The sequence below is a fragment of the Ochotona princeps genome, chromosome 15 (assembly GCF_030435755.1).
Source record: "Ochotona princeps isolate mOchPri1 chromosome 15, mOchPri1.hap1, whole genome shotgun sequence".
Lineage (NCBI taxonomy): Eukaryota > Metazoa > Chordata > Mammalia > Lagomorpha > Ochotonidae > Ochotona > Ochotona princeps.
Window position 1 is genome coordinate 51,318,568 of NC_080846.1, and position 68,433 is coordinate 51,387,000.

At 52.7% G+C, this 68,433-nt stretch overlaps 4 protein-coding genes across 6 annotated transcripts; all 4 read left to right on the plus strand.

Moving 5' to 3' along the window:
- Positions 1-4,362: 4,362 nt before the first annotated feature.
- Positions 4,363-10,920, plus strand: KRT2 (keratin 2). The gene is made up of 9 exons (XM_058673797.1): positions 4,363-4,977; positions 5,745-5,959; positions 6,303-6,363; positions 7,154-7,249; positions 7,789-7,953; positions 8,217-8,342; positions 9,053-9,273; positions 10,324-10,358; positions 10,463-10,920. Exons 1-9 carry the CDS (start codon positions 4,363-4,365, stop codon positions 10,918-10,920), a joined length of 1,992 nt encoding a protein of 663 aa, XP_058529780.1.
- Positions 10,921-20,720: 9,800 nt separating this feature from the next.
- On the plus strand, positions 20,721-30,445 carry LOC101516825 (keratin, type II cytoskeletal 73). Of its 3 annotated transcripts, none has more exons than XM_058673800.1 (10): positions 20,721-21,183; positions 22,590-22,804; positions 23,411-23,471; positions 23,993-24,088; positions 24,616-24,780; positions 27,562-27,687; positions 28,048-28,268; positions 29,003-29,037; positions 29,784-29,865; positions 29,932-30,445. In XM_058673800.1, exons 1-10 carry the CDS (start codon positions 20,737-20,739, stop codon positions 30,035-30,037), a joined length of 1,554 nt encoding a protein of 517 aa, XP_058529783.1. In that variant the 5' UTR covers positions 20,721-20,736; the 3' UTR covers positions 30,038-30,445. The 3 variants fall into 3 exon arrangements, with proteins under 3 accessions (XP_058529783.1, XP_004583252.2, XP_004583251.2); XM_004583195.2 differs by having other exon boundaries at positions 29,784-29,823; positions 29,860-30,445; XM_004583194.2 differs by having other exon boundaries at positions 29,784-30,445.
- Positions 30,446-37,557: 7,112 nt separating this feature from the next.
- Positions 37,558-46,539, plus strand: LOC101524626 (keratin, type II cytoskeletal 72). Its single transcript, XM_004583296.2, has 9 exons — positions 37,558-37,992; positions 38,997-39,211; positions 42,252-42,312; positions 42,626-42,721; positions 43,210-43,374; positions 43,887-44,012; positions 44,675-44,895; positions 45,141-45,175; positions 46,074-46,539. The coding sequence occupies exons 1-9, from the start codon at positions 37,558-37,560 to the stop codon at positions 46,262-46,264; spliced, it is 1,545 nt and encodes a 514-aa protein (XP_004583353.2). The 3' UTR covers positions 46,265-46,539.
- Positions 46,540-56,293: 9,754 nt separating this feature from the next.
- KRT74 (keratin 74) lies at positions 56,294-63,018 on the plus strand. The gene is made up of 9 exons (XM_004583196.2): positions 56,294-56,770; positions 57,364-57,578; positions 57,789-57,849; positions 58,180-58,275; positions 58,843-59,007; positions 59,871-59,996; positions 61,674-61,894; positions 62,327-62,361; positions 62,813-63,018. Exons 1-9 carry the CDS (start codon positions 56,294-56,296, stop codon positions 63,016-63,018), a joined length of 1,602 nt encoding a protein of 533 aa, XP_004583253.2.
- Positions 63,019-68,433: the final 5,415 nt, after the last annotated feature.

The following is a 68,433-nucleotide window of genomic DNA, read 5'->3' on the forward strand; positions in this document are numbered from 1 at the left end:
AGACCCCCCACCCCCCATGCATACCTGTTCCATTAATCTCATTAGCCAGAGAGCATCTTGGCAAGCAGGCACAATATCCCCATGACTGGCAGGTAGCTCATGGTGTGTCACTGAGTCTGTTTAGCTGTAGATGGATCCCCTAGGGAAGGAAACTAGAAACTGTCACTTCTGCTTTCCTGGGTCAGGTCTTCTGGGACCAACTTAGAAAGTTACAGTTCTATCTGGCCTTCAGGGCTGCGGTGATGAGAAACGAAGTGACATGGCTGAAGATCTATCATGAGCCAGGCCGTGCTGGAGACTGCTTTCGCCAGCTTGTTCCTCACAGCTGCTGACAGCTTCATGCATCAATGAATATGTGTGGAGCACCACTCTCCCGAAGTTCCAAAGTCCTGCCCTGGTCCCCCCATATCTGGGGTCCGCATTGTTTCAGAGTGGTAGCTATGCCCTGCTTTCTCGATAAGCCCGGAGTCACGTCTGGTGAGGACTCTGGGGACTTGGTGCTGACACGTGTAGCTCCTGGCTGCCTGCCGGCCAGCCTGACTTCTTGGCTATAACCAGTTTGGCTGGATGCCCTCAAATCAACAGTGGTAGTTTCACTTGTTTGGGAAGAGAGTGATTGAGAAAAAAGCACTAAAAAGAACACATTGGGTAAGACAGGAGGGGAGGTCTGGGAGTGAGCCAGGGGAACTGGGTCAGGGGCTGGGACTTCAGACTGAGTGAGCAGTTTTAAAATAATTATGTACCAAGACACGATTGAGCAAGTGGCTGCTACTGGGAACCTTTCGGTCTCCTGTCCCACTTCCCTTGGAGCTGGGGAGCCACAGAGCTCTGTGGGGCTGCACTTCAGTGCTCAGGCGGAACATGCCATGCATGCACGGGGAGCCGACAGGCAGCAAGGCACTGCACTTTCTGTCAGCAGCTGGGGTACCTGCTTCAGGAAGAACTGTTTCCAGCTTTCTCGTTTTCAAACTTTCTTGATGAGATCAGACTTTTTATGGCTCTGGGCTCCCTGAGGCAGTCTGAACGCTCTCCTGCCGGAGCTGGAAGTGAGGTGGGGAACTAAGATTTATTTATTTTTCCTTGAAAAGGCAGAGTTACAGAAAGAGAAGGAAAGGCAGAAAGAAAGATCTTCCATCTGTTGGTTCACTCTCCAAATGGCCTCAATGGCTGGAGCTGAGGCCATCTGAAGCCAGGAGCTTCTTCTGGGTCTCCCATGTGGGTGCAAGGGGATCAAGGATTTGGGCCATCCTCCACTGCTTCCCCAGGCCATGAGCAGGGAGCTAGATTGGAAGTAGAGCATCCAGGACATGAACTGGTGCCTGTATGAGATGCCAGCATCACAGGGTGGAAGACTAGTTTACTCTGCCACCAAACTGACCCCAGGAGAGAGATTTTTTTTTCAAAAATCCCAATAACCGAGGAGGGCTTGACAGTTGATATGTTGAGCCCTTGGGGCAGCGAGACTCTTGGCACAGCTCCAGGTGGGCTATGTAGGCAACAGGGGCGTGGAGGGCTGTGAAGCTCAGCACGTGGCTGGTCCTGCAGCCACACATCAGAGGAAACCAGCAGGAACCACGGCAAGGGAATGCTGATCATTGACTGTGTGCTGAGTGGGGAAAGCATGGGATGATGACACAGGGGGGCCCTGAGCTGCTCTGTCCTGGGATTAGACTCACTGCAGCACAAGCAAGGGGGCAACGAGGAGGCAGGGGGCAGGCGCACTGCTGGGGACACACAGACAGTGCGGAATCCAGAGAGCATCTGCATCATCTCAAGCTGCTGAGAGCTTCATTTATTCCTGGTGGCTGACCCCACTGTCAGCCCTGCTGGACGTGCCCTTGAAAAGCTGGGAGGAAATGTTTAGGACCTTGAAGGAGTTGACAGCTTACTGAGAGAAGACCTGAGCAGCTGGGAGAAGGCTTAGTTCTCCAGGATTCTTATTCTGTTCTCAGATGACAGAGTTTCAATTCCACAACACCAATAGGTTGATATTCCTATGGGATGGTAGGAATCCTGGGCAAATGCTTCCATTTTACAGAAGATAAAATTGAGGATCATGGTAAAAAAAAATCACTGCCAGATCAAAAACATTTTTAAAAATTTATTTTACTTTTATTTGAGAGGCAGAGTTAAAGAGAGAGACATTGGTTTACTCCACAAAAGATCGCAATGGCCAGAGCTGAGTTGATCCAAAGCCAGGAGCCAGAAGCTTCTTCCAGGTCTCCCACATGGGTGCAGGGACCATCTTCCACTGTCTTTCCATGTGCATTAGCAGGGAGCTGGACTGGAAGTGGAGCAGCCGGTACACAAACTGGTGCCCACATAGGATACTGTGCTACAGGCAGAGGATTAATCTGTGGAGACACCACACTGGTCCCAGATCAAGTTCTTGGCTCACATTTCATTCTCTTCAGGAACTTAACGTGTATTATGTAGAAAAGCACATGAAGAATAATCAAATGATGATCAGAGGAACATGTGAAAATAAAACGTCTTCCAGGGTGCCAAAGTAGCATTGAGTCTGCCCTGCGTGTTTCGAGAGAGGAATGGATTCACCTTCACCTTCACTTGGAAAAGTGGTGGGTGGGTACAGAAAGGGAAGGCAGAGATGGAGGTGGCGGGGAGAGAGAGGAGAGGAGGTGTAAGGGCCGACTCAAAATGCAGTACGCCTGGCTGTGTTCGCTCCCTTCCTGCTCCACAGAGGGATCTGGAATCTCTCACAGCCTGCCTGGTCTTGGCATAGTCACAGGGGAGTCACGGATAAGGAGGGCGTTGTTCAGAAATCCATGGATAATGACACATTTGGCTTGGGATTGAGCCTCTCCAGAGCTTCTACAATTATGTAAGCCAGGTTAGGAAAAAGGCCTGAACAGCGTGTGGATTGGCGACTTCAATTAGCATTTACTACAAATTTAAGACTGCGAACAGCGCCTTCTTAACTCTCTCCCCCGCCACGAGCACAGGGAAAGCTGGAGGGGGCGTGCTGGGAAGTCAACGCTGTTCGGTTTCTGCTACGTAGTGGGAACCATATTTAGCCTCTTCCAGCTTGTTGTTCTTCCTCTCCCTCTTCTGCTTTCTACTGATGTTGCAATACGGTTATGGATCACCCAAGATCCAACTTAATTGAAATTAAACTGTGTGTTTGACCTGATTTGACAGTGACTCTATGTGGTTTGGGTGTTGCAGGGGGCCTGAATGGACCACTTGGGCAGAGTCGGCAGGACAGAACACCGTAAGGGCAGAAGAAAGGAGGTCATTTTGCCATGTCCACAAACACCGACCCTCATGCTAATCATGGTCATTGTCGTCTCCAAACACAAAATGTGAAACTCTTGACTTCACAGGGCAGGCCACAGTTCAAGTTCAGTTTAAAGGCCATATGGCCAATCAATGGCCTAAAGGGAGCTCTTCAATCCAGCACTTCCCTCAGCTTAGTTCTTACTTTGAGGGCCTCTACCATGCACTGTGAGCCCCATGGACGAAGCAGAGACCAGCGTGGGGGTGAATGCTTCGTGCACCTGAGGGCTCCCACCTGCTTTGGTGGGTGTTGTGGCATTCAGCCCTCCCTGGATTCCACCAAGGAGGAGCCTGCCTTGCTGACTGTTTGGCTGCTGGGCTCAAACCACCCGTGCATCTCTGGATTTGGTCAAGATTTTGGTTGCAACCTTTTATCAGATGCCTGTGTCATCTGGGCCCCAGAAACAAGCTTCCCAGAAGCCCCTCATCCTTTGGGTTTTCAAGTGTGTTGGGGGGGGGGAGGAGAAATGGGAGGAATGCCAGGGCTGATGGTTACCAAGGGGAAAGTTCGCTGTGTTTGGTGCTCAATTATGGTGTGTTTCTGGTGTGGCCAGGATGGGGAAGAAAGGGACTAGATGCTATGAAAAGTGACAGCTCTTTGTCGGTGACTTTCAGGGAGGGTGCTCTCACGGTCCCTGTCCAGCTGTCAGCCCCTTCACCTTGGTGGGCAGCAGCCTCCTTTGGGTGGGTGCTGAACCGGCAGCAATGTTCTGTACCAGGTCCTCATTTTTCTGATTGAGAAACCCCAAGCTAATCTCCTCGTTTGATGATTTTACAAAAACCAAACTGCTGACAGATGGCCAGATAAAGAGCACACCTTCGCAATCGAAGCCAGTTCTGGGATGGAGCTGGGTGGTAGATTTCCAATGGCTATTAGCTTGATCGTCAGTCACAGGGAATAGCCTGCAGGCAGAACAAACCCGTGTCGAAGCGGGCCCACGCCCAGGTGCAGCAATACCTAGCCGGCCTGTATATAAGGGGACCCTGCAGGCTCCTGGCAGCACAGTTCTCAGTCTCCACTCTTCTCGCGCAAACCATCCACCTTCCTCGCTGAGCAAAACCATCATGAGTTGTCAGATGTCGTGCCGGTCTCGGAGAGGAGGAGGCGGCGGAAGGGGCTTCCGTGGCTTCAGCAGTGGCTCCGCGGTGGTCTCCGGTGGGAGCCGCAGGTCCACCTCCGGCTTTTCCTGCGTGAGCCGCCACGGCGGGGGCGGAGGAGGCTATGGCGGAGGAGGCTTCGGCAGCCGGAGTCTGGTCGGCCTTGGGGGATCCAGGAGCATCTCCATAAGTGTGGCCGGAGCAGGTGGAAGCTTCGGCTCTGCTGGTGGATTTGGTGGCCGAGGAGGCGGCTTTGGAGGTGGCCTTGGCGGCGGTGGCGGCGGCTTTGGAGGTGGCCTTGGAGGCGGCTTCGGCGGAGGCCGCTTTGGCGGTGGCGGCGGTTTTGGCGGTGGCAGCGGTTTTGGCGGTCCCGGCGGCTTTGGGGGTCCTGGTGGCTTTGGAGGTCCCGGTGGCTTCGGACCTGGAGGATTTCCTGGTGGAGGCATCCACGAAGTGTCCGTCAATCAGAGCCTCCTGCAACCTCTCAATGTCCAAGTTGATCCCGAGATCCAGAATGTGAAGTCTCAGGAGCGGGAGCAGATCAAGACTCTGAACAACAAGTTTGCCTCCTTCATCGACAAGGTGAGTGGTGGTGGGGAGACAGGCCTGGAAGAACCCCACCGGGGCCGGGTCTGCTAGGGGCCTGGGTGATTTGTAAACTGCGAGTGAGGAGGATGAGGCCAGTCTGTAGCCAGGAATGACTTGCCCCCTTTGTCGCTTTTGTCCCATCCTTATGGAAAGCTCTGGAAATGATACAGAAAGGCGAGTAATGGCCAGTTGCATCCTGGCCATGGAAAGCATGGGAGAGGTGCCTTCTGGGCCATTTTGTTTTTCTCTGCAAATGATTTCTGTGTTCCGTTCTTCTGTTCTGGGAAGCCGAATCTGAAACTGCCGCTTTGTTGGCGGGGGGGCGGGGGGGGGATGCTGAAGGAAAGCTTGACCTGGAGAGAAAGGTTCTCGGTGCTGTGGCCCATAAGTCCCTCTCTCTACTACCTGGGAGCTTTGTTGAACGCTCTCTGGGTTCAAGGCAGGCGAACCTGTCTTGATTCCTCTCAGGGAAAGGGGCAGGCATTGAAAAACCAAGCGGGCAGCCCTGCTCCTGAGGACTCCCATACAGACTGCCAGTGGAGGCCTGCTGCCATCTTCAGAACCTGCAAGCCCTTTGGTGGGGATTCAGCTAGGATAAGGGAAGGAAATGGACTGGGGTCTTGGGAGCAGCTTCCAACAAAATCTTGGGTGGGGACGTGGGATAGGGCGTCTTGGCTGAGCCAGATGAAGGCAAGGAGGCCAGGTGCCAGGATGTGCAGGAGGCCCTTGGATTGACATGCTCTCTTTCCCGCCCATGGCAGGTGCGCTTCCTGGAGCAGCAGAACCAGGTGTTGCAGACCAAATGGGAGCTGCTGCAGCAGATAGATGTGAGCACGCGGACCACCAACCTGGACCCACTGTTCCAGGCCTACATCAGCGATCTCAAGAAGACGGTGGATAGGCTCTCGGCAGAGAGGACATCCCAGGACTCAGAACTGGGCAACATGCATGATCTTGTTGAGGATTTCAAAAAGAAGTAGGTGGCGGATCAAGCACGAGAGGGTCTCTAGTGGCTGAATGGAGCCATCTGTTGATTCCCTGTCCCGAAGTCACTCCCCTCCTGTTGATGAGCGGGAGAGACCTCTGTGACTTCGTTGAATATTTATTGGCAAAGAAGATGTGAGGGCCCTAGAGGTCACATGCTTTGCGTAACAGGATCAATTTGAGAGCAGTCCGTTGTTATCTGGATGTGAGCATTCCCATGGAGGCATTCAGACTGTACAAAACTCCCAGACAATGGGGGGTGAGTCCAGTAGAAAAAGGAAAAGGAAAAAAAAGAAACCACCACTCTAATGGCCTTGTCATCTGGCTCCCCACAGGTATGAGGATGAAATCAACAAGCGCACAGCCGCTGAGAATGACTTTGTGACGCTTAAAAAGGTAAGCAGGGAACATCCACTCCAGCTGCTTCCCACTCCGCTGGCTCCAGACAGGCAGGCTGGAAGACAGCTCCGAGCACAAAGAGCAGTGGGCAGGGATGGGGAGGAGGTAGTGAGCTGCGTCTGTGGGTCAAGCTTGGGGGAGACAATTTCTCCATATGTATCTGGTAGATTGCTTCTCCCCAGTCGTGTACTCCGAGGCTCTCTTGGATCATGAAAAGTACACACACACACACACACACACATACACACGCAGCATGCCTCATCCCTGTTATAAAGAGCTGAGGAGGAATGGGACTGCTGTAGCACTCTGCCTTAAGTTGCCATTGGCTGTGCCAATGGTGGTGTACTTGGTTTGGTTCTTGCAGGGACCTGGTGTTATCTTCCAGGGACCTTCTGGAGAGGTGGGATAGATAGGAGGGATGGAAGAACTGAGGGCTGTGACAGCCCATGGAGGTCACCACACTCTGTTGTGGGCGTGTAGTCTGCCACAAATAGGAAAGGGAGGCTGGTGAACACGGCTTGGCCCCACTTGAACTTCATGGTCTAGCGTATGCATGTAGGGGTATGTGGTGTGCATGTATATGTGCAGTAGACATGTGCATTCAGCCCCTCATGGGAGTACTTGGTGGACTGCATCCCTAAGAAGGTTCTGTGGGGGATGTAGCTCTCCAGCAGGGTGATGCGGGATATTAGAGAACTGTTAACAAAGGAGCAGGTGAAGGTGGCGCCCAAGGGAGGCTAAGGGAGTCCTTGCAGGGAGCATGAGTTTTACCAGACTTTCCCTACAGGATGTGGACAATGCCTACATGAGCAAGGTGGAGCTGCAGGCCAAGGTGGATGTGCTGCGAGAAGAACTTGAATTCTTCCAGGTCCTCTTTGCTGCGGTAAGGAGGTCAATCTCAGATAGATCCCCTTTTCTTGCCCTTCCCGCTGGAGTCCCAGCCAGCTGGTGAGCAGGTAGCTGGAGTGGGGTCGACAGCCTGGGTGGCTTCAATGTGCTATCATTCCAGCCCCTTACCCCCTAGTGGGAGGGAGCTTCTACAACACAGGTTTTGGGGTGTCTTGGGAAGTCTGGGACAGGAAATTCCAGGATAACCTCCTCTTTCTGCACCCCACCCCCCACATCCAGTTGACTTACCCTTTGCCCAATCCTATACCCCAGACACTTCAAATGCATTATGGCTCTCCTCTTGCCTTGCCCAACTTGAGTGCCACTGAGGGTTTGTGAACCAGGAAGGACATTGCAGGCATTTGAGCTGGATGGGCTTGTGGTGGTGGTGGAGGGGGTAGGAGAGGGGAGTGCTAATTATAGCTGCTCAAAGCTTTTGCTCAGGATGGTCAGACATACAGAAGTCTGAGAACACAGGTGAATCCCACCCCAGCATGTCCTTAAAGCTGATTACTTGCCACGTGTGTACTGTAGGAGATCGCCCAGATGCAATCCCACATCACCGAAACCAATGTCATCCTGTCCATGGACAACAACCGCTCGCTGGACCTGGACAGCATCATCGCCGAGGTTCGCAGTCAGTATGAGGACATTGCCCAGAGGAGCAAGGAGGAGGCCGAGGCGCTGTACCACAGCAAGGCGAGTACAGGGAACACACAACCAGGAAGTGCGTGGTGACGTGACTTGTTGAACCTAACTTGGGCATTGCTGCTGAGAAGGAGGGGTGTTGAGAATAGCACTGAGTCCTTTGATATGGGATTGGGCGTGGTTGCTCTCCCACCTGTCATGAATGTGACCAGCACCTCCAGCTTGGTTGAACTTTGCTGCTCCACCCACCACCCCTTTATGGGCACAAGTCGAGCTTTACCTTCCCTGTGAGCTGTCCTCTTGTGCCCACATAGTACGAGGAGCTGCAGGTGACTGCTGGGAAACACGGGGAGAGCCTGAAGGATCTCAAGATGGAGATCAGTGAGCTGAACCGCATGATCCAGCGCCTGCAAGGGGACATCAGCCATGTGAAGAAGCAGGTGAGGCCCCACTCCACCCACTGGCTCAGCCCCACTGGCCCAGCCCCTGGCTGAATGTGGTAGAATGGGAGTCCTGATGGGTGCAAGCTTCTCTCTCAGTGTGTGTGTGTGTGTGTGTGAGAGAGAGAGAGAGAGAGGTAGTCAACAAGAAGCACCACTCTAGCAGGTACTGATCCAGCGTTAAGGGCTTTCAAACACCCTGACGAAGGTTTAGCCAAAGGCAAGAATCAGGGTCACTTTCTGATTATTCATGTGAGTGAGAGGGAGCAACAACAACCAGGGCACAAGTTTGTCTGACTTGCTGGATTGAACCTGAAGCTTCCCTGTGCTTGGCCCCAGAGACCTGTCTGCGGGGTATGACCAAGGAAGTCGATCCCCAGGGGCAGTCTCCGGTTTTGTAGTAGATGACACAGGAGCTGAGCTGACTCTGTTAACAGCAGAAGCATTACAAAGTAGAGCATGGTCATGGTGTCCACAAGCTAGGAGAAGGGCTCTGGGCTGGTGTTGAGGGCAGCAGAGGGCATTATGGGGGAAGCTGAAAGGGAGGTAGGAGGTGAGTGTTCCAAGGCAGCAGAGTCCCATTCTGGTTGTTTGTGACTTACACGGACTCCACGGAGGACCAGACCCTGAATGTCTCTGCCCCACACATCCCCTCTGCCAGGTCTGACGGCCCACTGCCCAAACAGAATCCTTCTCTGCTTTTCTCCTAGTGCAAGAGTGTCCAAGACTCCATTGCTGATGCTGAGCAGAGGGGCGAGAATGCCATTAAAGATGCCAAGAGTAAGCTCACAGACTTGGAGGATGCCCTGCAGCAGGCCCGGGAGGACCTGGCCCGGCTGCTGCGTGACTACCAGGAGCTCATGAACACCAAGCTTGCCCTGGATGTGGAGATTGCCACCTACCGCAAGCTGCTGGAGGGCGAGGAGTGCAGGTGCGGGGCACTGGGAGGGGAAGAAGGGTCCCCTGGAACTAGGGCTAGAGTGAAGGTAGGGACAGCAGAGGATGGGACAGGGCTTCTGATGGAGGAGGGCTGCCTTGGCCATGATACCCAGGCATAAAAAAGGAGGAAACATTAGTGTATGGTTGTGCATTCATCAAAATGAACGCACTGGCCAAGCATAGTATGTTAGTTTAAGCAACACATTAAACACCCCCTGGGATCTGCTGAAAGAGCAAACAAAATGATGTGAAACATGCTCATTCTGGGCCATCTGAAACATTGGGCTCTTAGTCTATAGGGTGAATGACAGCTCTTCCTACTACTGCACCTGAAAAAGTGGGGAGGTGCAGGCTGGCTGGGGCGTGCTGCCCTGGGCAGGGCAGGGGTAGAGGCAGGAACAGAGGCATTTGCCTGCAAAAAGGGACTCTTTGCTCTCTGTGTGGCCTGAGACCTGGGCCAGTATCACAGGCAGCCCTGGTGGCAGTCAGGAAGCTACCCCAGGACCATCAGCAAGTCATTCTGTAGCTTGAGCATTCGGTGGAAACAGAGGAGAGGGCAGGAGGAAGGGAGCTGTCCAGAGCTGCAGTTCTTCCTGGATGCAACACACACAGTGCAGCTGAAAAACAGACATCCCCACCCCTCATCCCCCGGCCAAATAGCTCTAGGTGCAAAACTGAGTTGCAAATACTGATTGTGCTGCTATGAACATAGGAGTGCATGTTGGTTTCTCATAAAACAAGTGTTCTGGATATATTCCTAGGAGTGCTATTGCCGGATCATACGGTATGTTGAATTTGAAAGCCAAGTTGCTGTTCGGGCATTTGGCTCAGTGCTGCCTGAGAGCAGAGCAGCAAGTTGGCCTGCGACGCAAGCCCATGCCAGCACCTATGATCAGCGTGAGGGGTAGAGGTGCAAGCCATGCATGAGTAACTCCTTGTGAGGCGGGACAGGGGCCGGGGGACAGGCTTAAACCATGCAGGTGCACACACACACACACACCCTGGCTCACCGCCATGGTCTCTGTCTCTCCTTCCCCTGTAGGATGTCGTCAGACTTCAGCAACAACGTGACTGTGTGTAAGTGGCTGGGCATGCTCCTGTCCTGGGGGTGGTGTTTACGGCATGGCAGGTGCAGGTAGTGGTGGCCTGGGCAATGACCATGTCTCTTTCTCTCTCTGCAGCGGTGACAAGCAGCACCTTCTCTTCCAACGTGGCCTCCCGGGCTGGCATTGGAGGAGGCTACGGTTCTGGAGGCCGAGGTTCCAGTTCTGGAGGAGGATTCAGCTCTGGAAGTAGCAGTTACGGTTCTGGAAGCCGAGGGTCCAGCTCCAGAGGTGGTGGAGGAGGAGGAGGCTATGGATCCGGTGGCTCCAGGGGAGGTTCTGGTTCCGGTTCTGGAGGAGGCTCCCGGGGAGGTTCTGGCTCCGGTTCTGGCGGTGGCTTTAGCTCTGGCGGAGGTTCCAGGGGAGGTTCTGGTTCCGGTTCTGGCGGTGGCTTTAGCTCTGGCGGAGGTTCCAGGGGAGGTTCTGGTTCCGGTTCTGGCGGTGGCTTTAGCTCTGGAGGAGGCTCCCGGGGAGGTTCCAGCTCTGAGAAGGGTGCAGGTCAAAGCAGTTCCGGTGTGACCTTTTCCTTCAGATAAGGATGTGATCCCTCTGTGCCTCCACCTGCCCTCAACTCTCCTGCTCCAGAATCTAGAAACCTGTCTCTCGTCAGCATTTTGGGGAAAGGGATGTGCATACTCCATCTTCTCTCCAAAGCAGTGAACCAGAGCCAGTGACACCTGCTGTGTCCTGGAAAAGAAGCTTCATTACCTAAGTTTGTCTTCCCACCATGCCCCACTCCGGGCCTCCATGCCTCCTTATATTGTCCATCTGTGCTGGTTCCTTTATGGGAGTGGGGATCCAGGACCCTGGGAAGTACACTGGTTCCTTCTCAAGACCGTATTTCCCCTAGCAGTGCTGGGAGATGCGTGCTGCTGTGTACATAACTTTTCTTGTTCCCCTCTGCTTTCTGATGCACTGTGCTCTGGGTACCTGCACAATAAATCTCATTTGCAACTGACATCATGTGACGTCTGATTAATGCCAAGCATGGCGAGAGTGGTAGCCGCACATGTTAGGAGATGCGTTGGGATGGGCATTTGTACTGGTGGTTACGACTCCAGTTTGCAATGCTCACGTCTCACACTGGAGCACCTGGGCTCCGAACTGGCTCTTGACTCTGGCTTCCTGCTACTGATGCAGTGATGGCTCGAGTGGTCGGTCTGTGCACCTGTGTGGGAGACCCAGATTGAATCCTTGGCTCCCAGCCTTGACCTGGGCCAATCTCTGCACTTCTGTATCTCTCAGAGAAATACATGGAATGCTCGGTACAAAAAATGGCGTTTGGAAATGACTAAAGAGGGATGTGGTGGCTTGGAGAAGCCCAGCTGTGTTCTCCCAGTAAGGTGTCTAGCTGTGGGATAGGGGCATGAATGTCATGCTCTCAGAAGGCACCTGCCATACTTGGGGCCATGGTGTAAGGGATTATGGGACATCCATTTTTATATAGAAGAAACCGTTCTTTTCACGAAGTGTCCTACTTAAGAATTATTGTCCGTCTCTCTCTGACCAGTGGTTGGGGCCCTCTCTCCTCGGGTAGGCCTGTTGAGCCCCTGGACTGGCCTTGGCTGTCTGCAGGACTCACCCAGCTCGACTGAAGCATGGTCCCTGCCCTCAGGTGACTCCCAAGGGTCTCTCACTGGGATGAAGGAGCGGGCCTAGGAAGCATGTGGAACACCCTGATAAGGGGTCTCCCTCATAACTGACTTCCGTTTTTCCAGCTCACCTCCGTCTCATAGGGAAGTTCTAATACCCTCTGCAAAGAATTCTTTGCCTGTTAATCTAACATTCCAGTGCTGTTCCTGCCCATGGGACCCCCATTTGGGCCACCTCCACCTGGGGCCTTGACCCTGGCTGGGGATTGATAGGCAGGAAGGGCCATGGGTAATTCAGGTGAAGTCTTGCATCTGTGGGTATGGCTTCCTTTTGTCTCTCACTCCACCCCACTTTTGTGACTTGGGAGAGGCCTTAAGTCTGGGACCATCATCTTATTGCTTGAGAAGGCAGGAAGGACCTTGGGGCTCCACCTGCTACAGAGCAGCCAGGCCCTGGGTCTGAGAGGGTGCTGGGCTAGTGCAGGAGACAAGACGACAGGATCTGAGGTTGAGCAATGTTGGGGGGAATCCACGGCTCAGAGCAGGGTCCTGAGGGTGAGCCATGCCTTGGGCAGGTCTGAGGGGCACTGTGGAGGTGAGGGTGCAGGTGGGGACAAGGAGGCTCAGACACCTGCCTGCTTCAATAGACGCTAGCATCCATGGTATTTGGGTCTGGAAGGGAGGTTTAGCAGTCAGCGAATTTAAAAAAAGTTCTGAAAACATTCATTAGTTTAATACTGTAATGGTCAATACTGCACCAGGGCCAAAGGTAGGAGCTGAACTCAACCCAAGTCATTTATCTGGGTTTCAGGCACCCGACTAATGGAGCCGTCACTGCTGCCTGCCAGGCAGGGTCTGCACCAGCAGGAAGCTGGTGTCTGGAGGCAGGGCTGGGGATTAGATCCAAGTAATTGGGTGTGGCCAAGGTCCTCTCAGCCATAGGGCCGCTGACAGTCAGTGCACATCCTAGTGCCGCTTGTTTTATTTTTCTAAGCACTATGCTACAGTGCTCGCTGTACAAGTCCTGTTCACGTTTTAAGCATATCCTTAAGCACTTCAGGGTTTTATGCGGTTGTAAAACTGGTATTAAAATTTTAATTTGCTTTTGTTAGTAGGCACAAATACAATTTAAACAGCGGAGCCTGTCAGCATGATGAGTGTATTTATTAAATCTAATGGTAATTATATAAAGTTGTTGGGGTTTTATGTGTGCATAAGCAGATCACCTGCTAATAAAAATGTCTGACTTTTCTTTTCCAGATTGGTTTCTTTCATTTATTCTTCTTGCCTCATTGCTCTGGCAATGGGGTTCATCCATTAGTACACCTGCTAGATACTGCCAGTACAGCTACTGAATGCCACTAGCACATCTGCTAGGTACCGCTAATACATCTGCTGGAGAAAGCTACCAGGTGGAATCCTCACTGTGTTCTCAGACCTGTAGGAAGCCTTATTCATTCTTTATTTCTATCTTTATTTTACTTGAAAGACAGAGCTACAGAGAGGGAGGTAGAGAGGGAGGGAAAGAGCACGTGAGAGAGAGTGTGAGAGAGAGAGAGAGAGAAAGGGATCTTCTGGCCAATGGTTCATTCTCCAAATGGCTGCAGTGGCTGGAGCTGAGCTGATCCAAAGCCAAGAGCCTTGCTTGGTGTTTAGAGGTGAGCTGAGCTTGCGTTCCTGGAATAAGCTCGCTCTATGTTCTGCTTTCCTTTTTATAGCTGGCTAGACCCAATTTGCTGCTGGTGAGGGTTTTGGGTCTGCCTGCAGAAGGGCCACAGCTACCTAGTTTTCACTAATGCTCCTTACAGCGTGATGATGGCCCTGGGGCCAGTGGTGAGGGGAGAGAGTGTGGAGAGGATTCATGTTACTTCATGTCCTTATATTATCTGAATTTTGCATGAAACTTTTGTTAATGTAAGAACAATACTTAAGGGCCCAATGTAGTAGCTTAGTGACTAAAGTCCTTGCCTTGCATGCACCAGGATCCCATATGAGTGGCTGCTCTACTTCCCATCCAGCTCCCTGCTGGTGTCCTAGGAAAGCAGTCGAGGATATGGCCCAAGGCCTTGGGACACTGCACCCATGTGGGAGACCCAGAAGAAGCTCCTGGCTTGGGATCAGTTCAACTCCAGCCATTGTAGCCACTTGGGGAGGGAACCTGTGAGTGAAAAATCTTTCTCTCTCTGTCTCTCCTTCTCTCTGTAAATCTGTTTTTCCAGTAAAAATAAATAAATATTTAATAAACAGAACAATACTTAAACAGATATATCTTTTCTGAAGGACCCCATGGCAGAGCATGGAGAGCTAGGACAGGTTTCCACACAGGGTCTAGAGGCAGGTGTGAGAGGGGCTGCTGGGGTGGCTGGAGCAGAGGGAAGCCCAGGGAAGTCTTCTAAGACGCCAGGGCCCTTCCCTCCTTCCATACCGCATCTTTGTTTCTGGTAACCACTCATCTACTGTCCCTTTCTGCATTTCAAGATGCAAACCACGCAATCGTTTCAAGAAAGTTCCAAATAGCATGTGGTTTGGCATCTTTGAGGGCCAGCTTTTTTCCCCACATGGCATAATTTTCTGCGGATTCAATCAGGCTGGCACATGAATTGATAGTTCCTGTTCACTGCTGGCTAGTATTTCACAGTATAGACATACCACAGTTAGTCCTGTGTTGATGGGTGTCTAAGTGCTATGTATGCTGTTTCTCGTGCAAGCAGACCTGATACAAGCACCTGAGTGTGAACGTAGGATTTCATTTCTCTGGGATCAGTGTTTGGGTATATAATTACTGGGATGTATGGCAGTTGAGTGGTTGATTTCTAAAAAAAAAACAGCCAAGCTTTTAAAAAAATATTTATTTATTCTTGTTTGAAAAGCATATTTTTTGGCCAGTATGGTGGCTCAGTAAGCTAATCCTCCACCCTCAAGCACCAGTATCCCATGTGGTCATCAGTTCAAGTCCTGGTTGATCCATTTCTGATCCAGCTCTCTAATGTGCTTGGAAAAGCTGTGGAGGATGGCCCAAGTCCTTTGGACCCTGCACTCACATGGGAGACCCAGAAGAAGTTCCTGGCTCCTGTTTTTGGATCTGCTCAGCTCTGGCCAATTTTGGCTATTTGGGGAGTGAACCAGTGGATGAAATATCTTTGTCTCTCCTTCTCTCTGTAAATCTGCCTTCTTAATAAAAATAAAAATTTTTAAGAGGAGCAGATTTTACAGAGAAAATAGAAGAGATAGAGGTTTTTTATTCACTGCTTCACTCCCAAATGACCCAAACAGTCAGAGCTGAGATGATCCGAAGCCAGGAACCAGGAGCCTTACGGGTCTCTCACCTGGGTGCAGGGTCCCAGGGCTTTGGGCCATCCTCTGCTGCTTTCCCAGGCTGTAAGCAGAGAGCTGGATAATAATTAGAGCAACAGGGACACCAACCAGTGCCCCTATGGTATGCTGGCACTGTAGGTAGAAGATTAGCTTGCTACACCTCTGCACTGGACCCAAATAGTCATATAATTGTCCACGATTTATCCATTTCTCCCCCCTCTGCCGTCCCCTCACCCGGTAACACATGAGGGCCAGTATATCCACTGCTGTCGCTAAGTTTGATTTAAGACATTCTGATGGCCATGTGGTGATGATTCATATGGCCCAAGACTGTATTTTCCTAGTGTTAAACCTAGCTTCATGTGCCTATTTGCAATCTGCATGTCTTATTCAGGCAAATGCCTCATTGTGTCTTTGAGTGTTGAGAATATTCTAAATACTAGTCCTTTGCTGCCTAGGTGCTTTGCAAATAATTTCTGTCTCTAGATGAACTTCTCATCTTTCTAAATGAGTTGTTTGGCCAAGTCCTATTTTTAATTTTAATGAAACTTAATGTATTGTGCTTTTTTTCCCTCTAAAAGAGCATGCCTTTTGGGGTCAAGTCTAAAAGTTCTTGATCTACGCCAGATCCTGAAGATGTTCTGCAGTTATTTCAATAAAAGTTTTATAGCTTTGCTTGTACCTCTGTGATCCACACAGAGTTACTTTTTCTGTAATAAACCAGTAAGCCAAGGCTGCCTGGTTTTGTTTTACCAATGGTTGTGCAATCTCTCCAGCAGTGTCTAGTGGCTGCCTTTGCTCCAGTGAATTAGGCTTGTTCGTGTCAAGCCTTGGCTGGTTTTTTTGCTGTGGGCTACTGTTGTTCCTGCCTCGTGTTCCCCCAATTCAGACACGCTCAAGTCCTGACCCCTCTGGATTAACCCTTATTTGGAAATGATATAGTTTTACAAATTTCCCATAAGATGCCTCTTGATTCACAGATCGTTTCGAGGTCTGCTGTTTGATCCTCTTCCGTTCCCTTCCCCCATTGGTTTACAACTGGATTCCCTGGGTTCAAAGGCCACACGGTCTATACTGGGATTTAATTTCCAATCAATTCAATTTTGTTTATGGCTCAGAATACAGCCTGTCTTGGTGGATGTTTTATAAATATGTATTCTGCTTTGGTTAAGTATTCTGTATGAGCCAACTTGATTCTCTTGGAGCAATGGTGATTTTCTGTTCATTGTTTTGTTGCTTGCTTCAAAGAAATAATGAAGTCTATAGATACCTTTCTGCAAGTGTCTATTCTTTAATTTCTATCTGCTTTTGTCTCACATGTTTTGCAGCTGTTTAGTTTTATACCTCAGGAATGCTATGTCTTCTTGCTGAATTGGAACTTTTGTCATCAGGTGAGGTCTCTTGCTCTGTCTCGTGACTTTCTCTGCTTTGAACTTTATCTGATTTTCATATAGCCACTCCTATTCAGTCTTGATTCATTCTCACAAGATGTATCTTGTCCTATCCTTTTACTTTCAATTCGCACACATGTTATTTTTTGGTAGGCAACACATAATCTGATAATCTCTGACTTCTAATTGATGTATCTAGATCATTTCTCCTTAACATAGTTATTGGCATGCTAGGGTTTAAGTCTTCCATTTAAATTTTTGTTTTATATTTACTCTCTTTGTTTATAATCTCTACTTTCCAGTGGGCTCCTTCAACAGTTGTAAGAATCAGTTTTGATTTATGTATATATTTTTGAGTGTATGCCTTTGTATAGAGTTTTCTGTGATCGTAAGTATTTCATTTTGTGTATGTCATAAATAGTTTACTGTTATCATCATTTACTTATGCAGGTGAAATGGACAAATCTTAACTTTACATTCTTTCACCCTTTCCCGTTTATAATTCCTTAAATATTTCCTTTAAATGTGCTCAGAATCATATCAGACAGCATTGCACTTTTTGCTTAAGTCACTGCCAAATATAACTGAGAAAATTCAACAGCAGAAAATCTGTTGTGGGAACCAGCATGTGGCTGTTGCCTGCGACTTTGGCATTGATGGTTCATGTCCTACCTCCCCCGATCCAGCAGCAAGGCCCATATGGGATGCTGATGTTTGGAAGTGTAGGATTAGCCAATTGAGCTGTTATACTGGCTGCTCTAATAAATCTTTCACATTTTTGTTGAGATCCTCTAAATTGCCATGGATGCTTGTAAACCTTTACAAGATAATTCCAACATCACTGTTGATTCGAGATGTTTCCATTTTCATTCAGTTTAAGATCTTCTGTTCTTGATATGACAGGTGATATTTGACCAAAACTTGGACCTCTGGGCTGCTATGATGAGGCACTGAATTGAACTGAAATTTTCCCTGTTAGCTGCTTTTTTTTTCTAAGACTGTGCTGGCACAGGAAAGGGCAGGGATACCACCTTATTGCTTCCAGGTAGAGGGGCGTTCAGGCTCCCCACCTCATCTTCTCCCATACAGGACGCTCAGGACATTGATACTATGTGATGGAGTTGAAAGCCCCAGTTCCCTCTTTGGACCCTCTTGACACCACATGACTCTGGGGAAGGTGGCAGTTAAGGCAGCTGGTAGCAATAAAAGTCTTGGCTTCCCATTCGGCTTTGGCTGGCATGAGTGTAAGGGAGATCGGTTTTCTATGCTGTTCTGGTGAAGAAGGGGCATTGTTGTCCATAAGTTTTCTGTTTCCAAGCTATGGCTATGGAAAGCAGGAATTTGCTAGGGCTTGAAGCAACATTTGTGCGCTTCCAGGCTGACAAACAGAAGACCCAGAGAAATCACCACCATGTCTTTCCTGGGGTTCCAAATGCCCTACCTGGTTTGCCTCCCTTGGCTCCCCTTTTGGAATCTCCTTACATTGGGAAAACCGTGCTTGCTCCATCTTCCTGCATGGGGAAGTCCTAATTATTGTGTACACCACAACTGCTTGTGAGGGTGAGAGGCTGAGCTCCTCCTGCCATTCTACTGGAACCTCCTGAAATACTTGCCCTGGAGGTCTTGGCCAACGCTGAAGACCAGGGTAAGACTGCCCTCTGTGGGAGGTGGGGCTGATGGGGTAAGTGAGTGAAGATTGGATTCAAGCTCATCTGGCATTGAGTTTCCCCTGGTGTGATAGAAAATGCCAGGGGCTCACTATATGTATAAATAAATACAATATAATAATTATATATAGAGAGAAATAAAAGGATATATCATCTATATATGTATATATACATGTATAGGCACACATATATGATGTGTAAATGTATATGTATATGCACATATATGTATGTATATGTGTGATGGCCTTCTTTTGTTTATCTGCTTATTATTTATTTGAAAGGCAGAGTTACAGAGACAGAAAGAGGTCTTTTGTTGGCTGGCTCACTCCCCAAAATGGCCATGACAACCAGGATGAAGCCAAGAGCCTGGAGCTTCTTGCTAGTCCCCCCTCCCCATGTGGGTGCAGGGACCCAAGAACTTGAGCTATCCTCTGCTGCTATTCCCAAGAGCATTATCAGTGAGTTGGATTAGAACAACCAGGACTCGAACCAGCGCCTATAAAGGATGCTGGCATGGCAGGCAGAGACTTAGCCCATACAATGCCAGTCCCAAGGGCTTGCTGTTTGAAAAGCCACTTCGAGGAATTGTCAAAACAGATGCCAGGGATCATGTGCTTCGGTGGTTATGATTTCAAGGAGCAACTATGAGTCTGTATGTTTGCTTCAAGATCACCTGAGGGTACCTCCCCATCCTCTGGGATCCTCACCCCCCTGGAGAGCAGGTAGGGAGAACCAGAAGGAGACTGGTCTTCTTCTTGGGAGACTTTCTGCTCTTTGGGAAAGTGGGCTCCCGTTGGAGTGCAGGTAGAGACATCTGGTTTGTGGACATGATTTACACAACAGAAGCTGTTGCTGGGCTGTTAGCTTGAGAGGGACAAGGGGCCAGGGACAAGCCTCAGTGGCAGGTGCACAAGGAGAAACTGCCAGGAACAGAGAAGGAAAGTGAAGGTTGCCTGTGCAGAGAGGGGTTCAGGCCTCCCTGGAGAATTGGCAGGTGCAGCGTCAACACTTGCTTTCGGCCCTTGTGGGGTGGGGGTGGGGTAACGGCTGGGCCTGTGACATATGGCAGTTCACAAGCTGGCTGAGACACAGGTTGCAGTCACCTCCAGGTGACCCTGGTATCCCGATAGGAGCACCCCCGGAACGATTCTGCATCCTTGTCACAGCGTAATAATGGGGCTGGGGAGAAGGGGTTTCATCATTGTGTAGCAAAATACACTTGTCTTTTAACCCTACTTTCCAGCGATCTTTCTGAAGTACTTTTTTTTTTTTTAAAGATTTATTTATTTTATTACAAAGTCAGATATACAGAGAGGAGGAGAGACAGAGAGGAAGATCTTCCATCTGATGATTCACTCCCCAAGTGAGCCGCAATGGGCCGATGCGCGCCGATCCGAAGCCGGGAACCTGGAACCTCTTCTGGGTCTCCCACGCGGGTGCAGGGTCCCAATGCATTGGGCCATCCTCGATTGCTTTCCCAGGCCACAAGCAGGGAGCTGGATGGGAAGTGGAGCTGCCGGGATTAGAACCGGCGCCCATATGGGATCCCGGGGCTTTCAAGGCGAGGACTTTAGCCGCTAGGCCACGCCGCCGGGCCCTCTGAAGTACTTTTGGCTCAGGGCCTCATTTCTTCTATCTCTCATCCCTCTTCTTCCCCCAGGAGCACTAGGTAGATAGAACACAGGCTCAGTATGCAAGGAGCTCTTTTGACACTGGTCAGCCCTGTCCCCAGGTCAGCCACTGCAATGAGTGGTCTTGGCTGCTATTTCAAGGTTAAGAGTAGGGGTACAGGGATGGTACAAGGAAGTCAGTGTGTGCTGGGGACCTTGGGAAGGCACAGCATGGGGACCCAGATGCCTTCTGAGCTCCTCCTATAAGATCCTGGCCAGCCGTGAGAACTCCCTCTAGGAGGCCTGGGAAGTCAGGCCAGGCCCATCTCTTCCTAACCACATAAAAGCTGTTCAGCAGGGTCCCAGAGCAGCCCATCTGATGCGTAAGATTTCCCACTGATGGTGCTGCCAATTAGAGGTCTTCTATTCTTCTCCATGGGGAATGGCCGTTGAGCCTGGGACACATCTCCCAACCAAGATCCTCCTAGGGATAATTTGACTAGGCTAATTATCTCATGTTCCAGAGATAAGACTCAATTACAAGAGTAAGGCTTGCAAGCCCAGCACTTTGGGGATTTGCAAGTTATTTTCCCAAGTGTCTCTGATTTTGTTAGGGGGAAAAAGTGATTTCTTGCTCCCAGGCAAACTAAACCCATCAATTAAGAGTGGTGGCTCCCTCTTGAGCCATATAAAATGGGAGCCTGAGGTCTGTGGCAGGTGGACGGCACTGCACACCGCCAAGAGTGAACACTTATCTCAGCTCTCCACTTTCCCAGCATGAGCCGCCAGTTCACCTGCAAGCCTGGAGCTGCTGCCAAGGGGGGCTTCAGCGGCTGCTCAGCCGTGCTCTCTGGGGGCAGCTCATCCTCCTACCGGGCAGGGAGCAAAGGGCTCAGTGGGGGCTTCAGCAGCCGGAGCCTTTACAATGTGAGAGGTACCCGGAGCCTCTCCTTCAATGTGGCCAGTGGCAGTGGCCGGGCTGGAGGCTATGGGTTTGGCCGGAGCCGGCCCACTGGCTTTGCGGGCAGCATGTTTGGCAGTGTGGCCCTGGGGTCTGCGGGTCCGTCTGTCTTCCTGCCGGGGGGCATCCACCAGGTCACTGTCAACAAGAGCCTCCTGGCCCCTCTGCATGTGGAGCTGGACCCTGAGATCCAGAAAGTGCGCAGCCAGGAACGGGAGCAGATCAAGGCTCTGAACAACAAGTTCGCCTCCTTCATCGACAAGGTGGGAGCTATAGAGAGAACTGGGCATGCAGTCCTGTCTCCCCCTCCCACTCCCATAGGAAGCATAAGAAGACAGACACCTGTCCAGGAGGCAGACAGCCTGGGCATGGCAGGTGACTATTGGATCAAGCCCTGGTTGTCAGAAAATAGTTACTGAGGGTCAAGGGAGTGAGAGGAGTAGGAAAGTTCAGTCCAGAAAGTGGCATAGGAGACAGAGAAAGTGGCCTGCAGGCTTCCAAGCCAGGCAGAAGAGAGGCCTGGCCCATGAGAGCCTGGGTTATGTTGAAAGTGGAGACACTTCCTCCTTCCCTCATGGTGCCTCCATCAGCTCAGCCTCTGGTCCAACTCGAGCCTCTGTCTGCCACTCTCAACATCCCAGGCCAGGCAGGTGGCGGGTGGGAAGACGGTGTGACAGAGCAATGGTTCTCAAATGTGGGTTCAATCCAGTGGATTCAGCCTTACCTGCACCCCCAGTGGCAGTGCATGCTCTTGGCAGTCTGAATTGAAGACTCTGGAGGGGAACCCTCCACTGCTAGATTTGGGAACCATGGAGGGACACAGTGGCAGAAAGTCTTGGAAAGGAGAGATTTCCTGAGCTCAGTGGAACTAGGGGAAGCTCCCCAGGAGGGACACTGAGCTAGGGCATTGGAGCATGAGTAGGAGTTTTCCAGATGCAGATGGGAGAGAGGCAATCCAGGGAGAGATAGGACGTGTCTGGGGAAGGGGGCTTTGGTTGGATGGATGCTGAGGGTTGGACACAATGTGAAGAGTCCAGTGAAGAATCTGGACTGGACGCTGCTGAGGCAGTTTGGAGGGGGAGCCACCCAAGGGTCTGCAGTCAGGGAGACAGGCTTGCTTTAGGTCACAGTTCAACAAGATCTGGTCTCCCCCTGGGGTGATGCTGTGAGATAATGGAGATTCTGACTTGGATGTACTATCAGCAGATGGGTTAGCTCAGGCCCCTGGGTTAGCTGAGCCCCTGCCCTCTGGACCGGATGGGAGAAGCCATGAACAAGGAGATAGGCAGCAGGTACAGCACAAGCCAGGGTGCCAGTCCCAAGCAGAGGAGCCCAGGAGCACCAGGCAGCACACACCATTGTGCATCTAAGGATTTTGTTGAATGAGGCAGCCCAGGCTATGCTAACCATAGACACACGCCCTGGCAGGTGGGGCCAGGCAAGAGGTCTTGAGCTGACAGATGGAGAGGGAAGTGACCTTCAGGGTTGCTTGTGGAATGAGCGGATCACACAAAAGACAGACTGGGGAGGGCCTGGGTGGCCTTGGTGTAGAACTGTGGTAACCGGTTGGAGCTAGCATAGCCCAAGAGAACTGTTCGTGTCCTGGGATGGGGATTCCCAGCCCTCTCCTATTTCCATTGATTGATGGTGGCGGGACTCGGGGTTGCAGGTACGCTTCCTGGAGCAGCAGAACCAGGTGCTGGAGACCAAGTGGGAGCTGCTGCAGCAGCTGGACCTCAACAACTGCAGGAACAACCTGGAGCCCATCTTCGAGGGCTACATCAGCAGCCTGCGGAGGCAACTGGAGACACTGTCTGGGGACCGTGTGAGGCTGGACTCGGAGCTGCGGAGCATGCGTGATGTGGTGGAGGACTACAAGAAGAGGTGAGTGGGGAGGCTGTGGGGAAACACTGTGCCCAAGCTGGCTGCCTCCTGGGGCTGGACTTTCTCCAATGGGTGCCAGGACCTTAACCTCTGCCTTGGAGGGCTGAACTTGCTGGAGAGACGTCTCTGAGCATAGTCGAGCCAGATGGGTGCCTAGTATGGGCAAGCCAAGAGGATTGCTGGCTGGGTAGGATCTGGGGTTGCTCTAGGGTCCCCCAATCTAGTTTCCCTTAGTCACTTGGGCCATGTTCCTTCTTCTTGTCATTGGGGACAACTCTGGCTTCTCTGGAGCCCCTGCCTTGGCCATGGTGTGGGTGGAGATGCTGGTGGGGATGCCTGGCTGCAGGGGGCCAGATGCACCCTCTGCTTGGCAGGCCTTCCAGGATATCCACAGCCAGACAACGCAGTCTCTCTACTCCCCGCCAGGCAGTGGGGTCTGGGAGCAGCCTATTTCCCACTCAGTCCACCCAGTCCTGGGCAGCTGGCACAGACTTGCAAAGACCCAGACACACACCTAAGCACATCTTTCAGATGGGCCTCTCTCTTGGGGTCTCACCGTGAGAACACACGCACACACATGACTAGACTCTGATGCTTTTCCTGCAGGTATGAAGAGGAGATCAACAAACGCACAACTGCTGAGAATGAATTTGTGGTGCTCAAGAAGGTGGGCGGGGTTTATGACTCTGTTCCCCAAGGGTCGTGGCGGGGGTGGGGTAACATAGCAGTAAGAGCAGACAAGCCTGCAGCTTGGAGGGTTGGGGACATCTTGGGACACGTGGATGCCCATCTGGCACACATCAGCTTGTCAGTGCCCTTTGTGTGGAATTAGCTCCCAGCTCATGGTCACTTCCCCAAGGGCACAGATGTACCTTGGGCGGAGGTTGGCCTCCCGGCTCTGTTTGTCTCTCTGGCAAACATTTGTGGCTGCAGATGGATCAGCCATGTGCATTCCGCTGGACAGAGGAGAGGCTCCCACAGCTCGCTCTCTGAGAGAATGGAGGCAAAACGAGTCCCAGACATGGCAGGGACTTAGCCAAGAACGGCTCTGCCATGAGTCCTGGGCCTATAGCCCACTCCCTTGGGGGCAGCAGTCACAGGGAAGGCACTGATCTAGCCACTGGGGGTAGGGCTTGTTCGGGCTCAAAGGCAGATGACATTAGGGAGGGAACTCTGATTTTTCCCTAGGATGTGGATGCAGCATACATGAGCAAGGTGGAGCTGCAGGCCAAGGTGGAAGCCCTGGACAAGGAAACCAAGTTCTTCAAGTGCTTGTATGAGGGGGTAAGGCTCTCCTGCTCCCCATCCCCCTCCTTCGGTCCAGCACCCAGACAGCCACACTTGCGATGAGCAGTGACTTATTTGTCATTCACATTGGAAGTCCAGGGGACCGCCATCACACGAGTGTTGGGAGTTTGGTGGGTCAAAGGGAGAGTGACCACTTGTCCTCAAGTCCCAATTGTCTCTGGAAGCCAGTTGGCATTAAACTTCAGCCCGAGTTCTCCTTTGTCCTGTTGGCTTTCTTCCTACCACTTGAGAGGCCGAGCAGGTATCTACTGGGGTGAATGTGGATGTGGGGGGCGATCCTCACACCTTCCTGCCAGGCACCTGTGGGTTCCAGTGTCCTCCTGCCCCATCACAGGGGTGTTTTCTTCCTTGGGCTGCTGCTGATGCCCCGAGGCAGTGTCAAGATGCAGGCAAGTGAGCTTTTGTCTCATCAGCTTGTGGAAACATTGTTTGGATCTGTGTTTTGGGGGGAGGTTGTTCAGCCATGGTGGGGTATCACAGTTCCTAGCTTCCCCTGTCTGCAGGAGATCGCCCAAATGCAATCCCACATCAGCGACACATCTGTCATCCTGTCCATGGACAACAACCGCTCACTGGACCTGGACAGCATCATTGCCGAGGTCCGCGCCCAGTACGAGGAGATTGCCCAAAGGAGCAAGACCGAGGCTGAAACACTGTACCAGACCAAGGTGGGGCTGCGTGCTACCTCCCTGGGGTCAGGGACACAGGGCCCTCTGGGTCCGTCATCTGTTCAGCCTACCCCATGCCCATCCACCACAGTTGAAGGGAGGAGGAAGGGCAGCTCCATCCTAGAAAAGGACTTGAATGTGGGGCAGGGTCTGGATGAGCTGAGGGCGGAGGCTCCGGAAGCTGAGAGTTCTGGACTAAGTCTCGGACGGGGCCAGGCAGAGGAGAAGCAGAAGCAGCTGACATCTCAATTCCTCCACTTACTGGACCACATGAGGGGTGTCTACAAGTAGCTTCCACCTTCTCTTTGAAATCTAATTGTCGACAAAGCGACAAGAAGTCCAGTGGGTGGGGAGGGCTTCTCTGGCTTTTCACATCAAGATGGCAACCCCCTAATTGCTCCTCTTTGCTGCTTATCTGGCTCTTTCTCAGGAGAAACCAACACTCTTGGGAGACCTTATCTCTCCCTCGCCCAGTCTCCCACTGGGTGGCTCAGGCAATGAGAGATTTGGCCTGCAGCAGGGGAGGAGGGAGACCTTCAAGTAGACAAGGCCAGCCAGGGCTTCTAGAGAAAGGCTCTGACTCCAGGCCCTGGTCCCCAGAGCCTCCCAGGCCGATGCTGCCAGCTAGGGCTGAGAGTGCCATGCATCTGTGGCCTTCTGCTCAGATAGTAGGGGAGTAGTGGAGGTGAGGGGAGGGATGTTTGGGGTCATCTGTTCATCCACTTCTCCCCTAGGGGGGCAAAGTTGGTCAAGCAGGATTGACTTCCTGGTACCCTGGCAACTGTATTGGGAAAGCTGGCTTTAACGCCGCTTCCCTCCTCCACCTCACTATCTTTAACAATGAAGAAGCAGTCTTACAGAGAGCGATTTGCTGGCCCAGGGTGTCTAGTTGGTAGGTGACAGAATTGAATGTGAACCTGAGGGGCTGACTGCCACCTGGTGAGAGGTGAGGGAAGGTGGCTTGTTCCAGGGTTAGCTAGCCCTTGAGGTCACACGGTGGGGGGCAGGGATCTGGAACACGGAGAACAGTCCCACCTGCCCCCCAACCTTCCAGAAGACTCAGCATCTTTCATGGAACACCTCCACCTGTGTGGCCCAGCCCTTGGGGACCTGTGCTGGGGGTGCACCTGCTCTGTGTGCCTCTGGAATGCTGGAGTAGAACTATCTGTGGGTAACAGAAACAGCAGGAGTAGCCGAAAGCAAGCGAATGACCCACAGTCCAGGGCCAGTGGTGTTGGTATGTACCTGAGTTTACACCACCACTACACACAAAACATTCTTGCCAGCCACATCCTTCTTAGCCCAGCAAGATTCCTATAGCCCATCATGCTATCAAGGCATAGGAGCCAGGAAACATGGATGGATGCCTAGTCAGTTCCCTCTTCCATTCATTCACTCATGAGAAACTTTTCAAAAAAATATTTTAAGGGGCCAGCATTGTGGCATGGTGAGTTAAGTTGCCTCCTATAGTGCCAACATCCCATATGGTTACCAGTTTGAATCCCAGCTGCTCCACTTCCAGTCTAGCTCCCTGCTAATGCACCTGGGAAAGAAGTGGATGATGGCCCAAGTGCTTAACTATTACACCCATGTGGGAGACCCAGAAGAAACTCCTGGTTCCTAGATTCGGTGTGGCCCAATCCATAGCTGTTGTGGCTGCTTGGGGGTGAACAAGTGGATAGATGATTCTCTCCTTCTCTCTATATAGCTCTACCTTTTAAATAAATGAAGTAATTTTTTTTAAAGAAAGAAAGCAGGATGAAGCATTTGCTTCTATTTTTTTTTTTTAAAGTGTTTGATTTATTTGAAAGGCAGAGTGACCAAAAAAAACAAAGAGCTAGATCTTTGGTCTGTTGGCTCACATGCCTACCATGGCTGGGGGCTGAGCCAGGCTGAAGCCGGGGACCTAGAACTCCCTCCAGGTCTCCCTTGTTGGCGGCAGGGAGCCAAGATCTACAACCTCTTAGCGTTTGGGCTAGCAGGAAGCTAGATCAGAGGTAGGCATTCCAAAGCAGCAACTTCATCTGTGGGTGAAATGTCTGTTGTCTCCATGACATTTTTTTTTTTGGCCCCAACCAGGCACCGTGTTAGGCTCTGCTGATTCAGAAATAAAAACCACTGCCATCCATGTATTCTGAGTCTGAGGGGAGACAGAAGCACCCATTCACAAAACAGTGTGATCAGACCTATGCACTGGAGGGCCACAGGCGATGGACACAAACTTGCATAGGATCAAGGCAGGCTTCCTGGAAGAAGCGACTTGAAGCTGAGTTGCAGCTGGCTGGGGGAAGGGCAGGCAGGTTGGGGGGAAGTTTCTAAGTGGGACGCTCATGCAAAGCCGTAGGGACACAAGGCACATGAAATAGCTGGGGGAGCCATGGGACTGATTGACACAACTGGGAAGACAAAGACAGGGGTTGGGCAGGGAGAGTGAGAAGTGAGCATCTTGTTCCCTGGTGATGAGTTTGGACCTGACCTTGACATTGAAGGGCTGTGGGTACAGGAGTATCATTCTTGGAGTTGTGTGTTACAATGTTGAGGAATGTAGAGACAGACTTTCAGCAGTCTCAAGGCCAGGGGAAACCACTATCTTCAGCTGCACTGGAGGCAAACAAACCCAGCAGACAGATGGTTGACCAGCAGGGTGTCAAAGGGCTTGGTAGAGCAGAGAACCCCTGCCCATCTCTGCCTGACTCCCCACGCCACAGCACAGCCTCTGTGCCAGTGGTGGCTCAGCCTAGCCCTGAACTGATGCCGCTGCTTGGAACTCTCCCTGCCCAGTTCCAGGAGCTGCAGCTGGCAGCGGGCCGGCACGGGGATGACCTTAAACACACCAAGAACGAGATCTCGGAGCTGACCCGGCTCACCCAGAGGCTACGTTCGGAGATTGAGAATGTGAAGAAGCAGGTGAGATGCTGGGGCTCCTAACTCAACTCCCGAGGGGTGGGGAGAATCATTCAGCACAGCCCCTGGCCCTCCTGCCTCTCCGGATCGCCCAGCCTCCAACCCTCCCTTGCCTCACCCCACCCTCCCTTGGCTCCCATCTGAAGTTGGAAGCAACCAGAAGGCCTTTGCACTAAGCCGTGGGGTGCTGAAGATCCTCTAGGACTGCATTACTGCCGTGGTTATGGCCGTGCTCATAGTTGGGTCCCTGCTCTAGGGACTGGGGCAGCACAGGCAGGTCCCAGGCCCTGTGAGTGTGCTGAGGTTAGGGTGAGCCCAGGGTGTCTTTAGGACTCAGAAGGAATGGTGCCTTCTGCTCCTCAGTGCAGCAACCTGGAGACGGCCGTGGCCGATGCTGAGCAGCGAGGCGACTGTGCCCTCAAGGATGCCCGGGCCAAGCTGGATGAGCTGGAGGCCGCCCTGCACCAGGCCAAGGAGGAGCTGGCACGGATGATGCGTGAGCACCAGGAACTCATGAGTGTGAAGCTGGCCCTGGACATTGAGATTGCCACCTACCGCAAGCTGCTGGAGGGCGAGGAGTGCAGGTGCGGGGTAGAATGAGGCCTTGGAAGCATCTTTATAAATCCCAAGCTGGGAGAGGATTGTGGGAGTGTCCTGGTGGGAAGTATCTGGCCAAAGACTAATTAAGTCATTTTATTATTTATTATATTCGCTTTTACTGCAGCTTCCTGTTTTCTTATTTGGAAAAGTTTTTTGTTTGCCCTGGTGATGCCAAACTTTAAGAGATGTGCACTTTGGTGGTGTAAGGCACATCTCATTTAACACGTGAGCTCTGTCACGTGGACACTGCATGTGGCCACTGTGACACTAGACAGTGCTACAGGTGGCCCTGGCCTAGCTGAGCACCATGCTGTAGCCGAGATCTAGAGAGAAAATGTCACAGGTCTGTTAGCTCCTTAGACGTACCGCCCACACCCGCTGCTGGTGGCCCCACTCATGTGTTTGCTCTGGCAGTACCTTCACAGATTGAGCCAGTGAGTTCAAGGGAGGGGGATTGGTAGGAGGGGACCCTGGACAGCGGTGTGAGTGTGGGTGCTCTTGGGCCCATAGCGGAAGTGGAAGGAAGGAGAGAGAGAGGGAGGGAAGGAGGGTAGGGCCGAGGCTCAGCAGGTGGAGTTAATGAGGTGTGGCCAGTAGCTGAGCTCATGGAGACCCAGGTGGCCTGGTGGGTGCTCTCTGGGACAGCGATCAGGCTATTTGAGGGCGAGGCTGCGATTCGGCAGGAGAGGAAATCACCTGTGCTTTTCTCTCCATGCAGAATGTCTGGAGAATATACCAACTCCGTGAGCATCTGTGAGTATTTCGTGCGTTGGCCAGGGTAGAGGGGGAAGATTTCCTGTAGGCAACCAATTGACACAACAGGGAATGAGTGGGTGTAGAGGACGGGACCCCTTGAGCCCTGGTGCCACAGTCTGGGGGCTCTGCTTGGTTCACCTTTATTGTCATATACCAGGAACTTTAGAAAGTGTGTGGAAAAACAGAATAACAAGATATGCTCATTTTGATGCCCCCCCCCGAAAAGTCCCATAAATTGAAACCCTGGCTGAGTGTGTTGCTACTTAGCGTTTTCTACAAGCTTTCTGAAGGTCTCCTCATCCCTGCTACATGGGCTACTTCCCAGAGATCCCAACTGCACAAAGTGGAGGCTCCCAGCCCCAGTAACACCCCTGCTTCCCTGCAGGGGGGGACACTGGGCCTTGAAACCAGGTACCTGTGCACACACAGGCTAAGCACGACGGTTTTAAAGTGTCAACCTGGTCCCTCCTAAAATTCAGGCATGGAAACCCCCTTCCCCTAACCCAAGCAATTGGGAAATTGTTTGAGACAGGGGGAATAAAGAAAAAAAAGTTGGCGGGGGGGGGGGGGGCTTGCTGTTTTTGTTGACTCTATGGCTGCTTTGAGGTACAGCAGGATAGAGGCTCAGGAAATGAACAAGATGACACCCAGTTGAGTTCATGGTTGGTGTATTTTCTTAAGAGTGTAACATTTGTGTCAGCTTGGGCTGGGAAGCTGATCACCTGTTACTCTATCCTCCACAGCCGTGGTCAGCAGCTCCACAGCCGGGACTTCAGGCACCGGGTCTGGCTATGGGTTCAGCGGGGCTGGCACCTACAGTTTCCGGCAGGGCGCCCTTGGAAGCTACAACATGCTGTCTGGCGGCTGTGTCACCGGCAGTGGGAACTGCAGCCCCAGTGGGGAGGCCAGGTCCAGGTTGGGCAGTGCAAGTGAGTTCAAGGACACCCCAGCCAAGACCTCAGCTTTGAATCCAGCCACCAAGAAAACCACAAGATAGAGGGACAAGCTCTTCCTTCTCCAGTAGGCTGCCTTGCCCTGGCTAGCTCTGGAATCCTGTGTGCCCCTGAACCCCAATGGGTCCTGACCTCACCTCCTCATTCTCCATGCAAAGGGAACTCTTGGCTCTGCCCTCTCCTAATGCAGACCCTCACAAAGAGACAAGTTCTCTCCCTAGGGCAGCTCCCTCCACACCCTGGCTTAGGGAGTTACTTGGTCATGTGTGCCCTTGGCCATAAGTTATTGCCCTCCTGGGAGAGAAATGCTAGCTTAGGTCAAACACCTGTTTGTAGGTTGCTCCTTGTCTGGCCGCTGCTCACTCCTGCTGCTGGGCCTGTCTATCCAGGGTGGGAGGGGGCGTCCCTGCTCTGGTTCCTGCCCTATTTCCCATGTCTTACCAATAAACACGTGAAATCAACACGGAGCCAGGCTGCTGCTTCTCTCTTGTGTCTGGGACCAATTATGGAGTGGCTAATGGATGGGAGGAGCCTGGGAGTATTCACGTCTTGGAATCTGAGCAAGAAACCTTCTCCAGATGGTGCCGACCGCCACCTGCACTGGATCACTGATGCCCAGGACTGCTCTCTCCACTCCCAGCAGAGGTGCCTTCCCCAGGCCAGTGTTCCAGTAGATGCACAATCTTATTTTTTTTAAAGATTTATTTATTTTTATTGGAAAGGTAAATCAGATTGAGGGAGAGACAGAGAGAAACATCCTCCATCTCCCCCAAATGGCTGCAATGGTCAGAGTTGAGCAAATTCAAACCCAGGGAGCTTCTTCCAGATCTCCCAAGTGGGTGCAGGGTCCCAAGGTTTTGGGCCATCCTCTACTGCTTTCCCAGGCCATAAGCAGGGAGTTGGATGGGAGTGGAGCAACCAGGACATGAACTGGTGCCCAAATGGAATCCGGCACTTACAAGTATTTAGCCACTGAGCCATCCTACTGGGCATGATACACCATCTTCAAGGACTCAGTGGTTATCAGTAGGGAGGAGAAGCCAACCCTTGTCTGGCAGCATGATCTAAAATGGATCAGGAGCCAGTTCTAAAAATTCTAGGGCTGGGGGTGTTGGGGTTACTTCCTGTTCCCCCTAGAAAGGGCCCTGGGGTTAGTTTCCTGTTCTCTTTGTTTTTGCAAGGACCCCACTGAATTGAGTGTGGATGGGTATGAATATGCTCTCTCTCTCTCTCTGTTAAGTGCTGGGTCATCTCTGTCACATACATGGCTTTGTTGTTAAGACACTCAATGCTCAGATATCTCTTCAGGTCCCCCAGCTTCAGGGTACAGCTCCCATGCTACATCTGAGTGGGGCCAATAGGTTAAGTCCAAGCTTAGACTCCACAAGTTCCAACCCATTTTAACCTCTTCTCTTGCACCATAAACCAGGAAGGATAATAACCCCAAGGTGGCTGGTAGGCTAAATGAGACAGCCAGATGACGTCCTAGGAGCTCCTGGCACAGAATGGCCCAGCATTAATAACTGGGAGTGGAAACAGACACTGGTCTTCTATGTATCTGGTTCAGTTTCTCACCAGAAGAGCCTTTTAGCTTCTGTCAAGAGAACTTCTTGAAGTATCATTTGTAGGGCAGGTTTGGAAGAGGCAAATTCTTTTAGCTTTTCTTTACTGTGGAAGAATTTTATTTCATTTTCAAAGACAAAAGAAAGTTTTGCTGGGTATGTTATCCTGGGCCAACAATTTTTTTCTTTCAGAATCTGGAATATGTCACTCCATTCTCTTCTTGCCTGTAGAGTTTCCTGTGAGAGCTCTCCTGTGAGCTTAGTTGGCATTCCTTTATATGTCAATTGATTTTTTTCACGTGCACATTTAAGGATTTTTTCCTTATGTTCAATTGAAGAGAGCTTGAAGATCATATGTCGTGGTGAAGATCGCTTTTGATCAAGCCTGTTGGGAGTTCTGTGCCCCTCCTGGAACTTGTTTCCCAATTCTTTCTCGAGATTAGGGAAATTTTCCTTTATTATTTCATTGAATACATTTGCAAACTCAGCTTCTCTTTCTGCACCTTCTGGGACTCCCATAACTCTTATATTTGGCCTCTCAATAGTGCCTTTCAATTCTTGAATACTTTTTTTTTGGCCTGATCCAGCTCTGCTTCCAGCTTTTTGTTTGCTTCCCCCTGATGACAGGAAATATCTTCCAATTCTGAGATTCTTTTTTCTGCTTGCTTCATTCTATTTTGGAGACTCTCCACTGTACTCTTAATTTGCTCTACTGTGTTCTTAATTTCTGATATACCAGCCTTGATTCGCTTTATTGCTTCCTTAAATTCTTTGAACTCTTGCATGAGCTTCTCATTGTTGATCAGAATCTTTAAAATGAGTCTTATGGATTCTGTGTGCCCCATTTTCTCAATATCTTCCTCAGTTAACTCTGAGGTTGGCAATGGGTTTTGCTCCTTTGCAGAGGAGTCTTCAGTAATATTCATTGTGCTTTTGTCTCTTCTTTTGCTCTTGGTCATTGCACTTCTGGTTAGCAGAGTCTTCTCCTTTGGGCAGGTTTCTAAGTTGTGTCACCCACAGGGCTACAATGTGATTTTACTTATTGCGGTTGGTACACAACTTTTTCTTTGCAGCCACTTGTGCCACAACCTCCAGCGAGTTCCAAGTCTGGGTTCTTATATCAGATTTCCACCATGGTCTCCACAGCCCCAGCTCTTGGCTCACCACTCTCCACCTCCTGTGATACCGTGCTGAGGCCGCACTGTTGTCTCTGCAACCTTTCTCCCACTTCCGGTTGGAGCAGGTCTCAGGATTAGAGAGACACCAGGTGTCCTATATAATTAGGTTGTTGGTGGCACCGATCTTGCTGGAACCTGTTGGACATTAGGTCTGGGTGCCACACGGACCTATTTTGGCTGGTAGGCTGCCACAGTCAGTATTATTTTCCTGCGGGACCAGTGCAATCACGGACCTCAGCAAGTTCTTGCGAGATCAGCATATGCGCAGTTCACTATTGTCCCCAAAGCTATTGCCACAGTGCCCAAAATGGCGCATGATATACAACCACTACAGTTCTTGATCTGCTGGCCGTCAGATCCGAGGGCTATCCAGACCTGCCCTGGGTGGAACCCGTAGAATGCCACATTGTTGCAGTTCACTGAGACAGAAATAAGCTCACTCCCAGCTCAGGGCATGCTCCGTCCTTTTCCTTGCCCTTTCCCCCTTACGCAAAATGGCGCCCAATTCAGCTCTAAGGGGCTGACTAGGCTATGAAATCCACCCTGTTCTCGCACTGCCCGTCTGAGATCTGCTGCTCTGTCTCTGCTCCTGGTCAAATCAAAAGGACCAGCAGGACAGGCAGTTCTTTGTCTGGGTTCACCTCCCAAGCTCGCAGTAAAGCCCCTTCCCACCTGGTTGCTGGTGGAGTTCCGGCTGTTGGTGGAGTTCAGATCGCCGTGCTGGAGTATCAGTCTCTGCAACACCACACCGTTGTGTCCGCTGCTTTCCTGTGTCGGTCAGTCTCCAGGTACCCCTCTGCTGTTGTTCTGTCCCTTCCTATTTCCTGAAATATGTCCTCTCTGCTTCATCCTGATTAAATGTTTTTCCATCTGCGTAAATGTGTCCTTACCCTATTCCACCATCTTGATTCTCCCCAGTTTCCTCATTCTGGGCTCCTGACTTTGGATCAGTTCAGCTCCAGCTGTCATGGCCACTTGGGAAGTTAACCAGTGGATGGAAGATCTTTCTCTCTGTCTTTCCTTCTTCCTGCTTACGGTCTGTGAAAGCAGTCGAGGACAGTCCAAAGTCTTGGGATTCTGCACCCTCACGGGAGACCCAGAAGAAGCTCCTGGCTTCTGGCTTCAGATCAGCTCAGCTCTGGCTATTGCAGCCACTTGGGAAGTGAACTAGTAGATGAAAGATCTTTCTGACTCTCTGTAATTCTGACTTTCCAATAAAAATAAATAAATCTTTTAAAAAACCTTTTCAATTAAGAAGAGTGTCTTGTTCTGATTGTACTATCTGCCTTCTCTTCTCATTCATCTGTTTAAAGTTATAGTACAACAATGTGTGTTCATGCTAGAACACTTAGGAATAGCTAAAAGTAGCGGAAAGCTCCATTCATACTCAGTCCTGCTCTGGAAAACACAAGCCTTGCTTGACAGTTTAAGACTGCCCATCCATCTATGTATTTGTTAAATCTTAATTTGTTCAGAGTAGCTGTAGATTCACAGCCAAACTGTGAATGGCGACAAGTGTGGAGACCACCCATCAATCCCCTTGCCTGTGCAGCCTCGCTCACAATGGATAAGCCCGGGTTGGCAGGTCGTTACCACCCAGTTCATTCCTAGTGGTCCCCACTTTATGGATTTTGGACACTTTCACATCCAGCATGAAGATGGAGCTAGAAGCTCTGGCAAGAAGACACATGCTGAATGGTAGGTTGTACCCAACACAGAAGCCATCCTCACACTTCCCCCCATTCCCCATAATCCATGGATTAAGAGATCCATCTGTGAGCCCCAGCTTAGTGTGGCTCTCACCTGTCTTTTGCTGTGTGCCTCTGGTTTCCAGGGAGCGATGCTGCTGGCCGAGCCTGCCCAGCCCAGTGTGGTGGTACCCCTGAAAGCCTCCATCAGGAGCAGATGCAGTGAGAAGTCCTTCTCCCAGACCTGAGCTGCCTTTGATCCTCTGCCCACATCCCACACGTCTGGTGCACCTGCCACCTGCGTGTGTCACTCCACCCCTGTGCCATCTGTAACAAAGGAGAACTTGTGCCTGAGTAATCCTGATCTGCCCCACCAGGAAGCCCTCGGAGGATAAGAAATTGTTCTCTTCCCTGTTTCCTGGGTGGAAGAGCCCTGGTCCCGGGAAAGCCACCCAGGAGAGATGCGTTCAAAGACTTCCTCTATAAGTCAGCTTTGTGCAAGGGTAGGCGTCTCCTCTCCTAGCTTAGACCCCTTTCTTGCTTTTTTATTCACAAGGGCCAGAATTAGGAAGCTCTTCCTTGTGGGTGTGGAAAAACACATTGGCCACGATTGGGGATGGAGGAGAAAAAAAATCTCATAAAATACTTAGAAGTGTCATCTTGGACTACCCAGAAATGGCAGCTGGATCCCAGCCCTGCAATGGACTCCCCTTGTAGACAGACACTGGCCTATGGCCCCTCCCCTGGGGCAGCCCAGGGAGCCCACCCTGCTTCCGATCGGGGACACCCCAGACTGCCCTATCTGTCCATCTGTGCCCGGCGCCATCTCCACCACTACTCACTGATGTACCCCTCCCCCCACCACTGTGTTCCCCGTGGGGCAAACTCCTTGGCTGTTATTATGCCCTGTGGTTGGCCCAGTGGAGTCTAGGTCAGCCAGGTACCCTCAAGGTGCCACCTGGTCGCCCCACAGGGGCCCTAAGGCAGGCTCAGGCTTCTGACTCAGAGCCCCCAACAACCAGCTTCACCCTGGTGTGTAGGCATCATTCCACAGCCAGCACACATTAGCTCAGTGTCGTTTGAACATTTTCTTGTCTCCAATATGCTCTGTGCTCACATTCAGCCACTTCCAACCCTTGCTGTTCTACGTTACAGAGGAGTCGTGATTCTGGAAGGGTTAGAAACACTCTCCTGCAAGATTCTAAAAGGCTTCTCTGCCATCTCACACACAATAGATGTTTCTTGGTTGTACACTCATAATCCCCCACCCCGGCTACCAGACCAGTACCCCCTTGAAGAGGCAGAGCATGAGGGCTGCTCGGTTTCACAGTCATGCTACTGTCCCTGGTGCAAGGGCCTGGGGAGAGGGAAGGGTTAGCACACGACCATGCCAACCTACTGCAGGAGGTGTCCCTTACACACAGGACAGACAGGGATGTGATAATTCTGCTTGGTGCTGGAGGAGCTGCGGGGACCACCACGCAGAGAAAGGATACCTGGGAGGCAACTGTTGCAGGAGGGGAGCAATCCTGTTCAGCCACAGATAGTGTCTCTGGAAGCTTCTATGGTGTCAAGTGCCCAACGCTGACTCTTGATCTTGGAGCTTCCAGTATCCAGCCACATCTGAAGAGCAATCAGAAATTCCAGAGTAGCAGGGGTCTGGCAGAGGATTCTAGGATTGGACAAGTGAGTATCTTCTCTCAAAATTAAGTGAATTTAGGGCTGACACTGTGTATTAAGCTAAGTCTCCAGCTGCTAGCACTAGCATCCCATATGGATTGTGTCCCGACTGCTCCACTTCCCATCCAGCTGTCCGCTTGTGGCCTGGGAGAGAAACAGAGGATGGCGCCAAGTCTTTAGGCCTCTGCATCCAGGTGGGAGATTTGGAGAAAGCTCCAGGCTCTTGGATTCAGACCAGCTCAGCTCCAGCTGTTGTGGCTAGTTGGAGAGTTGGGGTAAAGGGTGAGCCAGCAGATGGAAGATCTCTATCTCTTCTTCTTTCTGTAAATCTGCTTTTCAAATTAAATAAACATATAAACAAAGAAATGAACACATCTGGTTCACATCCCGAATGGCTGCAGTGGCAGGAACTGAGCCAATCTGAAGCCAGATCTCCTTTGTGTCTCCCACATGGGTGCAAGGACCCAAGGATTTGGGCCATTCTCCACTGCTTTCACAGATCATAAGCAGGGAGCTGGATGGGAAGTGGAGCAGCTGGGACACAAATCAGCACCCTTGTGGGTTGCCAGTGCTTGAAAGTGGAGGGTTAGCTAGTTGAACCATCAAGCCAGAAACAATAAATTCAATAAATTATTTTCTTTTTTTTTTTAAAAAAATAAGGATAGCTAGAAACAGCAACATTAAGGAAAGTAATGTATTAAAAAGGCTGCCTTCCAAGCCACACCTGCAGCCTGCTCAGCTTTCTTGCCCCCGTCTTCCTTGCCTCCAGATCTCCCTCCCAGCTGCTGTCTCCCCTACCCTTCCTCCAGAAATGCTTTTACCTCTGGCTCCACATCAACCTTGACCTTTGTGACCAGAGCCCTTGGCAGTGGGCAGGCTTCCTCCCCACCCTTTACTCCAGAAGCCCTTCCTTGGGGCAGAGGGGGCTATTCTCTAGAATGTTCTTGATCCTGTGCATGTTCTGTCTGCCGTGGAACCAGTCTGCACACTGACTCTTCATTCACCTACCACACCTCCTCTGGCCAGACCCCCTGGAGGTTCTCCTCTGAGATGTTGGCTGGGATAACCTTGGTAATTGGAAGGCAGCACGCGGAGGTAGACGGCAAATTATTATAATGCGGGAGGTGAGCCAGGCAAATGCAGGGTTCTGGGTCATTTTATACGGGGACTCAGGCGGGTGACAAAAATCTAAGAGTATATGGTAATTTTCCAAATGAAGAACCCAAGAGGCTTATACTGATCTGAAAGGGTGCCCTACGTACAAATTAGGCTGATTCCAACCCCCTGATGTGCAGATATTTAAGGAGCTGACCAGTTCTGGAGCGGAGTGGCTCAGGTGTCCCCTTCCTGCACACTCGCTCTGCCTCGCACTGCGCGCACCTCCACCTCCCGCTTGGCCTGCACTGCTTGAACCACCCGCATCACCCCACACAATCCCACGCCATCCTTGCCAGCCATGAGTCGCCAGCTGTCTCTGTATTCCGGTGGGGAGCGCCCGGGCTTCAGCGGCTGCTCAGCCGTGGTCTCAGGTCGGCTCAGCAGCAGCTCTGCCTCGTTCCGGCCCGGGGTCAAGGGCACCTCAGCGGCCTTCGGCAGCAGGAGCCTGTTCTGCCTGGGAGGCGGCCGACGCCTCGCGCTGAGTGCTGCAGCCGGGGCCGGGCGGAGCGGTGGCCGCCTGGGCGGCTTCGTGGGCACTGTTTTCGGGAGCGCAGGGCTGGGACCTTCGTGCCCCAGCGTGTGTCCTCCCGGAGGCATCCCTCAGGTCATTGTCAACAAGAGTCTCCTGGCTCCCCTAAACCTGGAGCTGGACCCAGAGATCCAGAGGGTGCGTGCCCAGGAGCGGGAGCAGATCAAGGCCCTCAACAACAAGTTCGCCTCCTTCATCGACAAGGTGGGTCCCGGGAGCATTGTGGGCCATGTTCTGACTCTGGGAGAATCATAGCTCCCGTAAGCATCTTCTCATGCATGCAATGGGATCAGCATGACCACTGAGCTTGGTGCCAGGTGAGTCTTGAGGGATCTAGCAGGAAGGATGCAAGGCGGTGTGTCAGTCAGGGTGGGACAGACAGGCTGTGTAACATCACATGCGTACTCACAGAAATGTGCCCCAACATTGGGGCACAGCCCGTGAGAGGGCTGGAGATTCCAAGGTGGCGACCTCAAGCAGTGTGAAAATGACAGGGTAAGGGTTTGTAAGGGCTTGACCATGAATGAAGGGGCCACGATATTGACCAAGCTCTCATTCAGCAGCTGGTATTATTGCTCTATTGCATCAGTGTCCAACTTGAGTTTCTACCACTGCTCTGCCAGACAGAAGAGGAAACCAAGATATTGAGAGTCTCAGAAAGGAGCCCAGGAGGCTGGAGCGCTGGTGGGGGGGAGGGCTGGAGTAGGGGGACCCTGCTAGAAAAGGGAAGGGAGGTGAGAGGGGGTGCAGGGGAGGAGCAGAGGGCTTGAAGTGATGTATTCCACATGTGGTGGAAACCGGGATCCGGTGTGACAGAGCCTGGATACCCTGCCAGCCAATGCAGTCGGGGGTCCTTGAGGGAGTACCCAGCTGCGAGGTGCCATCCGTGGCATTCTGTAGTCGCTGTTCTGCCTACTTCCCATTCCGTTCATTCAAAAAGCCCTCGCATCTCACAGAAAGAGAAGCCACCTGAGGACACATGGGATGGCTGCCCTGCCGAGCCCACCTCCTTATTTGTTTCAGAAGGGCTTTGAGTTCTTGTCTGGGATACCCAGATGAGCATGGCTCTCTGGCCAAAGCCACTACCTTTAATGAGTCTCACTCCTTCCTGCTATCACCTCCCGTCCCAATACGTGAGCCCCCCACCCCATGCTTGAGAGGCAGAACGGCATGGGGCTTCTGGGGCCATGATGGCTTTGGGGTTGCAGGTACGTTTCCTGGAGCAGCAGAACCAGGTGCTAGAGACCAAGTGGAACTTGCTGCAGCAGCTGGACCTGAACCTCTCCAGGAGGAACCTGGAGCCCATTTACGAGAACCGCATCAGCCACATGCAGAAGCAGCTGGAGACGCTGTCGGGAGACCGCGTGAGGCTGGACTCGGAGCTGCGCAACATGCGGGAAGTGGTGGAGGACTACAAGAAGAGGTGAGCAGAGTGGACCCTGGTGCTCCAAGGTCTCATTCCAGAAGCTTCTAGGTGGGGATAGCTGCAGAGGTGCCCCTGGGACTGACCATGAGAACAGACCCTGAATGATGCTCTCGATGACTGGCAAGTGGGTCCTGTCTTTGGAAGGAGGAATGAGGGAAGGAGAATGGGTTCAGAAGTGCAGGGGAGGGTTCCTATGGTGGCTCCCAGGCAGGAGCCATGCCACACCAATCCCAGGATGCATTTTGGAGCTTTAAAAGCTTGTTCCATGAGGGGCTGGATCCCATCTTTGACTTGAGAAGCTTGTTTGGAACTGGAGGCAGAGTCTTCCCCTTGAGGGGAGCCAATCATGAGGACAGGAAAGGCTTCCAACTCTGTGGGCCCTGTGGATGTCTGGGGACAGGTGACTTCCAGGACTGGAGGTCGCCAGAGCTGAGCTTTTTCTTGTGTTCCACATTCAACCTGTCTATGCCTGCTCTGGGGTGCCCTCTCCCCTGTGCCCTGCTGGCTTGAGCCTGCATGCAGACCCCAAGGGAGGAGGCATGGGACACACACGTGGTGGGACTAGGCTGAGCCAGCATTTGCAGAACGTGCAGATGAAGAGGAGTGTTAATGGAGGTGGGGTGGAGTGAAGATGAAGGCACATGGAGGTTCCCAGAAGGGGCAGGGAAGGGCTCCTAGCATAGCCCAGAGGCCCAGGGCAGAGGCATCCATGGCTGGGCCCCTGAGAGAATAGGTCCATGGGTGCAAGGTACAGTTTTTGAGTTTTGGAATAGAGTTCTCCCCGTGGGTTAAAGACGGATGGTGGAAAATCCAAGTGGCTGCAACCTAGTGCGTGTCAACGAGTAATGCGCTGAGGTGATCTGTTCAAAGACTCTGGGTTGAGTTAGCCAAGCTAGAAAAAGTGGTAGTGATCTTGGTTACTAAGTAGCAAGCATTATATGATTTATTTATTTTGATTGGAAAGTCAGATTTACAGAGAGAAAGAGAGACTGAGAAAAAGGATCTTCTGTCCATTGGTTCACTTCCCAACTGGTGGCCATGGCTGGAGCTGAGCTGATCTGAAACCAAGAGCTTCCTCTGGGTTTCCCATGTGGGTGCAAGGTTCCAAGGCTTTGTGCCGTACTCTACTGCTTTCCTAGGCTACGAGCAGGGAGCTGGGTGGGAAGTGGGGCAGCTGGGACATGAATTGGCATCCATATCAGATACTGGCACTTGCAAGGCAAGGACTTTAGCCACTAGGCTGCTGCACTGGGCCCAGAAATACATATTTTGAGGTGAGTTGAATGAAGCCATTTTCCCTCAACTGGTTCAGTAATGATTAGAAGGAGATAAGATTCTAGTTCATTTTCCCTTCTTTGGGACTTGCAGAAATAGGTTTTAATGGAAGGAGTAGATTATTGAAAGCACTGAGGATTAAAATGCTGTAGTTCTAATATAAATTAATGCATCAATTCTGTACTAAAACAAGTTAAATCAACATTCACTTTCTCATGGTTTAACTTTCAGTTGTGTATTATAATGCATTTTTAGAGACTCTAAATGATTAATGAAGTCTGTAGTATGGCTTTCTTTGCACATATGTGTGTGTGCTGACCTCTGGTCTCTGGACATGAATATGGGTACATGACAACTGCAAGCATTTTATGAAACAGTATAAACCTGTAAAAAAAAAACCCTTCTAATTTTCTTGGAAACTGGCATGTCCTTTATGAAGAGGAGGTGGGAATGCCTATTTTATAAAAGGGATAGAGATCAACTGTCATGCAAGCAACTTGCATGATAGACTTTGACAGTAAGGTTTCAGTTCCATCTGAATACACAGAGAGTCATGGAAATGGTTTTCCACGTGTTTATTCAGTGTCAGCGGAGAAATCCACCAGTCTCAGGTATGGGTCCACTCCTGTGTTAAATAAACCTGCTCGTTAGCATCACTCTGCCTCTCTACTCAGCCATGCACCTGCCCAGCTCACAGGGAGGGGGACTGCGGCATGGAGAGTTGGGAAGAACTGTTTGTGTCCAAGTGTACCAAGAGAAAGCCATTTTCTAGTGTTATTCCTTCTAGCTGTTATTTTGGGGGGGGGGGTTGTAAAATACACATAGTATAAAATGCCCTATTGTAACATTGTAAGAAATAGCACTGTAGCTTTGTGTGACTTCACCCTGGTGGGAAACCATCACCACCATCCACCTCACAGTTCCTCTGTCTTGGGAAGCTAAAACTATCCTTTCAGCCGCAACAATTGTCTGTTCTGCCCTACCCACCCTCAGCCCTGTCCGCTTCCTTCTATGTTTTGTTTTTGTGGCTTGGGCTATTTTCAAGTGTCTCAAATGACTGGGCATGTACAACAAATTGCAGCATGTGGAAGAATTTATTTTTTATAATTTTTTAAGCATGTTGTGCATTTATATATATTTATTAGAGAGAGAGAGAGGGATTGATTTGCTATGCATTGATTCACTTCACAAACACGTGCAGCATTTAGAGCTAGGCTGAAAGCCAGGAACCAGGAACTCAGTTCAGCTCTCCTCCAAGGATGACAGGGACCCAACTACTTCAGCCATTGCTTGTTGTCTGGGGTTAAATCCTGTGTGCAGCTTCCTGCTAATGCAAACTCCCAAGGGCCCACAGCACTGGCTCAAGTCATTGAATTCTTGATACCCATGTGGGAGATCTGGAGTGGGTCCCCAGCTGCTGGCTGTGGTCCAGCCATACCGTGACTGTTGAAAGAATTTATGGAATGAAGCAGTAGATAAATAAATAAATACATTTAATAGTGCTTTAGAGTGGTGTCTGGGAGGGCTTTGTTTGTAGCCTAGACGCATGTCAAAGTGCACACAGCACAGGGCAGGCGAAGATTCTTGTGACCTGGAGGTAGGAGGTGCACCCTGAGCCCCATCTTCAAGCACAGCTGCTTTCTCAGGAAGATGATTTTAGGGCTGAGTGTGTGTGTGCCCCAGGGGTGCACAGAGGTGGTTGCTTAACACTCACTGAGTGATGCTCACAGCCGTGCTGCCTCCCCACTCCCGGCCCACACAGGTACGAGGTGGAGATCAACAAGCGCACGGCGGCAGAGAACGAGTTCGTGGTACTTAAGAAGGTACGGGGGCGTACAGAGGAGGGGCACTGGTAATGGCTGTGGGGGGAGGAGAGGGGCCCTGTGATGCTGCTTGCCTAGCTTCCTTGGCCATGTCCCTTGCCTGGGATGCCACACAGCTCTCAGAACCTCTTGCTGCACCTGTGGCCGGGCCAGTCCAGTCCCCCTGCTGATGACTTGGTCTGCTCTCAGGAACTGGATCATAGCATGAGGGTGCCTGGCTGGGGATGCAGGGGATCCCTATGGGTGGAAGGTGGGGGAAGGCAGGCAGCTGGACCCTTGGCTAAGCATTCTGGCCATTCTATGTGCTTCCCAGGACGTGGATGCTGCCTACATGAACAAGGTGGAGCTGCAGGCCAAGGTGGATGCTATGACCGACGAGCTCAAGTACTTGAAGCGTCTCTATGAAGGGGTGAGGACTTGGTGGGGTAGGGAATTCTGCCCAGGGCTATCAGGGAAGGTCCCTAGAGAAAGAAAAAGGAGGAAGCTCTGGGTGTGTGGGTGTATGTTAAGAGGGGCATGGTGAGTGGAGACCCAGAGGCCTGAGATGTGTGGGAGCAGGAACAGGATGGGTGGGGAGCAGGGCGAGGTCCCAGAGACCCTGAGGACCTCCCCCGAGGACTCTGGGGAGGAGCTCAGGCTTGATTCTTTGGGGAGCAGGTGACATTGCTGGTTTTCTAGTGAGTGGAATGTGGAAGGGGGTGGAGCAGTCCTGTGTGCGCAGTGGGGAAAGGGTCTACCATTTGGGCTGCAAGCCCACAGCATCCATTCTCATGTCTGGCAACCCCTGGTGCTGACAAAGAGCAGAGAAGGTCAATGAGGCATCTGACCCAGGACGACCAGGAGACGTGGTCCCCTGGGGGACCCCCTAACTGGCTGCCCTCTCCCCACTGTCCCCAGGAGATTGCTCAGATGCAGTCTCATATCAGCGACACGTCTGTCATCCTGTCCATGGACAACAACCGGGACCTGGACCTGGACAGCATCATCGATGACATTCGTGTGCAGTATGAGGACATCGCCCAAAGGAGCAAGGCCGAGGCTGAGGCGCTGTACCAGACCAAGGTGGGCACTGAGTGCAGGTGTGCCGCGGCCCCATGGCCACACCTGGCATCCCCTCTTCCAGCAGTGTATGTGTGTGTGCTGCAGGTGTATGTGGTCTCGAGGTGGGGGAACCCCTTGTCCTGGAGTTGGGCCTTACAGGGGTGCTTGTCCGTGGCTGCAAAGTCCAGCTACAGCCTGGGTGTGTGTAGGTTCGGTGCTTCTGCTAACAGCTAAGAGCACAGCAGGCTGTGTCCCAGGGTCTCATCATGTTTCCAGTTGTGGCCAAATGAGAACAGAACGATGAAGGGCTACCAGGAGCACCAGAGGCTCATGAACACGAAGTGAAGGTTTGAGGAGTCAAGGACCTGCAGCCAGTCCTTTTGCTGTCACTTGCTTCTTTTTCTCCCCATCCTCCACTCCTCCACTGGTGCCTACACTGATTGATGAGTGGGGCAGTTGGTGGTGGCGCCCCCCGCTGGATACTCCTGAACAGGTGACTTCTCCACCGACCTGTGCTTCTCCTCTCTCGTCAGATCCAGGAGCTGCAGGCCACGGCAGGCCAGCATGGGGATGACCTCAAGCTCACCAAGGCCGAGATCTCGGAGCTGGGCCGGCTGATTCAGAGGATCCGCTCCGAGATAGGGAACGTGAAGAAGCAGGCGAGTTCTAGGCGACACATCAGCTGGCAGGGCTGCTGAAGAGCCAGTCAGGACAAAGAGACTATGGGGCAGGGGCAGGGGCAAGGGCGACCCCTCCTTAGATGTCTGCTACTCTCAGGAGAGCAGGACAGGTGCACCCGCAGCAGGTGGAGTGTTCCGTATGTAGTGCTGTGATTGGAATGCATAGCAGGACCCATGGGCCCCAGCATGTCACGTGACTGCAGCTAGCTGCAAGCTAGTAGAACCGTCAGCAGTTCTGAAGTCTGAAGTTCATGGTTGCAGGATAAAGGATTAGGGGCAGACACTAAGTACAGTGGGTTTCTTGGACGAACATGGACAGACACTCCCACCACCTCTCCTTAGACAGCCTGTACACCTAAGAGCCAAGTCTAGCTTGACAGGTCAATATTAGAATCTCCCAGCTGATACTCCAGACCAGCAGGGAGAGGGAAGGGGCCGTATGCCCAGGGAACCCACTTTTGCAGTGCCTGTCCTCATCTCTCCCCCATGAGTTGGTGAACTGTGTCTGGTGTTGGGGGCAGGATGGGTCTGGAGTTGGATCAGCATCTCAAAGCATTTGCTGTTAGCAAGTAAGAGAGCTTGTGAGTGAGCCACGGCAGACACAGAGCTTGGCTGTACGATGTCCAACTCCTCTATCTTAGTGTGGCAACCTGGAGACAGCCATGGCTGACGCCGAGCAGCGGGGTGACTGTGCCCTCAAGGATGCCCGGGCCAAGCTGGACGAGCTGGAGGCTGCCCTGCAGCAAGCCAAGGAGGAACTGGCCCGGATGATGCGCGAGCATCAGGAGCTCATGAATGTGAAGTTGGCTCTGGACATGGAGATTGCCACCTACCGCAAGCTGCTGGAGGGCGAGGAGTGCAGGTGTGGGGGCCGACCTGCAAGCAATGTGGTTCTGTTTAGGGGCCCAGTTCTCCGGTATTGTCAGTGATCTGAGTGCCTTAGATGGAAATCACTGACCTGCAGGTGTCAGGAAGTGTGTGGAAGAAGGAGGCTGTGGCAGGGCACAGTTCAGAGAGGAGCAGTTCCTTGCCAGAGGGCTGTCCCTGGAGAGAAGGGGGCGGCCTCTCAGGTGGAACTGACTTATCTTTCTTCTTCTCCTTCTGCAGAATGTCGGGTGAATATTCGAACGCTGTGAGCATCTGTAAGTACCCACTGCTCTTTGCTGTGCCCTGGCTTACCTCACCAGGTTCGAGTCCCTCTTGTTCTATAACACAAAAAGAAAACAAAATCCCCAAGAGAGTTCCAGAGGAGACTCCAGGACGGACAGGAGAAGCTTCAGGAACTACAGGGAAGTCGAGGATGCAAGAGCAACACAGCCTAAGAGAAAGCACACAGCATCCATGAAATGTGCCAGGGTCATGCTATGGCTGTGTCCTTTCTCTGTTGAGCCCAGGACCCAAATAACAGCTGAGGAGTAGAGTAAGAGAGAGCCCGGGGACTGTGAGGCTGGATGATGGCAATGGACAGGTGAAACAGCCTCTTTGAGGTTCAAGCTCTGCACAGGGTTTGGGGGAGCTGCAGTGTTGCCGAGTGAAAGGGATATTCCAGCACCCCCATTTCTGGCAGCGGTATGAGCAGGCCTCTGTGAAATGCCCTTCTTTGTTTAGTCCCCCATAGGGGTAAATTCTTGGAGCTGGTGGGTTGGCAGGGCTGAGGGACACCTGGCCCGTGGGTTGTAAATCAAGTCTGGCTGAGGTAACCGCAGGTGCGACTTGAAGTTCTGTCAACCTTCAGTGGGCTCCTGTTTAACTTGGTAATTCTGTATAGCTTGCAAATGATGCTGTACATACAGAAGACCCTGGGTAGAAAACAGGTTCTGTCCATGTCAGTGAGGCAAAGGGTTTGGGGGATATGTGAGGCTAAGTATGTGCAAGGTGAAGACATGCACGATCAATGCAGATGAAATTTCTGGTTGGACCAAAAACATCCCACAGGAAGGATTCCACCTATCACGGTGGGGTGGGGGTGGGGTGGAGACGTAGTAAGGGCCAAGGTAGGGACCCTGACCAGGGGCTGGGGTCTACTCTTGTCCGTTCCAGCTGTCGTCAGCAGCAGCAGTGTGGCCGCAGGGGCTGGTTTCAGCATGGGCTTTGGCGGCCCCGGCACATACAGCTACAAGCCTGTGGCAGCGGACATCAAGACCAAGGGTAGCGGTGGCAGCAGTGAGCTCAAAGACTCCCTGGGCAGGACCTCCGGCAGCGGCAGTGCAGCCAAGAAGGGTCCCCGATGAGGCCCAGACCCTCGGCTCCAGGGGTGGAGGGTGCAGCCCCTTCACTCCCCGCCTCTTCTCTGTGTCTCCTTAGCCCTTTTCTAACTCAGAAAGTGTTCTGTCAGTCACCTACCCCCATGCCGTCACCTCTCTGCTGTGTTCACAGGAAGTCCAGGCCTGCCCCCCACCCCATGGTTGTGACCTCCTGCTCGGACACTGTTGGTGGTCATAGCGCACATGCAGAGCCCCAGGGGGCTCCCAGCAGCAGGTCCACCTTCTGAGGTCTTCACTGCCAAGGGCAGCATGTCCCTGATGGCCTCCGGTTGGTGTTGTGTCTGGCTCTCTGCTTCTTCTGCAATAAACCACCCAAGCCATATGTCTTTGTCCATTTTGTCTCCATAACAGAATATCTGTAACTGGATCATTTTAATAAAGCAGTGAGGAGGCCCAGCATTGTGGCACGGTGGATTAAACCATCTACAATGCTGGTATCTCATATGAGGATGGGAGTTCAAGTCCCAGCTGCTTCCCTTCCAATCTGGCGCCCTGTTAATGTACCTGGGAAAGCATGAGAGGATGGGCCAAGTCCTTGGGCTCCTGCACCCACGTGGGAGGTCTAGAAGAAGCTCCTGGCTTCAAATGAGCCCTGGCTGACCAATATGGTTATTTTGGTCTTTTTTTTTTAAAGGAAGGAAGAGAAAGAGAGAGAGAGAAAGAAAGAAAGAAAGAAAGAAAGAAAGAAAGAAAGAAAGAAAGAAAGAAAGAAAGAAAGAAAGAAAGAAAGAAAGAAAATGGGGCTTAATCTGGCTCGTGGTTCTGAAAGTTCAAGGGCATGGGAACAGCACCTGCACGGCTTCCCTAGAGAGCTGGCTGCTGTGTCACAACATGGTGGGAAGCAGGAGGGGGTGCGTGTGCCAAGACAGAGTGGGGGGGATGCCAGGCCGGATCCATGCCCACAGTTCTCACTAGCACCTGTTCCCACAGAAGCTCAGCCAGGCTCTTGAGAAAGAGAAAGGTGTCAATCTTTTAAAAGAGGATTTATGTTTTTATTGTAAAGCCAGATTTTGCAGAGAAAGGAGAGAGAGAGAGAAAGACAGCTTCCATCTACTGGTTCATTCCTCAAATGGCTGCAATGGCTGGAGCTGAGCTGATCTGAAATCAGGAGCCAGGAGCCCCTTCCGGGTCTCCCATGCAGGTGCAGGGTCCCAAGGCTTTGGGCCATCCTCGACTGCTTTTCCAGGCCACGAGCAGGGAGCAGCTGGGACACAAACAGGCGTCCATATGGGATGCCAGCACTGCAGATGGATGATTAGTGTGCTACACCACTGTGCCTGCCTCATATGAATCTACTTCAGTATCCCCACCTGCAACTCCTTTAGGTCACATATCCCAGTATTGCCTTGTATGAAATCAAATTTGATTTGCAAGTCTTGGCAGGGACCCAGCCTGCTTATAGTTTGGGTCTCAGTGTGGGGTCTGTTGAGTTTGTGTGTCACTCATACTTGCTGGGTGCAGGCCCACCCAGGGGGAGCTTTGCTGTTGGGTGCTAATTGGATGGCAGGGGCAGTAGCTGAGATTCTGTCACCTGCTCTGAACCGTGGTCAGGGAGACGGGTGTCCTGGCCTTGCTACAGAGCACCACGCCTGGACTGTTGCTTGCTGCAGCTGGCCTGGCTTGGCGTGGGCTGCCTCTCCCGCCACCCGGTGTGCTGGTTCGCTCAACTCTTCCTTCTGTCACTTCCTCCCTTTCCTGTCACCACTCAACCCAGCTCTCCTCTTCTTTTGGCTAAGTTTTTTTTTCCTTCACCCTAAGGCGTGAGGCCTGCGTGTGTGCATGCTTGTTCAAAGTGTTGTGTCTGACGGGTCATCAGCCATCATTGCCATTGTCAACCAAGCCACCTGCATGCGCGGCCAGTGTCACAGGGCTGTCCTCCACCTCAGTGTCCGCATGGGACTGCTTGGCACTTGCAGTGCTTTGCGGGAGGAACTGTTCGTTCTGCTGGGTGGCTCTGTGGTCTGTTGCCGCTTGGCAGCATCAGCATGTAGGGTTAGTGGGTGTTTGTGGGAGTTATGAGCTTACTGGCTGAGCTTACCAGCAGCAGAGACCTGGCCTAAGAAAATGAAATGAGCCCTGTCGGGGGCTGAACAACCGCCCTTGAAGTCTCGAGCTGCTCCTATTCCAGCCCGGAAACTCTGGGCAGTGCTGCCTCTATTTTGTGCACACACTGCCCTCTGCCATGGTTTCCAGGTACTGCACCTCCGTCCCCATAGCTCTGCTTCCTGCACAGCCTTGAGCCTGTGGGAGGCTGTTTCCTTTCCTGGCTGTACCCAGGCTGGCCCAGCCTCTGTGTTGCCTGGGCCCTGGCTGCTGCTTCCCCTCACTGTCCCCTCTGACCTCTCCTCTTAGCCAGAGGTCCAGCGCGCCCCAGATTCTTCTGCCAATCCAGAGGCCCCACCACGACCCTCTTGCCTGTGCCGTGTGCAACCCAACCCTGGCTACAGGTGGAACCCTCTGCAAACTCATCTTTCGGCAGCAGGTATTCCAGGCCTGTGGGCACCTGCAGGGCACAGCCAAGGGGCTTCAGGGGAAGGAGAGTGGCAGGCTGGACACAAACTGAGAAAGCCTTCTGGAGGAGGGGGTGAAAGAGACAGGATTTGGTGGAGATGGGGAGATCCTTGTAGGCTCTTTGGGCCCCATTTGGCGGTGGTGGCTTTGGGATGTGAGCTGCCCTTTGCCAGGGACCTCCAGGGTCCCCTTTGAGGGTGTTAGCATGCCTTCCCCTGGGCAGGATAATTTCTGAGTAGAGCACAGCTGTTTCCCTGTCCCCTTGGTCTTCACTGTTTCCATCACTTTCCAGAAACTTCTCTGCTGTGGTTGCTCTGAGCCCTCTCTGTAGCTCCCCGTTGGCACATGGAGCCTCCATCCTGGCTCCACGCTGCCTCCCTTTACCCTTAGCTAGGAGCCAGTGGGCCCCTGCTGACCTCCTGCTCCTTGGAGCAGGGCAGCCCTTTCTCCTAGAGCTGTGGTCTCCAGCTCCTGTCACAGCCCCTGGGCCTCCACAGACACACATGAGTACCTCTGCAGGTGCGTGGGGCTGGAGACTGGGTTCTTGCTGCTGGAGCCCTTGCCTCTCCTCTGTGGCATGGGGTACAGGAGGGAACTTTGTTGAATGGCTGGGCTGTGGCCTCAGGTCCCGAGGGAGGAGCTACACTGTCCCCTCACCCCAACCTTGAGCTTCAGATGTTAGCGTCAGGTGCCCCCAAAGTCCCCACGTGCCCAAGCCTCTAATTCATGGTAGGCTTATATCCTCACACTTCCGGTGGTGGGGGGTGAGGGGGCTGGACCCAGCCAGGGGTCCGCCCTCCCCTCCTCCAATGTCTTTTGCCCCCTCAATCTCTCCTCCTCATCACCCACCTTCCCAGAGCCTCTTTCCCTAAAGCACCCTCTTTTCATTTCTTGGTGACCATTTTTGTATTTCTTCCTCTCAGTTTCCACATCATGTGTGGTTATGGGGGCCCTTGGTGTATCTATTCTGCCAAAGTGCCTCCTCTTCCTGACCCTTGCCCAAGCCCCCGCAAGTCCAACAGGCTCAATTTATATGGTGGTGGCACTGGGGGTGTCCATTGCTCCCCCAGTCCACCACCAGACCAGAAGCAGGTGTCCCCCTCTCCAGCCCCCCAGGCCTGGGCCACACCCTAGGCTTGGGAGGAGCTGGGCTTCTCCTTCCTGTTTGGACAGGGCTGGTGGCAGACAGGCAGGGCTGTCATTAGCAATGATGTGGCTTAATTACAGCCCACTGTGCAGCTCCGCGCCTTGACTTCACAAACAGGTAGAGGAAGGGGCGGGTCAAGCCTCCGACTTCACAGTCATGGTCAGAAGATGGAAGCATTTGCTTCAGCGTGTCTTTCCAAAAAGAACCATGTGATTGCCACAGAGCAAGCTGGAGCAGGGGTGGGGTGGTTAGAAGATGCCTCCTGCTTCTCCCAGAAGTGGCTGGGACAGGTAGGGGGCTGGAGATGAGTGGGGGAGAGTAGCTGGAAGGTTACCCAGTTTAAAAAGAACACAGGAAAGAGAAGGAGGAGGAGTAGTTTTTGCCCAGAGCAAGACGGCACTTGTCTGGATGTTGTTGTGTGCATCTGGGTGGAAAGGGGCTGCACGGGGAGTAGGGGGCAGTGGGTGGAGCCGTGGTGCTTAGGGTTCATAGCACAGGCGCCTGTCCATCATCTGAGAGCTGAGCAGGCAGAGAGAGAAATGGAGGGACTTGGCAGAACCCAGGCCAAGGTTGCTGAGAGTAAGCAGCCCCTAGGGCTGGGGAAGGCCAAGCACTGGCCTGCAGACCCCTGAGCCAGATGAAGGGAAACTGGGTAGGGCTCCTAGTGGGCAGGGCCTGGGCAAGCTGGTGAGCCTGGGCAATGGGGCTCAGGCATGCCTAGAGGAGCTGGCCACCTGCCAGGGGAGCTGAGGCTTCCTTGGCCTTCCCTGGAGCTGCAGCTGGGCTGCTTTGGTGGGGGCAGAGACCTGGTGGTGGTTCCCAGCACCAGGGCCCAGTGAGGGGCAGCAAGTGGGGACTGAGGTCCCTGGCCATGGGCCATATCTGCCCACAGGACGAAGTGCCCATTGGGTCCAAAGTAGGCCATGACTTCTCCAGTGGGGCTGCTGCCAGGGAAGTGGGAGGTGCTGGGCAAGGGGGAAGGCCTCTGCTCTATTTCTAACAAGTGTCTTCCATACCAGTGGGGTTTTGACCTTGCCTGTCTGGGATGTCATTCAGCACAGAGCCTGGCATTCAAAGTATGAGAACGGAATTCAGTACGAACCCCTGCCATCTGGGCTTGCTTTTTTTCTTTCTTTTTAAATTTTTATTTTATTTGTATTGGAAAGTCAGATATACAGAGAGGAGGAGAGACAAAGAGGAAGATCTTTCATCCTCTGATTCACTCTCCAAGTGGCCACAATGGCTGGAGCTGCGCCGATCCGAAGCCAGGAGCCCAGAGCCTCTTCTGGGTCTGCCACATGGGTACAGAGTCCCAAGGATTTAGGCCATCCTCTATTGCCTTCCCAGGCCACAAGCAGGGAGCTGGATGGGAAGCAGGGTCGTTGGGATTAGAACTGGTGCCCATACGGGATCCCAGTGCATGCAAGGCGAGGACTTTAGCCACTAAGCTACCGCGCCGGGCCATCTGGGTTTTCTTAATAAGCTGAGGGCCCCTGTATGCATGAGAGTGGGCAGAAGGGGCACTGGTGGGGGTGGTGGCAGAGCCAGGAATGGCTCAAGTTGGTCTTAGGAACTTGGAGAGGAGCAGCCTCTAATAGCAAGAGAATGCAGCGCCCTCTGCTGGCAGCAACAGCTTTCCACCTCCCAAGCTGTGTGTCCTTGAGCCAGGACCCGACGCTCCTGGAGCTGGACTGTCTTGTCAGCAGAAGCACGGAAAGAAAAGCAGAGGAGCGGACGGAAGCTGCCTTTATTGCAACAGGGTGCAGAAAGGCCTCCTTTGCTCCTTTCAAACGTGCCTGGGCAGTCAGAATGAGTCCGGCTTCTGTCCCACAGATGTCATGGGTTTGACACAGGTTTTGTCTTGTCCTTGAGCGTCTTTCAAGCTTCCTTCTTCCTTGCTCTGCGAATGACTTCGATTTACAGAATCCGGCCTTCTTTCATGTCTGGGGGCAAGCAAAAGGCCACAGGACGAGGGGATAGGGGCCTACCTGACTCAGCCCGAGCCCAGTAGAGGTTGTGTCCGTTTGGGGTCCCTCTGCATCTTGCTTTCTATCTCCCTCCTGTGCAACATACTCTCACCACCCCAGGGATATTCTGATCCAGACTGAGGGGCGTTCAGCTCCTTGGGCTTCCTGGGATAGCCATGCCCTCCACTGATGTCTTTGTGCAGCACACGTCCCACTCTTTGACCTCAAACCCTGACTCTGTGAGGCTGCCCCACGCTGGGCCCTCCACAGATGTTTGGATTCTGTACTGTCCGCAGGTGGCAGGAAAGGGGAATGCTGGAGCCCACACCTACACCTTTCCCTGGGGATCTGAGGTCTCATGCTACCTGCACAGCTGTTCACTGCCCCAGTGCACACGCACCTGCCAGTCTTGGTGACCTTGCCTTGCTAGATGCCCACTCCAGGTAGCCCAATGGCTATTTTAACCTGATTTTTGCTTTTTAAAATGCAAGGCTGGAGACGACTTAAGGTTAATTAAAAAGTAGGTTTTCAAATGTTTGTCGTTCTATTTTATTGACTTGTTTATTTTGAAAATTGTATAATTTATTTGAGACACACACACACACACACACACAGAGCTCCAACTCACTAGTTTACTCTTCAAATGTTTACAACGATTGGAACCAAAGCCAGATACCAGGAACACACTTCCGGTCTCCCATGTGAGTGGCAGGAACCCAATTATTTTAGCTGCCCAGGGTCTGCACCTGCTAGAGTCGATAACTGGGGCTGCAAGTCAGACCCACGTTCTCTGACGTGGGGTGGGACCATCTTACCCACAAGGCCCTCTACCTGTGCCCATTCTGTTCCGTTTGATTTTTAACCAGAGTGTCAGCACCTGCTTGTCTCAGGCAGTTGCTTAAAGCCCACGATCCAATACAGACGTGTAGACTGAGAACCTCAGCGGAGACAGCCGCACACGCATCCCCACGGATCCTGTATTCCATCTCCTCCAGCTCAGTTATCTTTCTAGAGAGCGAAGGGGGAGCCTTGGGCAGCCCGCGGCACGTGTAGCATGCAGCTGAGCACACGGTAGCGGCTCGAGGATGAGTCAGCGTGATTCAGCCCTGGGACATTCCTGGGTCCGGCAGCGCATCCAGGGACCAGGGTGGGGCAGGCAATGGTTAATTAGAGGGCTGGAGCAGTTGCAGATCCTCCTGCATAGAACAGAGACAATTACCCTGCAATTAGGTTTCCTAGGAATCCCACAGGAGGAGCCCCTAGTGTGAGGCAGTGACCATAACATGGCTGTAAGGAAACTCGTCCTGTCTGTACTCCCTCCTCTATCACAACCTCCAGACTGGCCCGCACCACCGTGTCACTGTCACCACGGTTACTGCCAGCCACCACCATCACCACCACGATCACCCTCTTCATCACCACTACTATCACCAGTCTGGCCATCGCCACCATTCAACAGTCACGCTGATGACCCTGTGTCCTTGAGAGCAGCGTCCAGCCCATGTTGAACATTTCCAAATATACACAGAGGTGCAGTCGTCCGCTACCCTGCCCGTGGCCCCTGCTCCTGGGCTTTGCTGTGGCATCTGAGCACCCACAGGCTCAGTCAGTCTGGAGCCTGTTCACTCGCACCTGACCATCTCTTCTGCTTTGCCCAGAGCTGCTGCCAGCCTTGCGGGTCCACCTTGTGTCTCTCCCCCCTTCAAAAATGCTCTGTGGACCAGGTTCCAGTAAGAAACTGGATTTCCAGTAAGAAATCCAGCTGTTCTGGCAGATGAGGGCTTGTGCACCGCCAAGCCACAGAGATGCAAACCTTGGCTCCAGGAAGCCAGGGCAGCCAGGATCATGGTTCATTCTTCCGTGGAGCCCTGCAACCAAGGGTTGGTGAGCAGGGAGTTTTGTGAGCACCAGCCTTCCCCTTCCCTCTGCCTGTTCCCATTTGGGTTAACTTGGCCTTTGAACCCCAGCGGGACACTTGAACTTGAGAAGCCAGCTTAGGTAAGGCTCTGCACTTGATCTTAGCCAAAAGGCTGAGAAGCGATATATGCAGGATCTTGTTTCAGCGGCAGCCTCCCCTCCCCTTGCCCCATGCCCTTCTTGTCTCCAAAGCCTGAAGGGGAACAGTAGAAACACAAGGGACCCAGGCCTGGGCTGCAGCCAGCCGCCACGCCTCCCACCTGCCATGAGGAGGGCTGTGGCTTCCTCCCTGCCTCAGAGCATGGTGCTGGGGAACGCCAGTCCCAGCTCAGCCTTCCTGGAGAGCGATCAGGCTTTTGATCACCATTGCCCAAAGTTTCACCTGGGACAGTGGCTGCCACCATCAGAGGGCACCCCCCCCTCCAGGCTGAGCTGCTCCTGTCTGAGCGCCTGGCACCCCCAGCTCCCAGCATCTTGCCATCATTCCCAAGCTGTGGCCTCTTGGGTTCTGTTCCATGTGTAGCTCTCTCTCCTTGTTCTGCAGGCTTCTTGGGGGGCTGTGGCCTCAGATGACCAGGGAACGTCCCCCGCTCCCCATCATCATCAGAGCTGTACTCAAAGGAACACAGCACCCCTGTTAACCTCCTTCCCACAGCTGTCTCAGAAAGCCACAGTCACAGCTTTAATGATGTCTTTCCATGCCCTCCGGCCAGGCTAAGACTGGGAGACAGGGTCTGTTTGTCATGGCCTCAGGGTGATAGGGAACCACTCGGTGAAGGAGAAAGTGCTGCAGGTGTGTCCCAGGCTTGAATACCTGCTCCTGCCCAGCACTTGTTCCCACCCCCTGCCTAAGGCAGGCTCTCCTCCTGCCTCCAGTGTTCTGATCACCTGGGTGGCCCATATGGCTGGGCTTCAGCTTGCTGTTTGCTGCATTCTACATCTTGACCGGCTTGCTCAGCCCCAGGCAATGACGATGGCAGGATTTCCTATTGAGTGACAAGTGGACACAAGACGCACATGCAGAGTGCCTCTCATCCTGGCAGTTGCAAGCATCCAGAGTGTTCCATAACTTGATGACTCCACCTCGGGTTCCAGAGATGATCTTTTGGTTATCAGAACGGAAGGGCACACTCAGTACATCCTTGACGTGGGTCACACATGATCTCGTGGTGGTGCTCATTACGAGATTCCTAAAATGAAGTGCTCCATCCCAGGAAACTGAGAGGGCAGACTGGCCACACCGCTCAAGAGTGGAAAGAACAGGCTGCAGGATGCCCCATTTGGTCTCCTCCCTAGGCAGTGTTCACCTGATGATGGTGGACAGGATCATGACTGGAGCTGCGGGCCAGGGAGAGGGATGTGAGCAACTCGGCTGTTGCGGCCCTTGAGGGTGCCCTCCCCACAAGAGTCATCTACTTCACCATTGGGGCAGGTGCAAGTGCAGCCGTAGTCATGAGGATAGCACTGGGTAGCCGATGTACAGAGACCAGCAGCACAGCCACTCCCAATGTATGCAAAGAAAATCTGCAATGAGGGTTTTGTCCATTGGTTTGTTTTTTAGTGCCCCACTCTCCCACGATGCCCTGGGCTGTAAGAGGGCTGGTGTGAGGGGCTCCCCAAGGTGTACAGGAGGTTGACAAAACTCAGGAATAACATGTGCCTGTCCCTGAGGGGATGGGCAGGGAGAAGCAGGGGACCCTCCCTGTCCCTGTTCCGTCTCCCAGAAGGTAACACCCATGACAGGAAGGCCCAGTAGCCTGAGAAACTTTCGCTGCACAAAGGCAGCACCAAGCACCCCACAAGACAGGCTCTCCCCCAGATGAGATCCCCAGAAAGTCATGTACAGACGGAGGCAGGGTGGCTCTCTCATGACTGGGCTGCTCTGGTCCTTAGCGGGGAGGCTGGTCCTGGGAGCCACCTTTCCAGGTGAGTTCACTGCCATTTCCAATGTTTTTCTTCCCTGGCATGGATATCCTGGTGCCCCGACAAGACAGCACGGGGGTGGTGTTTTTTGGGAGGAAACCTGGGGTGTGCTGATAGGGCCCTTTTGGATAACGGCCAGGTGTTTGCCCAGCTCCTTGATGCTGGTAGATGAGCAAGCAAGAGGCAGCTCTGGAAAAAGACAGCTTGGAGATCTGGAAGGGGATAAGTCCCCACGGCCCTTATTAAGGAGCACAGATAAACTCCAAATTAGGCTGTTCCAATGTGCAAAGGCAAGCACATCACACTTGCTATCAGAGGAACTCAGCTGCTCCAAAGGGCTGGCCATCTCTGCCCATTGCCCTTGGCCTCCGGGGCCTCCGCAGCAGGTGAAGTGGTGGTGGTGAGACGCCCTTTTCCGGTGTCGTGGGCTCAGTGGAGGATAAAAGCAGGCAGCGAGCTGGGCACCACATCTGTGGATGCCTTGGACCCTGGAGACCTCTTCTTTCTGCCCACTTTGTCTTCTGTTCCACCATGAGTCGGCAGCTGAACTTCAGGTCTTGTGGCGACAGGAGCAGCTTCAGCATGCACTCGGCCATGGCGCCGAGGAGGGCTGCAGGCAGCAGCAGCGTGACTTCCTACTGCAACCCTGGCAAAGGGGCAGGGGCTGGTTTTGGCAGTTGGAGCCTCTACAGCCCTAGGGGGAATCGACAGGCATCCTTCTACAGGGCTGGTGGCAGTGGGAGGGCAGGTGGCTACAACTTTGGGTCTGGCTCTGGACATGGAGGGAACCGGCCCAGTGGCTTTGCAGGCAGCATGTTTGGCAGCGTGGCCCTGGGGTCCACATGTCTGCCGGTGTGCCCGCCAGGGGGCATCCATCAGGTCACCATCAACAGGAGCCTCCTGGCCCCCCTCAACGTGGAACTGGACCCTGAGATCCAGAAAGTGCGTAGCCAGGAGCGGGAACAGATCAAGGCTCTGAACAACAAATTCGCCTCCTTCATCGACAAGGTGAGACTCGCAGGAGGACAAAGTGGGATGGTGGTGATTTTGGAGCCCCGGGAAGGACTCCCTGGTCAGCAGTGGGAGGACAGGTCCGTGTGCTTGGTGGAGGATGTGAATGGTCGCCTTTTGGGGGGTGCTTGGCAGCTGAAGGTAGGAAATGGGATGAGGAGGGAGAGCGAGGGTCAGCTCCAGTTCTTTCCCTTTCTTTTCAAAAGATATGCTGATTTTGTTTGAAAGGCAGAGAGAGAGAGAGAGAGAAAGAGAGAGAGAGATCTTCCATTTGCTGTTTCACTCCCCAATTGGCTACAAAGGCCAGAGCTGAGCTCTCCAGCTCTTGAAAGATGCAAGGCTAGTGGAATCCAGTGCCCACAGCACAGGAAGATACTTGGATGAGACATAGGGCAGGACATCTCCCGGGACCAGGTCAGGCAGTGGAAACAAGCTGCAGGAGGCTGAGGCACGAGCGTGCGTAAAGGGTGTGGCTTTCAGGAGACGTCAGGTGTGCCAAAGGCCTGGACCCAGATCTGTGTCTCCTGGGGAGCCTATGGGGTGTGTGCATATCCATGGTGGGCTCAGGGGTCTGCTGCTTGGGGCTACAGGTACGCTTCCTGGAGCAGCAGAACCAGGTGCTGGAGACCAAGTGGGAGCTGCTGCAGCAGCTGGACCTCAAAAACTGCAGGAACAACTTGGAGCCCATTTTTGAGGGCTACATCAGCAGCCTGCGGAAACAGCTGGAGACACTGTCCGGGGACCGTGTGAGGCTGGACTCGGAGCTGCGGAGCATGCGTGATGTGGTGGAGGACTACAAGAAGAGGTGAGTGAGCCCCCTCCCCTCTCCTGCCAAGGGGTCAGGAGTTGCCTTTCCGAGGCCCCTGATGGCTCTGTGGCTGCTCCATAGCCCTGTGGGCACAGGGCTGGGCACACTCCCCCTAGTGGCCGCTGACTTCCCATCCTGGGGATAGGTGGTGACTGGATTTGGCCGTGGGGCCTGAGGCCACTTGCCCTTGCATCTCACTGCCCACAGGTATGAGGCTGAGATTAACCTGCGAACAGCAGCAGAGAGTGAGTTTGTGACGCTCAAGAAGGTAATGAAGACAGAAGCCCATCTCACTGGCCTCCTCGTTTCCAGCCCCAAACACCTGCATGGGGTTGGGGAAGCCTCAGTCCAGGCTGCTGGGGAGAGGAGAGGCGGAGGAGGGTTGCAGGAGCCACCGTGGGTTGTGGCTTGGTGTCCTAGCAGAGTAAGGCATGTCTAGGTGGTGGACGGAGGCAGACAGGGGGACACAGAGTGGCTGTGCCCACTCATTTTCTCCTTTGTGTGAGCATAGATAGCTATGGGGCCGGGGGCAGGGAGCAGGGCCAGGCAGCTGAAGACTGGGTCACATTCCCAACTGGCTCTGGGGACCCCTTGGCAGGATGCAGACGCAGCGTACAAGGTCAAGGTGGAGCTTGAGGCCAAAGTGGACTCCCTGGACAAAGACATCAAGTTCCTTAAGTGTCTCTATGAGGCGGTAAGGCACCTGTTGCTCTCTACTCACTCTGCCCCAACTTGTTTCTGGCACACACTGCCAGGGGGAGGCCTGAGGGAGGGGCTGAGAGCCCCCAAGCGGGGAGGGGTTTTGACAGACAGCTGTAAAGCTTGTACCGACCCATCATGACAGAACAGGATCCTGAGGCTGGGCTATGAGGGTGGCCTTGCCCATGGACAGGGGACAGAACAGCCTCACAAAGTCCCTCTTGAAGTACAGTTTCTTGGCTGCTAGCCAAGAAGTGGCCAGACTGGGTCAAGCTCAACGGCAGGAGCCAGGAAGTCCATCCAGTTCTCCCATGTTGGCTGTAGGGGCTCACACACTTGGGCATCTGGAAGCAGAGCAGCCAGGACTCGAACCTGTGCTCTGAAATGTGCCCTAATGCCAGCCCCAGAAAGCACTGCTTCCTGGAGTCCATGAAGTTGAGGGAGGTGGTAGTATGCTTCCTTCTGACCCAGTGTGCCAGGAGCCAAGGGTCCAGGAGACTGGCGTGGTGGAAGCAGGAAGCCAAGGGGGGAGGCTGACTCTGACCTTGTCTCTTCACTTCAGGAAACTGCCCAGATCCAGACCCATGCCAGCGAGACCTCTGTCATCCTGTCCATGGACAACAACCGCTCGCTGGACCTGGACAGCATTATCGCCGAGGTCCGCACCCACTATGAGGACATTGCCCTGAAGAGCAAAGCCGAAGCCGAGGCATTGTACCAGACCAAGGTGGGCATCATGTGGTGGTCCTTGCGAGGTTCCAACAGAGGTGATTTGCAAAGAGAAGTCATGGTGTGATCAGAGAGGGGACAGAGGGAGGCCTCAGGGTGCTCCTGTCACACAACCACACAAGGGGAAGAGCGTGGCTACAGGTGCACGGGGTGGGGCTGAGGTGAGGGAGCCTGAACACTCTCCTGACCAGCATAGGAGGAGTTCTGAGATGAAGGGGTGTCCTGGGGCATCCTCAGCAGCTGAGTTATTCCAGGGTCCCTGCTAAGTGCTCCTTGCCATGCTTGTTCAAGGCCACCATCAGTCAGAACAACAGGTACAGCTCACTCTCACAGTCTCTTCCTTTTCCTCCTCCCCTGTCCATAACCATGTCATTTCCTCTTTCCCAGAGGCCCAGCAACAGGGGCAGGGAGGGAGGCAGGGTGAGCTAGAGGCGTTTTCAGCTGGAAGTCCTAATCTGGTTCATACCACACCACCCCAAGGGTACCCGGGATCTCTGATTCCCCTTGCCTCTGAACCATGTGAGTGAAACAGGGGCTGCAGAAACCTCACCTGTATTCCCAGCACTGCCCTCTGCAAATACATGTTACAGGGATGCAGGGGAGGGCACAGGAAGTGTGAATGGCATCCTTGCCTTTTCCAGCCCACAGCAGGCTGTATGTCAGTTAAGTAGGCAAGAAGCTGTCACAAGGAATTAGTGGGCTGTTGGGTTAGCGCCACCAGCCAATGAGTGCAGAGACACACAGGTGCCGGCCTCATCACCTGCTCCGGCCACCTCCTGGATTGCCTCTGAGGTGGGAACATTTTCCCAGGATCTGTCTCCCTCCATTCACATCACCACCATTCTGCCTCTGGAATTGCAGATCCAGGAGCTGCAGCTGGCAGCTGGCCGGCACGGTGACTACCTCCAACACACCAGGAGTGAGATCTCAGAGGTGACCCGGCTCATCCAGAGGTTGCACTGTGAGATCGCCAGCGTGAAGAAGCAGGTGAGCAGTATGGAGCCACTGTGGGGAGGCAAAGAAACTGCAAGGCTGGGGTTCCTTGGAGTAGGATCCCCCAATCACCCTCATTCCCTTCCTCTCACCCTGTTTCAGCAGCCCTGTCCATATGTTCCCCTCCGTCCCCCAGCAGTGCAATTCTCTGAGATAAAAGTGGAGCCAGGCCTCTCACTGATTACTGATGAGGTCAGGGCTATATCCCAGTTTCCTCTTCCTTGGCCTTTTCTGGGTCCAATAAATCCATCCAGGATCGCTTCTGGTATATCCCTCTCAGGGCAGGTGCTGTGCTATCCCCTGCCTCCTCCCACTGACCACAGGACAGTTTTGGGTGCGCAGGGTGTGGGTCAGGGCCCCTGTGGTCATGTTGAGTTCCTGTCCTGGAGACAGAGGGAGGGACATGACCTTAGAGGGGCCATTCAGGCCTTCCTGCCCAGGGCCATGGTGCTGCTTCCTTCTTCCCTGGGAACCTTGTCTTGCCTGCCAGCAACAATAAAGGTTTATTTGGCTCTCGATGCACTTGCTTATTTGAGGGGCAGGACATGAGAGAGAGAGAGAGAGAGAGAGAGAGAGAGAGAGAGAGAGAGAGAGAGAGAGGTAATATGCTTCCATCTATTGCTTCACTGCCTGAATGGCTGCATCAGCCGGGGCTGGCCCAGGTTGAAGGCAGGAGGCAAGAGGTGCATCCGGGTCTCCTAGCTAGTGGTGAGGGCTAAGGATGTGGGCCATTCTCCACTGCCTTCCTAGATGCATTAGGAACTGGGTCTGGAAGTAGAATGTTCAGGACTGAATTAGTGCTCTGATATGGAATGCTGGGCACCACAAGAGGTGGCTTGGCATGCTGCACCACCATGCCAGCCCCGGCAGTGAATCTTACACACGGTGTCAACTGGGAGAGGGTTTTACAGGCATGGGGGGAGAGGTCCTTCCTGTGACCACTCAAAGCAGAACTGCACATAGTAATGGAATCCCCATATCAGAACACTCAAGACCATTCATCTCCTGTCACACTCAACAGTCTCCCTAGCAACACTGGGTGCACAGCCAGCAGAGCCACAGACACTGGGAGTCCTGTCCTCTCTGGAGGGGACATCTGATTGCTCATCCCCATGCTCCATGCAAGCCACTTCTAAGGCTGCGGTTTAGGGCCTGCACCTGCTTGCTACTCTAAGGAAGGGAGCTTCATGCCCATAGAGATATGGGAGCCCTGGGACAGTCCCTCCCTGCAGAATCCTGGAAGAGTCTAGAAAGGCTCAGCCATGCTGCTCCCAGATGAGAAGGTTCCCATTGGCCAGAAGTCCTGCAGCAGGAAGCTGCTCACAGTGGGGGCCTCAGCCATCTGACCCTGAGGGCTGTCCTGGCTGGAGTCCCAGACCAGATCCTCCTGCACCTGTACTTGAACCTGTAGCCAGACCCAGGCTCTCAGCAACTTGACAGACATGCATGCATTTCCCCACACATTCAGCTGCACCTGCTATTGCAGAGTGCCACAGAAACCCCCTTAAAAAGTTGCCCACAGCAGGAAACTTGTGGGTCCTACAGCTCTTCTTGGCTGCGTGCTTGGGCCTGATCCACAAAATGAGGGAGTCAAGTGGCTGTATATCCTTGTAATCTGAGAATTATTTAAGCATCCTGATGATCTTCCTGATCCACATCCCCTCTTTTCAGTGTGGCAACCTGGAGACGGCTGTGGCCGATGCCGAGCAACGAGGGGACAGTGCCCTCAAGGATGCCCGGACCAAGCTGGATGAGCTGGAGGCCGCCCTGCACCAGGCCAAGGAGGAGCTGGCCCGGATGATGCGTGACTACCAAGAGCTGATGAGCATGAAGTTGGCCCTGGACATGGAGATTGCCACTTACCGCAAGCTGCTGGAGGGCGAGGAGTGCAGGTACGGGGGAGGGAGTTGGGGGGCATGTAGAGTTGCGGGAAAGGGAGCCATCGAGCGGTAGGGACTGGTGTCCAGTGGAGAGGCCAGAGTTCCTCACAGCAGGCAGAAGGTGAGAAAGAGCAGTGGCATGTGGGACTGGCGGCAGACATACAGGCAAAAGGATAGCAACCACATCAGGCTGTGTGATGCCACAAGCAAAGCCCATGGTGTCGGTAGCCTCTGGCTTTGATGATCAGCTTGGCCCATACTGGTCACCATGTCTTGATAACTCCCAGAATGTCCCTTCTATGAAATGGAGTTTATCACCCCCACTCTGCGAGATGAAAAAGATGAGATCCCAGGACATATGGCTGATAGCCGGAGCCCACAAGGGCTAAGTTCCTGAGACGCCAATGTTCCCGAGGACTGATGCTTGAATTTTCTATCTTGCAGGATGTCTGGTGAGAACCCATCTCCAGTGAGCATCTGTGAGTATCCTAGAGAAGTGGACGGGGTTGGGCAGGGTACCCTCAGCCCCACGGCACTAGGGCATGGCCTGGGAGTGTCCCTTCCAGGCTCAGCCAGCTACCACTGAGATGGAACAATTCTTTGCAAACTTCCACCTCCTCAGGGAAAGTGGCTCCCTTTGGTCCTAATGGCCACAGTGGCTGAGATCATGCTGTCCTCTAGCCAAAGGATCAGGAACATACACTTTTCTCGACTCTCCAGGTGTCTAAACCACCTGCTCATCATTTTGCATACAAAGTCTGGCATGTGGCAGGGCTTCAGACCACCAGCCTTGATGAAACTGGGTGTGGTAGGTGGGAGAAGCCCCCCGCCACCACACACACACACATACACACACTCCTCTCCAGTCTGCAGTCACAGGACTGTTGTCGTTTGCTAATGGACACTTATTGTTCCTCTCACTCTCTCCAGCTGTCATCAGCAGCAGCAACTACAGCTGCGGCTACCACCCCAGCTCCCTGGGAGCTGAACTCGGGACCAGCAGCGTGGCAGGCAGCTCTGGCAGCACCCAAAGCAGGCAGGCCAAGGCTACAGGTGCAAGAATGAGAGACGCCAAGGACTTCCAGGGCAAGAATGCCCTTGGCAGCACCCCATCAGGCAGGAAAGCCACCCGATAAACCTGCAGTCCCCACCCCAACTGGCCTCACTTGGGGCCTGGAAGGAGAGATGACGCTTGCCACACTGCCCAGGGCTTGCCCGGTGCACCCTCGGCACTAGCCCTGCACGGTGTAGAGCCGTCTGCTGGGCTCTCTGCACTGGGACTTCCTCTGATGGGCACCTGCCTTTCCTCTTAGGTGCCATGGGGGCTTTGTGACTTCTCGTGCCCTCTGCTGGCACAAGGCTTCGCAGGCACAGTCAGTAATGACCTCCTCCACTCTAAGCAAACTCTGCCCACCTCCAGGGAAAGCAAGAAATGGGGAGAGAAGGGATGGCTCAAGTTAGCAGGTGTCTGAGAGGCTGGACTCCTCCTCCTCTCGGCCTCCAAGGGGGTGAACCTGGAACTGTGTGACCTACAAGTAGATCCCATGCCATCACCACGGTCTTGGCAGGATGCTCCAAGGTGGCTTTTTGGGACCCTCCTTCACTGTGCCCCTCTTTGCAAAGCAGGGTGGAGGAGAAGTAGATATTTTCTGCTATCTCCTGTCGTTCACTCTCCACCCTTTCCCTTATCAGCACAGTGGCCACCCTTGGCCAGGCACCCGTGTGAGCCAGGCCCCTGGCTGCATGGCTTCTGTGTCTCACAGATCTTTGCAAGATGAAGCACCTCTGGCTGGGGGCCAAGTCCAGGGAGCACGTAGTTCCAATGCACTGGGTGGTAGCACCCAGCTAGCGATTGTGTGGGTTGGCATTATAAAGACATTTCTGCGAATGGTGGTGTCTGACGCTTCCTTTGCTTCAGCTGAGGGCTCTGAAGTTTGCTGTTGTGTGTTTAATAAAAAGCCCCTGCATGATGGCAGATGTGCACATCTGGCTGTCTGTCCTGCCTTCCCCGCTGCTCTCTCCAATGAACCCTGTTATCATCTGCTCCCACTTGTACCTGTACGTGGCTATACCGGGCAGCCAGAGGCCAAACCAGCAGAGACAATGCAGGTGACCTTGGGCTGCTGGGAAACACCCCCCCACACACACACACCTGTGTGGCCTGCTGAAGCTATGACCAGAATGGAGTGGCTAATCCAGGAAGGCTTCCTGGAAGAAGAGAGATTAGGCAAAGAGACAGAAAGAAGGGCACCTCAACTCCTGGAGGGAGAATTTCAGTCATGCCCTCGTAGTAGTTCGGCAGGCAGGCTTCGTGTGCTTATTTGGCAGGATTGGGAGGGTATGCATGGTTCAGAATTTCTAAAAGTAATAATGACTATCACCTTGGCCTGGCAGGACTCAGATTTCTGGTAACAGGTGCAGCCATGCTCAGCCTCACAGAACAACAGGGAACAAGTGTGTAGGTGTGTGGGGTGTAGGGGTGAGACCTCTGACCCTCGGAGGTGGCCTCTCTCCCCCGTGCCTTTTGTGGATGAGTAAGATCCTCATCTAGGTCACAGCAAAGCTAAGGAAATGTGGTGAACTTCCTGTCCACAGACTTTTCCTCTGCCCCTGGGTACTGGACTATAACCTTGGGGCTCTGGGAGTCCCATCCCAGCCACCTAGCAATCAACTGTCACACTCAGTAGATTCTTTCCTGGGTGGGACCATGGGCCCTTCTGGGATCCGATGAGAGCTGCAGACCTCTCTCCTGGCCTGAGCAGACTCATGGCTTACAGACCCAGGATGTCTGTGACTGGGGTCACGTGCCCCAGATTAGCCGCTCTGGGGCCAGATACCCCCAGGGCTCTTCATGGCACTGGAGCTCTGCTTTTCCTCAAATACAATACAGCCAGTGGGTAACCCAGTAGGAAGACTGCAGTGAGGGGATGAATACAACCCACCATCTGAAACAGTTTGTGGGGAATGCACACAATGGCCCAGAAGTCACCTGTTCCAGAGTATAGGGCAAGTAGGAGGCACACCTGCCCTGATGCTGCTGGAACATCTAGCCCTGGGTGCTTGGGTAAAAGGCTAGGGACTCTTGGCATGTGACACTGTAGGTGCTCTGGAGGGTCACTGGGGAGGGTGCAGGGCAGCCTCCTGGCTATAGCATGTCTGCCTGAGAAATAGAGTCCTTGCCACTTGGGCCTAATTTGGATCCTGGGAAATACACAGGAGTGGCCGTGCTCTTGCTTTAGGGCTCATTCAGAGACCCTTTGTGGTCCAACAGGGATGGAAGCAGAGGTGAAAGTTCACTTCCTCATGTCTCTGACTACTGTACAGGGTGCCTAGATCATTCAAGGTGGGGTGAGAGTGGGTAGAACAGTCTCTTGAGCCAATAAGCTGGCACAACTGGACAGCTACATGCCCACGTATGAAGTAGAACCCCTACCTCATCATATGTGGAATTAATGCAGTTGGGTCAACAACCTAAATGCAAAAAAAAAACAAAAAAAACCAAAAAACTAAAAATCATAGAACTCTTAGAAAATCTTCAAGGGGCCAGCACAGTGGCATAGCTGGCCAGCATCCCATATGGGTGTTGGTTTGAGTCCTGGCTGTTCCATTTCCCATCCAGCTCCCTGCTAACACACCTGGGAAAAGCAATTGGGTCCTACATGGGTGTTCTGGAAGGAGTGCCTGGCTCCTCGCTTCAGACTGACCCAGCCTCAGCCATTGTGGCCATTTGTGGGAGTGAACCAGCAGATGGAAGATCTCTGTCTCTCCCTTTCCCTCTCTGTAACCTTGCCTTTCAAATAAATAAGATGATTTTTTAAACAAGAAAATCGACATGATCTTGAATCTGGCAATGAATTCTTGAATGTGACACCCAAAGTATGAATTTATCAACGGACTTTACAAAAATTAAAGATTCTGTACATATTTACTATGAAATGAAAATACAGGCTGCAGAGTGAAAGAAAATATTTATAAATTGTAAAGCTGATAAAGGCCTTGTGCTCAGGCTATATAAAGAGGGGCCAACGTCATGGCTCAACAGTTTCATCCTCCATCATGTGGTGCCAGCATCCCATATGATCACTAGTTCGTGTCCCAGTTGGTATACTTCCAATTCAGTTCTCTCCTGATGGGCTGGAAGAGAGAACAGTGGAAAATGGCCTGGGTCCTTGGGCTCCTACACTCTGTGGGAGACCTAGAAGAAACTCCTGGCTTTGGATTGGCTCGGCTCTGGCAGTTGCAGCCATTTGGAGAGTGAACCAGCGAATGGAAGATCTTCTCTATCTCTCCTTTGCTCTGAGACTAAAAATAAACTTTAAAGTATACATATAAAGAACTCAATCTCGGCAGTAGAAGGACAGCTCAGTTCAAAAATAAAGGGCAAAAGCTTTTCATGGACTTTTCTCAAGTCAAGGTACACACATCACTGATGAGCACATGCAAAGATGCTGCGAGTGACTCACCATTAGGGAAATGCAAATCAGACTCCTAAGGAAGGACCCATTTATACCTGCTAGGATGACACCAGAAGTTTATCAGGATGTGGGGGAATTGTAGCCTTCCTGCATGGGTGGTGAGCACAGAAACTGTCCAATTGGACCCTAGGAAAACTCTCTGGCAATTCTTCAAAAAGTTAGAGAGGGTGGCCATAAGACCCAGCAATTCCACTGCTAGATATGCATCCCAAAGACTTGAAAACAGGGGCCCTGTTGGACCCAAGCACACACACCTTCACAGCTACCAAAGGCCCAGCACGGACGAATGGGAAGAAGATAAAATTGATACACAGGGCTAGTGTTGTGGCACAGTGGGTTAAACTGCCCCTTGCAACACTGGCATCCCATATTGGAGTGCCAGTTTGAGTCTAGCTTCTGATCCAGTTCCCTGCTAATGCACCTGGTAAGGCAGCAGAGGATGGCTCAGGTGCTTGGTCCCCTGCTACCCATGTGTGTGACCCAGATGGAGTTTCAGGTTCCTGGCTTTGGGCCTGGCCTAGCCCTGGCTGTTGTGGCTGTTTGGGGAATGAAATAGTAGATATGGGCTCTCTCTCTTTCTCTCTCTCTGTCTCTCTCCATCTCACTCTGCCTCTTAAATAATCTTTTAAAAAACCCACAACACAATTTTATTCAGCCATGGCAGCGAAACAACAACATATGGATGCCTCTACTTGTGGGTGAACTTGGAAAACACAATCCTGGCTGGAAGAAGCCAGTCCATGTCCACTATTTGACTGGCCAAGGTTGTTTTCCCAGAGACGCTAGACTTCCGGTGGCCAGCAGCCAGCAGCCAGCCCCCTGTGTCAGGGAACCACAGGTTGTGTCCACTAACTATGCATTTGTGTAAGTAACTGCCCACATGGGCTTTGGTCAAAGAGACCGATTCACACCCTATGTGTCTGTGAGAGCCAGTGGAGGGTGTTTGCTGAATCAATGCCATGGGCCCATGTGGACCCCAGCCTTCCCTCCACCTACTGGGGTGGGGAGCCTCAGCAGATGTCTTGGGCAGGAGCCTGAGGATCCATCCTGCCCATCCCCCAGTTCCGCCTGCCATCAAGCCTGCATAAAAGATTTCCAGGTGAGAACACCAGGGCAATGTGGAATCCTGGGCTCTAGCTGGGGAACACGCACTCACAAGCTGTGTGATGTTGAACAGCTGCTCCACTTCCTTAAGCCTCAGTATCTTCATCTAAGAAATGGGGATGATGATAGCACCCACTGCACAGGGCTGTTGTGAGCACTGAATGAGTTAATGGGAGGTGTTTGGAGCAGCACTGGGGTGAAGCTGACACTGCCCAAGGGTTAGCTACTATCATCATCATCACCATCATCATCACCATCACTTACAAGGAGCCTCCCAGCCACCTTGGGAGTAGGTGGAGTAGGCACCCCCTTCTCAGAGACTCAAGAAGGGTGGAGACCTGCTCACAGTCACATGGCTTGTAAGTGGCCGGAGCAGGGCTGGGACCTGCGTCCTTGGATCCCATGTCTACTCCTCCTGTGGCTTGGAGTGGGGTTGATGGAAGTAAGTGGCCCCAGTCAGGAGGACCAGGGGAGCAGGACGCACAGTGGATGGGATGGACCTGTCCCAGAAGGAAAGGCCCCTGTTGGTTCACAAACCAGCGGGATGGGTGCAGAGTTAAGTCCCGCCAACATAGCCCTCCCACATCCCTTATGTACTCTGGCTCTTCTGGCGTGAGCTCACCGGCGGCCTTGCCAGCAGCAAAATGCTGAGCAGCCGTCCTGCCCCTGATAAGTGGCTCTGATTATGACCAATTCCCCAGGGGCTGTGATGCAGCCACTGGCTTGGGCTGAGAGCCCTGTCACCAATCCACCCCCACCCTGAAATGACAAGAGGTCAAGGAGTGCAAGGTGGGGACCCCTGGGAGCATCCTGATCAACAAGCTCATTTCCTCCAGGGCTGCCAGGACCTGAGTTGATCTCATCCAAATAGTCTGGCTCATTCTTTCTCTAATTCTGGAGTTAATTAGTTGCTCAGAGAACCACCTGCCCCCTGGAAGTGTCTCTAACTCCTCCCCACTCCTATTAATCCTA

Coding starts and splice junctions, on each gene's coding strand:
- KRT2 (XM_058673797.1), top strand. CDS start 4,363: ATGAGTTGTCAGATGTCGTGCCGGTCTCGGAGAGGAGGAGGCGGCGGA. Junction 4,978..5,744: donor TTGCCTCCTTCATCGACAAG/GTGAGTGGTGGT, acceptor CGCCCATGGCAG/GTGCGCTTCCTGGAGCAGCA. Junction 10,359..10,462: donor CAGCAACAACGTGACTGTGT/GTAAGTGGCTGG, acceptor CTCTCTCTGCAG/CGGTGACAAGCAGCACCTTC.
- LOC101516825 (XM_004583194.2), top strand. CDS start 20,737: ATGAGCCGCCAGTTCACCTGCAAGCCTGGAGCTGCTGCCAAGGGGGGC. Junction 23,472..23,992: donor AATTTGTGGTGCTCAAGAAG/GTGGGCGGGGTT, acceptor ATTTTTCCCTAG/GATGTGGATGCAGCATACAT. Junction 29,038..29,783: donor TACCAACTCCGTGAGCATCT/GTGAGTATTTCG, acceptor TATCCTCCACAG/CCGTGGTCAGCAGCTCCACA.
- LOC101524626 (XM_004583296.2), top strand. CDS start 37,558: ATGAGTCGCCAGCTGTCTCTGTATTCCGGTGGGGAGCGCCCGGGCTTC. Junction 42,313..42,625: donor AGTTCGTGGTACTTAAGAAG/GTACGGGGGCGT, acceptor TGTGCTTCCCAG/GACGTGGATGCTGCCTACAT. Junction 44,896..45,140: donor CTGGAGGGCGAGGAGTGCAG/GTGTGGGGGCCG, acceptor CTCCTTCTGCAG/AATGTCGGGTGAATATTCGA.
- KRT74 (XM_004583196.2), top strand. CDS start 56,294: ATGAGTCGGCAGCTGAACTTCAGGTCTTGTGGCGACAGGAGCAGCTTC. Junction 57,850..58,179: donor AGTTTGTGACGCTCAAGAAG/GTAATGAAGACA, acceptor ACCCCTTGGCAG/GATGCAGACGCAGCGTACAA. Junction 61,895..62,326: donor CTGGAGGGCGAGGAGTGCAG/GTACGGGGGAGG, acceptor TCTATCTTGCAG/GATGTCTGGTGAGAACCCAT.